The 72,089-nt window shown below is 39.2% G+C and overlaps 1 long non-coding RNA gene across 4 annotated transcripts; it reads left to right on the forward strand.

Moving 5' to 3' along the window:
• The first annotated feature begins 10,400 nt into the window (after positions 1–10,400).
• LOC114297620 (uncharacterized) lies at positions 10,401–31,709 on the forward strand. Of its 4 annotated transcripts, none has more exons than XR_014357943.1 (6): positions 10,401–10,587; positions 11,102–11,264; positions 12,255–12,338; positions 12,418–12,580; positions 31,282–31,321; positions 31,432–31,709. It is a non-coding gene; the product is annotated as an uncharacterized LOC114297620 (long non-coding RNA). The 4 variants fall into 4 exon arrangements; XR_014357942.1 differs by having other exon boundaries at positions 12,451–12,580; XR_014357944.1 differs by having other exon boundaries at positions 12,455–12,580.
• The last annotated feature ends 40,380 nt before the right edge of the window (positions 31,710–72,089 follow it).

Here is a 72,089-nt window from a genome sequence, read left to right on the forward strand (position 1 = left end):
GATTGGAGTGTTACATTTGAAAAAATAAAATAAGGAGTGAATTAGGAATGTTACATTTGTTTGGAAAAAGTACATTAAATAGTTTTTTCTTTGAAATGTTATATTGTTACGTTTGAGGAAAGTACACTAACAAATTGTTTAGTATGATACATTGGAATGTTATGGTTTTGGAGTATTACATTAGAATGTTATGTTTGGGAAAAATACACTAGGGTGTTTTTTTTTAAGTGTTACATTTAGTGTCACAACCCCATTCCGGCCCTAGTAGAATGGTGCCATGATGGCCAGTAATTCGAAATTACCCAATGCCAACTTTCAAAATTCACACACAATCAGAGTATACATATGGGGCTTACAAATGCGGAAGCAATAAATTCAAAGCTAAGTAGTCCATAAGAGCAGTGCATAAGTTAAATAGAATGGCATACATCTTCACATAGCTTTAATACAAAAAAATGAAGTACAAAAATACATCTTGACCAAAAGGCTTCTCAGCCATCAAATACAAAATACAATGAACTACAACTAAGAAGCATAATCTTCAAGATGCTGCAAAAGTGCAAAATCCAAAACAAGTGGCAAGTACATCTAGACGTCACCGCCGTCCTGCTCGTTACCTACATATATATATAGAGATGGGTGAGCTTGGATACTCAGTGAATGGTATAAATAATAAAGGGGTTTACATGAATGATATCCGAAGTCTTTATCAAAACAAGGCACATCACATCTTGTACAAAATCCAAGGGATGACATTCACAAAGGTCGTGCTACAAATGCTTATAGTCCCCTAGCACGTACAGACTTTCAAAGATTGTGCTACAATTGCTTATAGTCCTCTAGCACGTACGGACTTTCAAAGATTGTGCTACAAATGCTTATAGTCCCCTAGCACGTACAGACTTTCAAAGATTGTGCTACAAATGCTTATAGTCCCCTAGCACGTACGAACTTTCAAAGATTGCCAAAACCAAAGCTAATGCTTGATACACAAAATGGGGATAGTCATTCATGCTTAACAAATACTTTTCCAAAACAAGCAAGGCAAAGTTTTATCAAAACTTAATAACATAACTTTATTAAAAATACCACTCACATAGTTCTTCAAACGTCGGGGTCAAGGCAAGTCCAAGTCCTACAAACACATGGCAAAGTCTATTGAATGCACTTCTCAAAACAAGTCTTGCATGCATGCAAATGACCTCGGCATTCTTCAAAAACTAAGTCAAATCAAAACAAAACACAGTTTCTTATCTCGGGAAAACATGCTGGGCAACTACCAGGTCTAGGCCGAGGTCCCACACCTCCTTGCCGAGGTGTGGCCTCGATGGCCACATTCAAGGAAATGAAGTCGGGAAAATCTGGGTTTCCCTCTCTTGAAGAACATGGTGAACATGAAGAACATGAACATGAGGAAGATGAATGCAAAGATCATAATTTGCTATTACAAAATCTGAGATTTCATGCTATGAATTCAAAAACATGGACCTGGGTACCCATATTCAAGGGTCTTGTGAGAACAAACACAAAAACATGAATCTTAATGCAAACTTTCGGATCAAACAAGACTTTTTGTTGAAGAACACATGAACACTATTTTCTCTTTCTAAAACCAACTTTAAATCAATGCATGACGTACATAACAGGTTCGATCATGCAATGCAGCTAGATAAACATAAAGAACAACAAGAGTAAATCAAGAATCTAACCTCAATACACGAAGCTAACGGTTTGATCTCTAGGAATCGAGCTTGAAAGCCCACTGTCTCACTCTAAAACTTCTTCTTCTTCCTAGAGCTTCTCTCTCTCTACAAGGCAAAGATATAATACGAAAATGTATATTTTCTGGGTCTGTCGGCTGACTTAACCCTCTGCAGGGGTACGTGGCAACGGCTGGTTGGTTCTACTCAAAAAGGTGACTGAGTGAAAAGACAAGACTATGACAAAGTGTACTCAACAAGCTAGGCGACAATAGCACTCCGACAAGTAACGACATCGGCTAACAACAAGACTTCGGCAAACAAGGGGCAAGGACATCGGCTAGAAAGGACAACATTTGGCCTAGCTGTGCCACACCTTGGCCTAGATGTGCCACACCTCGGTCTAGGTCGTACCTATCCAAGAGTAAGGTCACTTAGGTTCAAGGGTAACATCTCAGCCTAGATAATACACATCTCGGCCTCGGTGATGAACACCTCGGTCTAGATAGTGACATCTCGGCCAACATGTCAGAGCGAAGGTGGAGTCAACCAAAGTAAATTCCAAGATGGTCTTAGATGCAAGAGGTTCAAAACTGACCTAGGCTCAGGGTGACCTCGGCTAAACCCACACCAAGTAAGGTACAAAGCATGCTGTAACACTTAAGCGAACAAGGACAAGACTTGAAATGTAAGCTTAACAAGACAGAATCATATGAATGCATATGAGTATGGTTAGTACAGTGTGAGGGTTATTACATCCTACCCCCCATAAAGAAGTTTGGTCCCCAAACTTGAGTTACCTCGATTCAAGAAAAACTCCGAATATCGGACTTTCATTTCTTCTTCCATTTCCCATGTAGCATCCCTGCCGTAATGCTCATTCCATTCAAGTTTCACCATCGATATTGCCTTGTTTCTCAATTGCCTCACTTGTCTATCGATAATACGCATCGGCTTTTCTTCATAGCTTAAATCTTCATCAACCACGATCCCAAAATGATCAGTCACGTGCAGTGGATCCCGAATATACTTCCTCAACATCGAGATATGGAACACATTATGGACTTGACTTAATCTCGACGGCAAAGCAAGTCTGTAGGCAACCAGGTTAACTTTCGCAAGACTTTCAAACGGCCCAATGTAACGGGGTGCCAATTTACCCTTCTTCCCAAATCTTGAAACTCCTTTCATCGGCGAGATCTTCAGGAATACATGATCCCCAACTTCAAACTCTAACTCCTTTCTTCTCTGGTCGGCGTAACTCTTTTGTCGACTCTGAGCGGTTCTGATTCTCTGTTGGATAAGCTTGATCTTTTCGGTGGTCCTTTGAACTAGATCAGGGCCGATCAAAGCTTTATCTCCCACTTTGGTCCAACATATCGGCGATCTGCACTTTCTTCCATACAAAGCTTTATACGGTGCCATGCCAATGCTAGCTTGATAACTGTTGTTGTAAGCGAATTCTACTAATGGCAAATGCACTTCCCAGCTTCCTTGGAAATCCAATACACATAGTCTAAGCATATCTTCAAGTGTTTGAATTGTTCTCTCTGTTTGGCCGTCGGTCTCGGGATGAAAAGCCGTACTAAACCTCAATTCGGTCCCCAAAGCCCTTTGTAAACTCTGCCAAAATCTAGAAACAAACTTTGGATCTCAGTCTGACACAATGGACATCGGCACACCATGAAGTCTAACAATCTCATTAATATACAACACAGCAAGTCGATCAGCATTAAACAAAGTCTTAACAGGCAAGAAATGTACTGACTTAGTTAATCTGTCGATTACAACCCAGATCGAATCCATTCCTTTTTGTGTCTTCGGCAAACCAATCACAAAGTCCAAGGAGATGTGTTCCCATTTCCACTCAGGAATCGGCAAGGGTTGGAGAAGTCCTGCTGGCCTCTGATGTTCTGCTTTCACTTGTTGACAATACAAACACTGGGACACGAACTCGGCTATCTCTCTTTTCATATTCGGCCACCAAAAAGTCTGTTTTACATCTTGATACATCTTGGTGTTCCCTAGATAAACTACAAATCTGGATCCATGAGAGTCTTGCAAAATCTTTCCTTTCAACTCTGGGCCGTCGGCCACGCACAATATTCCTTCAAACTTAAGCACTCCATTCTCAAGGGTGTAACCTGACCTCGACCTGGTGATAATCTCGTCGGCTACCTTCTTCAGGAATTCATCCTCCATTTGCCTTGCCTTTACTTCCCCAATAGTAGTCGGCTCCACTGAAATCATGGCTAGGCATGCCAAACTTCCCACTGACTTTCTACTCAATGCGTCGGCTACAGAGTTTGCTTTACCTGGGTGATACTGAATCTGCATGTCGTAATCCTTCAATAATTCAAGCCATCTTCTCTGCCTCAAATTTAGTTCCTTTTGAGTGAACAGGTACTTCAAGCTCTTGTGATCTGTAAAAACTTGGCAAGAGGCTCCATACAAGTAGTGACGCCAAATCTTCAAAGCAAACACCACGGCTGCTAGCTCTAGATCATGGGTTGGATAGTTCTTTTCATGAAGTTTCAACTGATGAGATACATATGCTATGACTTTGCCCCCTTGCATTAATACACAACCCAAACCCTTATGTGAAGCATCACTAAAAATCTAAAATTCCTCATTACCTGATGGAACTACAAGAACTGGTGTCATAACTAACCTCGTCTTCAACTCTTGGAAGGCTGATTCTCTATCATCGGTCCATTCATATGTTGTTCCCTTCTTAGTTAGTTGTGTCAATGGTACTGCAATCCTTGAGAAGTCCTTCACAAACTTTCTGTAATAACCTGCCAAGCCCAGAAAACTACGAACCTCGAACACGTTGGTCGGCGTCGGCCAATTCACAATGGCTTCAATCTTACTGGGATCCACTGATATACCCTCTTCATTAATCACATGCCCTAAAAATGAAATGCTGAAAAGCCAAAACTCGCACTTGCTCAACTTGGCGTACAACTTCTTGTCTCTCAAGATTTGCAGGGCAAGTCTCAGATGATTCTTGTGTTCAATTGTACTCTTGGAATAGATCAATATGTCGTCAATAAAAACAACTATGAACTCATCTAGATACGGCTTAAAGACTCTGTTCATCAAGTCCATGAATGCTGCAGGAGCATTGGTCACTCCGAAAGGCATTACCAAAAATTCGTAGTGGCCATACCTTTTCCGAAAAGCAGTCTTCTCAATATCCTCGGCTTTAACTTTCAGCTGATGGTAGCCCGACCTAAGGTCAATCTTGGAAAAGACTCGTGCTCCTTGTAGTTGATCTAGCAAATCATCAATCCTAGGCAACGGGTACTTGTTCTTAATGGTTACCTTATTAAGTTCTCTGTAATCAATGCAAAGGCAAAGTGTGCCATCCTTTTTCTTAACAAACAGAACGGGTGCTCCCCATGGTGAAGTGCTCGGCCTAATGAATCCCTTATCCGACAATTCTTGTAATTGCAGTTTCAGTTCCCTAAGTTCAGCTGGGGCCATCCTATAGGGTGTTTTGGAGATAGGTTGCGTTCCCGACATGATGTCCACAGTAAACTCTATTTCTCTATCGACTAAGTGGCCAGGTAACTCATTTGGAAAGACGTCGGGGAATTCCTTAACAACTGGTATGTCGGCTAACTCAACACTTCCATTCAAATCACTTAGTATACTGCACAAATAACCTTGACACCCTTTTTGGGTCAACTTATAGGCTTTCATGGATGAGATTAAGTAAGGTGGGGGTACTACTCCCTTACCCTGGAAAATGACCTCGGCTTGGTTTGGGGTCTTCAATGTGACGCTCTTAGTAACACAATTAATGGATGCATGATTCGCTATTAACCAATCCATTCCCAATATGACATCGAAGTGAGTCATGCTTAATGGCATCAAATCAACTAATAATTCTACACCCTCAATCACCACAACACACGCCCTATATATGGATGCAACAATTTTTGTTCCCCCAGATGGAGTAGATACAGATAGCACATAATCAAGGGGTTCTAGCGGTCTGTTCAACTTCTCGGCAAATTTAACAGATACAAATGAATGTGTAGAGCCCGAATCAATCAAGATGTATGCAACTTGAGAGCAAATTGAGAGTGTACCTGACACTACCGTTTCAGCATTCTGCGTGTCTCCTGGCACTAGAGCAAAAACTCTGCCCTGTCTCATCTGTGTCCTTCCGACGTTGCTTCCGTGTGTAGAGCCCGAGGTGCTCCCATTTTTCTTACCATCATCAGCCCTTGCCTTCGGACAGTCTTTCAAGCGGTGGCCTATCTCGCCACATTCAAAGCAGGCCCCTGTCGCCCAACGACAAACCTCGAGATGCGGCTTCCCACAACTCGCCCACGCCGGCTTAGTATTACCATCACGATTTGAGTTGCTGGAACTGCCCACGTTCGCCTTCTTCTTGGCATTAAACGACATCCAACGACTTTCATAGTTCTGTCTCTTCCTCTGACTCTCTCCTGAATTTTGATATCGGTTTAAGTTAGCTTCCGCCAGAATGGCCTTGTCTAACACCTCGGTGTAAGTCGGCATATTGAGCATGTTGACTCGATCCTGTATCGGTCCACGTAGTCCACTTTCAAACTTCCTGGCTTTCCTATATTCATCACTAACCATATGAGGTGCGTATCTCGCCAATTCGGTGAAAGCATGGTCGTATTCTGCCATTGTCCTGTTGCCTTGCGTCAGAGCTTGAAACTCTGTGGTCTTGCGATCTCGAACGCTAAGGGGAAAATGCTTGTTGTAAAACAGTTCCAAAAATCTGGCCCAAGTTAAACTAGGATTAGCTTCCCGGATCATCATCCACCACCTTCGAGCATCGTCGTCTAATTGAATGCTGCCAATGTCACCTTCTAAGCGTCGGTGCTGGGAAAGATCTCGAACAGCTTCTCCATTTCCAAAACCCACGCCTCGGCCTTCATCGGCTCTATACCCCCTAAGAATCTCGGCGGTTTTATCTTCTTAAACTCCCTAATCAAGGCAATCGTGCCGTCCCCATACAAGGCTGGCTGCGGAGGCACTTGGGGCACTAGAGGAGGTGGAGGCGAAACTGCATGTCGGCCATTCGTCTGCTCGGCCTGGGTAGATGTAGCACTAGCATTCTGTTGCCTCATTTGTCTCAACTCACGGGTTAAACCTTCAACCAGTCTTTCTAGTCTGTCCAGTCTATCCTCTTATTGATCTCGGCCAACTGGTGGTCTACCTCTCCTCATGATGTTATGAGTATGCAAAATGCAACTTTAAAACAAACTGGACCAAGAATCATGTATGCAAATAACAAATGGTCATGCTGAGATGATGCACACCTTGTCAAATAGCAAGCAATATGATGCGATCCTAACATTTTTCTAAGGGAAATCCTATGCTCTTTAGGACTCAAGTGTGTGAATATCGTATTATAAGAAACTTGTGCTCTGATACCAATCTGTCACAATCCCATTCCGGCCCTAGTAGAATGGTGCCATGATGGCCAGTAATTCGAAATTACCCGAGGCCAACTTTCAAAATTCACACACAGTCAGAGTATACATATGGGGCTTACAAATGCGGAAGCAATAAATTTAAAGCTAAGTAGTCCATAAGAGCAGTGCACAAGTTAAATGGAATGGCATACATCTTCACATAGCTTTAATACAAGAAAATGAAGTACAAAAATACATCTTGACCAAAAGGCTTCTCAGCCATCAAATACAAAATATAATGAAATACAACTAAGAAACATAATCTTCAAAAGGCTGCAAAAGTGCAAAATCCAAAACAAGTGGCAAGTACATCTAGGCGTCACCGCCGTCCTGCTCGTCACCTACATATATATATAGAGAGGGGTGAGCTTGGATACTCAGTGAATGGTATAAATAATAAAGGGGTTTACATGAATGATATCCGAAGTCTTTATCAAATCAAGGCACATCACATCTTGTACAAAATCCAAGGGATGGCATGAACAAAGGTTGTGCTGCAAATGCTTATAGTCCCCTAGCACGTACGGACTTTTAAAGATTGTGCTACAATTGCTTATAGTCCCCTAGCACGTACGAACTTTCAAAGATTGTGCTACAAATGCTTATAGTCCTCTAGCACGTACAGACTTTCAAAGATTGTGCTACAAATGCTTATAGTCCCCTAGCACGTACGGACTTTCAAAGATTGTCAAAACCAAAGCTAATGCTTGATACACAAAATGGGGATAGTCATTCATGCTTAACAAATACTTTTCCAAAATAATCAAGGCAAAGCTTTATCAAAACTTAATAACATAACTTTATTAAAAATACCACTCACATAGTTCTTCAACCGTCGGGGTCAAGGCAAGTCCAAGTCCTACAAACACATGGCAAAGTCTATTGAATGCACTTCTCAAAACAAGTCTTGCATGCATGCAAATGACCTCGACATTCTTCAAAAACTAAGTCAAATCAAAACAAAACACAGTTTCTTATCTCGGGAAAACATGCTGGGCAACTACCAGGTCTAGGCTGAGGTCCCACACCTCCTTGCCGAGGTGTGGCCTCGATGGCCACATTCAAGGAAATGAAGTCGGGAAAATCTGGGTTTCACTCTCTTGAAGAACATGGCGAACATAAAGAACATGAACATGAGGAAGATGAATGCAAAGATCATAATTTGCTATTACAAAATCTGAGATTTCATGCTATGAATTCAAAAACATGAACCTGGGTACCCATATTCAAGGGTCTTGTGAGAACAAACACAAAAACATGAATCTTAATACAAACTTTCGGATCAAACAAGACTTTTTCTTCAAGAACACATGAACACTATTTTCTCTTTCTAAAACCAACTTTAAATCAATGCATGACGTGCAGAACAGGTTTGATCGTGCAATGCAGCTAGATAAACATAAAGAACAACAAAAGTAAATCAAGAATCAAACCTCAATACACGAATCTAATGGTTTGATCTCTAGGAATTGAGCTCGAAAGCCCACTCTCTCACTCTAAAACTTATTCTTCTTCCTAGAGCTTCTCTCTCTCTACAAGGCAAAGATATAATAAAAAAATGTATATTTTCTGGGTCTGTCAGCTGACTTAACCCTCTGCAGGGGTACGTGGCAACGGCTGGTTGGTTCTACTCAAAAAGGTGACTGAGTGAAAAGACAAGACTATGACAAAGTGTACTCAACAAGCTAGGCGGCAAGAGCACTCCGACAAGTAACGACATCGGCTAACAACAAGACTTCGGCAAACAAAGGGCAAGGACATCGGCTAGAAAGGACAACACTTGGCCTAGCTGTGCCACACCTTGGTCTAGATGTGCCACACCTCGGTCTAGGTCGTACCTATCCAGGAGTAAGGTCGCTTGGGTTCAAGGGTAACATCTCGGCCTAGATAATACACATCTCGGCCTCGGCGATGAACACCTCGGTTTAGATAGTGACATCTCGGCCAACATGTCAGAGTGAAGGTGGAGTCGACCAAAGTAAATTCCAAGATGGTCTTAGATGCAAGAGGTTCAAAACTGACCTAGGCTCAGGGTGACCTCGGCTAAACCCACATCAAGTAAGGTACAAAGCATGCTGTAACACTTGAGCGAGCAAGGACAAGACTTGAAATGCAAGCTTAACAAGACAGAATCATATGAATGCATATGAGTATGGTTAGGACAGTGTGAGGGTTATTACATCTAGTAATTTCAACATTATAAAAAAGTTCACATTTATCCTTCAATATATATAACACATGGGTGTATGCCTAGTCTTTTATGTAATTCACATTAAAATGAGACCTTTGGGTCTATAAGAAAAAATGTAGGACCAAATAATTCATAAGATTACTATTTGAGATTTATTGATGTTTCACCTATTTTTTTACTGACAAAAAAATAACTAATTTTTATAATTCTCTAACAACATTAGCTTTTTTAATTTTTCTAAAAGGTAAAAAATACTAAAAAAATCAATTCAAGACAAGATCATAATCTTATAATTATCAAGTCATGATTCGATCACTACAACAAAATGCGCCTCCGACGACCAAAATTGGCGACTAAAAAAAATTTAGTCCCAAAAGGTGTAGAAATGGCGACCAAAATTTTTTTTAGTTGGCAAAAGTAAAATATTTAGCTACTAATTTTTTTTTAGTCGGGGAATATTGGTTATTGGCGACTAAAAAAATTTTAGTCATCAAAAATGCCAGAATTGGCGACAAAAAAAAAAATTTAGGCGTCGTATATTGAGTTTTGGCTACTAAAATGATTTAGTCGCCGATTGGAAAATAAAAAATTATTTTTTACCTTTGGCAACCAAAATTTTAGTCGCCAAAAGTTTATTTTTAGTGACGAAAAATATTTTTGGTCGCCGTATATTGAGCTTTGGCTACTAAAACGATTTAGTCACCAATTGGAAAATAAAAAATTATTTTTTACGTTTGGTGACCAAAATTTTAGTCGCCAAAAGTTTATTTTTAGCGACGAAAAATATTTTTGGTCGCCGTATATTAAGCTTTGGCTACTAAAATGATTTTGCTGCCGATTGGAAAATAAAAAATTATTTTTTACCTTTGGCGACCAAAATTTTAGTCTCCAAAAGTTTATTTTCAGCGACGAAAAATAATTTTGGTCGCCAAAGAACTAAAATTATTGGAAGGAGATATTTCAAATACTTTGGAAGGATTTATAAAATTGTTTCAGCGACTAAATGTAATATATATATATATATATATATTTGGTTTTCAAACCACAAACCCGTGCTTCTTCTCTCTCGCTCTCTCTTCAGCATTTCTCCCTCTGCCTCTCTCTCTCCATCTTCCTCTTTACTACTCCTCTCCCCTCCCTCTCTCACCGTCGCTGGCCACCATCCGTCCCCACCGTCGCATGTCGCCACCTTCATCGTCGAAATCACCACCAACACTGCCGCAGATCATAGGTTTGTCTCTGTCGCACTCGGTCCTCTCCATCGTTGTCGATCTGGGTCTCTCTCTCTCTGTCGAGCCATCTCTCTAGTTCCCTCTCTCTCTCTCTCTCTCTCTCCCTTCCCCTATTTCCCCATTTCTCACACTTCATCTAGGGTTTATATGGTTTTTTTAGTTTAATTTTGTGTTGATTTCGTTAATGGGTTTGGTTGAAGTGTTTGATTTCTATGAATTATGATGTTCTTCATGTCGAAAATGGGTTTGATTTTAGTTTTATGGGTTTGATTTTCGTTTTATGGGTTTGACAGAGAAGAAATTTATAAGATTCAAACCCATATTCAATGACCAATCTCTAAATTTATAAGATTAAAGCAAAATGCAATATTGATTTTAATGATAGCAATCTGATGCAATGTTCATATGCTATTGATCTCCTTTCTTGAATTGTAATTTTCTTGTAATTTCTGGTTTGATTTTATTACTCTATCAATCTTATTTGCTATATTATCTTCGGTAATTTTCCTTTAGGAAAGGTTTGATTATTTTGTGCCTCTTCTAAGTTCCCAAGGGGAGCCACAACAGTGGAGAACACTGTAGAGATGGACATTGACAACAACTCCAAGTTCCAACTACACCACCAACACCAACCACCCAAGCAACACAAATACCGTAGCATGTCAATGACTTTCAGGTACCATATTTAAGGTACTAATGTTAGTTCAGTTATTATTAAATCATTCATTTAGGCATTTGTACAAGAATAAAAAGTATCGTTAAAAGTTTGAAGTGTGAAAAAATTATCATTTTGTCAATAGATTTTATCATAATTTCTTTGAAGAGGAATAAAAATGGAGAAATTAGTGATCTCACTTGCTCGTATTGAATCAATTCACCCAAATTTGAAGTAGTTTTGAACATGAGTTAAGAACTGTTTTTGTTCTTTATCTATTGATGCAACTTGAGGGTCTGATAGATTATTGGTAGAATGGCCTCAAATTCAAATACTTCTGTGACTCATACTTTCAGCTAAATTCTTCTTTGGATTAACTTCTATACCCTGGTATCGATTACCAAACTAGTCTGGCATAAGATATATTTGTTTTTCAAAAAACGAAATTGGTGAAAAAAAAAAGCCTTGCGTTAGTTATAATGAACTATTAAATTTACTTTTTGCCTTTGTTTTAATTTTGGTTGTGTAATATGCTCTAGATCTATCATGAACTACATTGTTTCCAGAATTGTTTCTTTCTTAATTTCATGCCCCTATCAACATGATATTGCTTGATTGGCTTCTGATTAAAGAATAAGTTTTACATATTTCTGTTTGCATGGCTATATTATGAGACCATGATTGCAGAAAATTCAATCTTTACTATCTCTCTCTTTCTCTCTCTTTTCTTTTTTTTTCCCCTCAAATTTGAGTGAAAGATTGATTAACAGATTGATATCATTGATATGAGACCATGATATGGAACATTGCTAATTGAGATAATACTCTCTACTTCAAACATCATTTGAATAAAAAGAAGTTGAATTAAATTGTGAAGTTGATAATACTTTGATTAGTAATTTACAATCTCCTTTGTACATTCAGACAGCTTCTGTTGTTGTACACTGCTGGTCATATGAAATATTATTTTATCCTTTGTGGTTGTACTGATCATTTTCATGGAAATGGCAGGGCAGTTGCCAGTACAAACTTGGAGGCCATTCAGATTATTAAGAAGCCTGGAGGATCACTAAAGGATTCATTTTTAGATAAGGGGTGGGTTTCTTAACTTGTGAAATCCATTTGATGTGATTTAGCTAGCATTGCTTTCATACTAATATGGTTTTAATTTTAGTGTTTGATTTTCGTTTTGTGCATTCTGAGAAAGGCAGATGCATGGTATTGAACATCTCCCAATGAAGCTAATGTAGGAGTTGAAGTCCATGAAGGACATTGTAGAAGGAAATCTGCACTCTGAAGCGACTCCTACTACATTGTTGAAATATGATGTGGATCAGGTACATGAATATACACAGCAGGCATTTCACTGGTCTTTAATTAAGTAATGAGTAAAAGTCTCATTTTTATATTATATATTTGGTTTGATTGAATTAAAACTTTTAGCATCTTTTCCCCCTCTAAATTTTTGTTACCCAGTAATAATTAGTTAACTGATTTTGGTCTGTAAGCATCATTATTAGTATTACTGTTACCTGTACTATATATTAGGTAAATAGACCAAATTTGCAGGTAACACTATTAGTAACACTATTAATGTTACCTAATAATGGATTCACCTCTGTTTTTCCTAGTAATTTCTTAAACACTAGGATCACGTTGTAAAAATAAATTATAGTTGACTTGGTTGGTCCCTCTGGAGTGAGTCGTGGGACTCATATGTTCCCGTCCTGCTGTGGATACCTTTGGTAGTTGGACCGATAATGTCCTCTCGTATCATAATTAACACCATTGCTTTTGCTCATCTATTGTCTTGTATAATGGTTAGTGTAGAGCATTTTTGTTCATCATGAGGCTCAAAAATTCCATTAATTTCTGAAAGGAAGGCACCTCTGGAACTCAACTAGAGCTTCCTGCTATCCACATTTATTGTGTAAGCATGTTTGCAAATACCTTAATTTCTTGACAAAGTCTACCCCATTAACCATATTTGATCTCTTTTATTTTTCTTTCTTAAGGATCTTACTGTGGCTTGAAGACTTGGTTCTGCGTATTATTGGGATGTTTACCTTTACCCTTCATTGATGAAAATTCACCTTATATTCATATTTATTTCTTTTGAACTTCAGGCTATTATATCATGATTGTGTGGTTGTAATTGGGAAAGTAGAAACCTTAGTCTCTTGTTCTGTCTTGGATCCTTGGAGATTGTTGCCAGCAATGGAGTTAAGGCTACATACATCTTACTCTCCACGGACCTTGTCTTAGTGGGAGTCTCATACATTGGGTTACCTTTTAGTACATACTGTCAAAAACTAGTACGTGATATGCATGTGTCTTCAGATCAAGTGACAATAAGAGTGTCATTTTGCACTTTACAGTTTCATATTATATCGGTGTCTTCTGCTGTGATCTTTGTTAGATCTGTTGGTCTGTTGTCACTACCTCTTCATTAGGATCGTTTGATTTGCCTAACTTGTATCCTAATGATCTTGTCAATTGCCTTGATGCAAGAACTCAAGTTTGATCAAGAAAATGATGTCCATTACTTGGATGCATGGCCAAAGAGTGTTAACGTAGGCAATTTTGTTTTCGTATTTGAGGTAATTGTATTTATTATTGTCTTGGGGAACTCTGGTGAGAAGTTTGAGATAACACTAGTAAGTTCCTCTGATCAATCAAATCTTAAATTTCATTTCCTCCTTGTTAGGATCTACAGAAGTTGATCAATTTAGCAACTCACAGATCTATAGAACTTTGTAACAAGACTTCAGCATAGGATATTGTGCACACCTTTATGGCTTTTATGGCATATTGTACACACCATTCTATTCTAGAAAATAAATGAAATTTGTTAAGAAATAGGAATATTTTGTAATGTACTTGGATATCAGGTTAAATTAAAGGAATTGGATACCTAGAGACAAACCTATGTAGCTTTCTTTATTAAAATTTATTCAAACAAGGGCGTTAAGGAGACGAAAATGCAAAACAGCATCTGAACCACCATACAGATATCACAACCAGCTTCCCTATGACAAATAGGATATGTGACAACAGATGGAATGTAATTAGCATGTGTAGGTTGGGAGTTAGTGCCGCTATCGCATTTAACATAACCGAAAAAAGGCATTAAGGAGGCGAAAATGCAAAACAGCCCTCGAACCACCATACGGATGTCACAACCAGCTCCCTTATGACAAATAGGACCTGTGACAGTAGACAGAATGTAATTAGCATGTGTAGGTTGGGAGTTAGAGCCGAAAATGCTTTAAACTTAACCGAAAAAGGGCATTAAAGGGGCAAAAATTCTAAACAGCCCTCTAACCATTGTGTGACTCTCACGGACAGCTTCCCCATGACAAATAGGACTTGTGACAACAGACGAAACGTAATTTCGACCCATAGGTAGAGATTTAGAACCGAATACACCCTAAACTTAGTCGAAAAATGGCATTTCGGGGCAAAAATTTTAAACAGCCACCGAACGACCGTGTGACGGTCACAGACAGCTTCCCCATGACAAATAGGACTTGTGAAAATTGACCGAACGTTGTCGCGGATAGTTTTCCCATGACAAATAGAACTTGTGACAACTGACAGAACGTAATTCAGCCCCATAGGTAGAGAGTTAGAGCCGAATACATCCTAAACTTAGTGGAAAAAGGGTGTTTTGAGTGTGAAAATTCTAAACAACCCCCGAACGACCTTGTGACTATATCAAACAGCCTCCCCCATGACAAATAGGACTTGTGACAATTGACAGAACGTAATTCGGACCTATAGGTAGAGGGTTAGAGCCGAATACGCACTAAACTTAGTCGAAAAAAGGCGTTCTGGGGGCGAAAATTCTAAACAGCCCCCGAACAACCGTGTGACTCTCACAGACATCTTCCCTAAGACAAATAGGACTTGTTACAACTAACGGAACATAATTCAGACCCATAGGTAGAGAGTTGGAGCCGCGTACGTCCTAAACTTAGTCGAAAAAGTGCGTTTCGGGGGCGAAAATTCTAAACAGCCCGAACCATCGTGTGATTCACACATACAGTTCCCCCATAACAAATAGGACTTGTGACAGCTGACAGAATGTAATCCGGACCCGTAGGTTGGGAGTTAGAGCAGAATACACTCTAAACTTAGTCCAAAAATGGCGTTTCGGGGGTGAAAATTCTAAACAGGCCCCGAACAACCATGTGACTGTCACGGATAGCTTCCCCATTACAAATAGGACTTGTAACAACAGACGGAACGTAGAATCCATAGGTAGAGAGTTAGAGCCGAATATGTCCTAAACTTAGTCGAAAAAGGGCGTTTCGAGGGCGAAAATTCTAAACAACACCCGAACAACCATGTGACTGTCACAGGCAGCTTCCCCATAACAAATAAAGACCTGTGACAACTGAAGGAACATAATTCAGATCCATAGGTAGAGAGTTAGAGCCGAATACGTCCTAGATTTAGTCGAAAAAGGGCGTTTCGGGAACAACAATTCTAAACAGCCCCCGAACGACCGTGTGACTCTCACGGACAGCTTCCCCATGACAAACAGGACTTGTGACAACTGACGGAATATAATTCGGACCCATAGGTAGAGAGTTAGAGCCGAGTACTTCCTAAACTTAGTCGAAAAAGGGCGTTTCGGGGGAAAAAATTCTAAACAGCCCCCAAAACACCATGTGACTCACACGGACAGTTCTCCCATGACAAATAGGACCTGTGACAACTAACAAAACGTAATCCGGACCCGTAGGATGGGTGTTAGAGCTGAATACGCCCTAATCTTAGTCGAAAAATGGCATTTTGGGGGCGAAAATTCTAAACCGCCCCCGAACAACCTTGTGACTGTCACGGACAGCTTCCCCCTGACAAATAGGACTTGTGACAACTGACAGAACGTAATTCGGACCCATAGGTAGAGAGTTAGAGCCGAAAATGTCCTAAACTTAGTCGAAAAAGGGCGTTTCTGGGCGAAAATTCTAAAAAGCACCCGAACAACTGTGTGACTATCACAGACAACATCCCCATGATAAATAAGACTTATGACAACTGACGGAATGTAATTCGGATCCATAGGTAGAGAGTTTGAGCCGAATACGTCCTAAATTTAGTCGAAAAAAGACGTTTGGGGGGTGGAAATTCTAAATAGCCCCCAAACGACCGTGTGACTCTCACGGACAATTTTCCCATGACAAATAGGGCTTGTGACAACTAACAGATCATAATTCGGACCCATAGGTAGAGAGTTAAAGCCGAGTACATCCTAAACTTAGTCGAAAAGGTACGTTTCAGGGGCGAAAATTCTAAACAGCCCCCGAACCACCATGTGACTCACACAAACAATTCCCTCATGACAAGTAGGACTTGTGACAACTGACGGAACGTAATTCGAACCCGTAGAATGGGAGTTAGAGCCGAATACGTCCTAAACTTAGACGAAAAATGGCATTTTGGGGGCAAAAATTCTAAACTGCCCTTGAACAACCGTGTGACTATCGCGGACAACTTCCCCATGACAAATAGGACTTGTAACAATTGACAGAACGTAATTCGGACTCATAGGTAGAGAGTTAGAGCCGAATATGTCCTAAACTTAGTCGAAAAAGGGTGTTTTGCGGGTGAAAATTTTAAACATCACCCGAACAACCGTGTGACTGTCACAGACAGCTTCCCCATGACAAATACGACTTGTAACAACTGACAGAATGTAATTTGGATCCATAGGTAGAGAGTTAGAGCCGAATACATCCTAAATTTAGTCGAAAAAGGACGTTTTGGGGGCGAAAATTCTAAACATCCCCCGAACGACCGGATGACTCTCACAGACAATTTTTCTATGACAAATAGGACTTGTGACAACTAACAGATCGTAATTCGGACCCATAGGTAGAGAATTAGAGCAAAGTACGTCCTAAACTTAGTCGAAAAAGGGCATTTCGGAGGTGAAAATTCTAAACAGCCCCGAACCACCGTGTGACTCATACAGACAGTTCCACCATGACAAATAGGACTTGTGACAACTGACGGAACGCAATCCGGACCCATAAGATGGGAGTTAAAGCTGAATACGTCCTAAACTTAGTCGACAAATGGCATTTAGGGGGCGAAAATTCTAAACTGCCCCCGAACAATCGTGTGACTGTCACAGACAGCTTCCCCATAACAAATAGGACTTATAACAACTGATGGAACATAATTCGGATCCATAGGTAGAGAGTTAGAGCTGAAAATGTCCTAAACTTAGTCGAAAAAAGGCATTTCGATGGCGAAAATTTTGAACAGCACCCGAACAACCATGTGACTGTATAGCGATCCCGGGTTTACCCTTGTTGTACAGTGATCCGGACATGTGTCCATGGATGTTGGAAGTTGTTTATTATCTAGTTTGCATCCTCTTTACTTTGTTTATTGAGTTATAGGATGTGTTGGGCAGGTTTGTTACAGGTTGGTTGTGTTTGGGAGCCTAGTGTTGCTGCCCAGATTTTTGACCTTCGCTCGAGCGAGGAGTTGGTCGCTCGAGCGAGAGTTGAGTTTGTGTCTGGTGGATCGAGCCAGAGTGGCTTCGCTCGAGCGAGTGATGGCGTCTGGTTCTGGACCTGAGAGTTGTATTTCTTGGCTCGAGCGAGCTTTTCTTGGCTCGAGCGGTCTGGTTTGTTCTTCGCTCGAGCGAGAGGTTTGTCGCTCGAGCGTGCTTCTGGTTGCAGACCTGAGGGTTTGAGTTGTTGGCTCGAGCGAGCATTATTTCGCTCGAGCGCACTTCTGAGTTTTTGGCTCGAGCGAGAACTTCTTGGCTCGAGCGAGAGTTTTCTGTGTCTGGTTGCTCGAGCGACAAAGGCTTCGCTCGAGCGAGCGTGTTTTATATCAGCGGATAGTAGCGATTTTGAACTTCATTTTTTCACTTCCCTTTTTCTTTCAAAACCTAGATCCGAGACTCTCTCTCTCTAAACTTACACTCTCTCTAAGATTTGATCTCCCTAGAGTGTGAATCTAGCCTAGGGCCTTTGTTAAAAAGATAGAGGGCGTTGAGAGCTTTGTTTTAATCTGAAAAAGTTGGGATTTGGAACACGTTGATCTTCGAGTCTTCATCTCCTTTTTGGCTCAAACTTCGAGGTAGGGATATCCTACTCCTCTCTATGGATTTTGTCTTTAAATTTTAGTATTTTGAGATGTTGGGGTTGGTTTGGTAATTTATGAAAGTTTGGGGCTTTTGTGCAATTTTACAAAAGTTGGGGTTTTATTCATAATAAACCTAGATGCATGTTTGGCATAGAGAAATGGAATAAATGTTGAATCATTGATGAAAATGGGACCTAAGGATTGAAATGGTAATTATGGATAACGACCTAATTACATTGTTGATTAATTGTGATAATTAATTGTGAGAAATGAGGAAATGAAATGTTGATTGAATATCCATTGTGCATTTATTTTCTGTTTAGAAATAACTACTTTGGGCTATCGGTGGAGGATAGTCGTGATTGTTGTAGACAATGCATGATGATTAGGAAAACGGAAACTAATCACTGGAATGTGTCATGGAATTTGACGATTGATAGAATACATTAACTACATGTATTGAGTGATTGTATATAGAACCAATGTGTTTGTATACGTTATGTGTAGAGGAGGAGATGGGGGATGTACTCCGCGGTTTAGGGGAAGATAGGGGATGTACCTCTAAACCGGATAGTGTTGGGAGAAGATACGGGATGAACTCCGTAGATACAGCTCATATGCTTGTCTAGAGAAGTGAAGATAGAGCTTATATGCTTATCTTTGTGAAGTGTGGATACAACTTATATGCTTATCTGTGAATGTGGGATATTGTTGTTATACATATCTGTTGAGAATGTGGATATAGCTTATATGCTTATCTGTGAATGTGGGATATAGTTTTTATACATATCTGTTGAAATAATGATAGAGCTAACATGTTTATCTGTTGAAAAGGGAAAAATGAAAAGTAACTTGGACTCATAAGTCGTGTGGCATAAATATGTGATTTATGTGAATGTATCAGTGTTGGCCATCTATCAATTGCTAATCTTTTAGTCATTGTTCATGGTTGGTTTAGTGTATTTCTACTGGGCTGTTGCTCACGCTATATGGGAATAACATTTTCAGGTACTGGTAGCATGCCACCTCCAAGGACATAGCTTGGGAGGCTAGAGGCGGACATACTTTTACCGTTTTACTTTTTGATGTATTACATGTAAATTCAAGCCAAGGGCTTAATGTGTATGAGTCAGTACTCTTTTGTTGTAACCAAGTGTTAGCTTGGAAAGCTGTAAGCCCATAGGGCATTTGCTTTTGTTGTTAATATGTAATACTTATTGTAATGAAACTCTGATAAATGAATGAATGTGGAACGTTTGGATATTAATGCATGTCTCTTTTAATGGGTTTAATGTTATTATTTTGAGGGCGTTACAACTTGGTATCAGAGCGTACCGGGTTCGAATACTTTGGGTACGTGGGAAGTGATTAGTATCACAATGGGTTTGTCTCGCTTGATAGAGACTTAGATGTAGTATCATATGCTATGTGCTTAATTGATAACATGCTTATGTGACTATGTGGGTATGGGATTTAATTTCTAGGATGTTGATTGGATCCTTGGGTTTCTGGGAGTCTTGTTGGAAAAGCACTTGATCAATGCTATTTCTAACCGGAACTCTAGTAACGCCTCGGGACTATCATTATCCGGAAACGAAATTCGTAAGTGCTTATGTGTTTATGTGCTTACGTGGAGTGAATTACAGTTGTCCATGCATTAGGACGTGGGTGTTTAGTTTTGGCACATTTGTGAATGTGCTAATGTTCTGTGTTACCTTTATTAGGATGTCAGGACGAGGAAGAGGTGCTAGACGTGGTAGACCTGCGAGGCAGGAAGTACCGTTACCGGGTGAGATTCCGGCAGTGCAGGAGGGAGTTGGTCAGGCCAATGTGGCCGAGCCAGTGGGTCAGCAGGCCATGGGTGCCTTGGCCAGAGAGATAGCAGGAGCTTTGGGTATTCTTAGAGCTGGGAATCAGGCAGCTGAGGCAGGGCCTTCTTTCTTGAAGAGGGAGTTTTTCCGGTCTAATCCGGATGAGTTTATCGGGGATCCGAAGGAGCCACTGAAGGCTGATGAGTGGCTAGAGCAAATGAGTAAGACGTTCGAGATGCTTGGCATCGAGGACGGAGCACTGAAAGTGACCTTGGCATCCTTCCAACTGAAGGGAGATGCGGGTCAATGGTGGAAGTACGAGAAGGCTCGTGTTGGTGGTACTTGGGAGGCGTCTATAAATGCTTTTCAGGAGAGGTTTTTGTCTGCAGCAGCTAGGGAGAAGCTGAGGGATCAGTTTAGCCGGCTTAATCAGCAGGGCTTGTCAGTGGCCGAGTTTGAGGCTACTTTCACCAGTTTGTCTAGGTTTGCACCTGAACTAGTGGCGTCTGAGGAACGCCGTTGCTATGAGTTTGAGCGGAAGTTGAGGCGGGGCCTCAAGCTGAGAGTTGGTGGGTCTTACATCCGAGAGTATAGACACCTAGTGGATGCTGCAGCTCATATGGAGCTCATGATGCAGGAGGAGGATGAGGGGCAGAGAGGCTCCAAGAGGAGCCAAGATGGTCAGAGTGATGACAGGAGGCAGAGGGGTTCTAACCCTCAGCAGTCGCAGGGTGGTGTTGCTAGATCGACCTTCCCAGTGCCGAGTGTAGGTTCCGGGAGAGGTGGTCAGGGGAATTTCACCTGTTACAAGTGTGGCCAGTTGGGTCACAAGGTTTCTGTTTGCCCGCAGAAGGGTGGATGTCAGAGAGCTGCTTCTTCTTCAGCTAGACCGCAGAGTCAGAGTTTGGGCAGGGGGTAGCCCTTGTCTTGTTATCAGTGTGGACAGCCTGGGCACCTGAAGAGGTTTTTCCCGCAGTTGAGTGCCACTTCGGGAGCGTCTGGTTCTAGGCAGACGTAGGGTTTTCAGCCAGCTCAGTCTGTGCAGGCCTCGAGGGCCAATCCGGGAGCTTCGTCATCCCAGTCTGTGCAGCAGTCTTTTGCTCCGAGAGGTAAGCAGGTAGACTAGGGGCCTACGGGGCGCGTGTATGCTATTACCGCGCAGGATTTAGAACCGGCTCCATCGGTAGTGAGAGGTACTTTTCTGTTTTGCAACTCGGTTGCTAATGTGTTGATAAACACAGGTGCATCTCATTCTTTTGTATCTGCTGCATTTGCATCTGTTTTGGAATTGGAGTTAGCACAGTTAGCATCTCCTATTTGTGTGGTATCGCCTTTGGGTGGTGAGTTGATCCTGAAACAGGGTGTTAGAGGATGTGATATAGAGGTCGCCGACTATAGGCTTCCTTTTCCGTTTGTTGTCATGCCCATGAAGGGTTTTGATGTTATTTTGGGTATGGACTGGCTATCGTCATACCGGACTGTTATTGATTGCTACCGCCAGAGGGTCACGTTATGTACCTTGAGCGGGGAGTGGTTCCATTTCTTGGGAGACCGAGTTGGTTGTGTTTTGCCACCGGGGTATGATTCGCGAGGGCGAAGTGAGCTTAGTAGTCTACTTGCCACCTTTGAGAGTGGTGAGAGTGGTGAGACCCTGCTTGTGTTGCCGAGGGTGGTTTGTGAGTATTCGGACGTCTTTCCCGAAGATCTTGTTAGTTTGCCATCTCACCGAGAGATAGAGTTCTCTATTGATTTAGTGCCCGGCACGGCGCCGATTTCTATGGCATCTTACCGTTTTGCTCCAGCAGAGTTGGTTGAGTTGAAAGTTCAGCTCCAGGAATTGCTAGGTAAGGGCTTTGTTCACCCTAGTGTTTCGCCGTGGAGAGCACCGGCCCTCTTTGTTAAAAAGAAAGATGGTGCCTTGAGATTGTGTATTGACTACCGGAAGTTGAATCGGGCTACGGTTAAGAATAAGTATCCTATGTCCCGTATAGATGACCTGTTTGACCAGTTGAAGGGTTCTCGTTGTTTCTCTAAGATAGACTTGAGATCGGGTTACCACCAGTTGAGGGTCAGGGAGAAGGATGTTCCTAAGACAGCATTCCGTACGCGGTATGGCCATTATGAGTTTCTGGTGATGCCATTTGGGCTTACCAATGCACCGGCAGTCTTTGTGGACTTGATGAACCGGATTTTTCGGGAGTTCTTAGACCGATTTGTAGTCGTCTTCGTGACGACATCCTTATCTATTCGACTTCAGAGGAGGAGCACGAGGGACACTTGAGAGTGGTGCTTGAGTTGCTTAGAGCCCATAGGCTGTATGCCAAGTTTGGGAAGTGTGAGTTCTGGCTGAGGGAAGTCAAATTCTTAGGCCACGTGGTATCCGGGGAAGGGGTGTCTGTTGATACATCCAAGGTTGAGGCAGTGCAAGATTGGGCACAGCCTAAGAGTGTGTTTGAGATCCGCAGTTTTCTGGGATTGGCTGGATATTACCGTCGGTTTGTGAAAGATTTCTCCAGGCTAGCGTCACCGTTGACTAGACTGACTCGGAAGGGAGTCAAGTTTGTGTGGAGTGAGACTTGTGAAAAGTCGTTCCAAGAGCTGAAAGTTAGATTGACCACCGCTCCGGTGTTGATTATTCCGAAGAGAGGGTTGGGTTATGCGGTTTATTGTGATGCCTCACGAGAGGGTTTGGGTTGTGTGTTGATGTAAGAGGGGAAAGTGGTAGCTTATGGCTCACGTCAATTGAAAATACACGAGAAGAATTACCCTACACACGATCTAGAGTTAGCAGCAGTGATTTTTGCCTTGAAAATTTGGAGGCACTACCTTTATGGTGAGAGGTTCGAGGTATTCTCGGATCATAAGAGTTTGAAGTATCTGTTTACGCAGAGAGATTTGAATCTGAGGCAGAGAAGATGGATGGAGTTCATCGAGGATTATGATTTTGAGTTGCATTATCATCCGGGAAAGGCCAATGTTGTGGCCGATGCCCTTAGTAGGAAGACCATTAGTGATGTAGCTTGTATAGCCATCCGGGAATGGGAGATGTTAGGAGTACTTGGCGAGTTTGATTTGCTACTAGGCGAATCGGTTGAGGCTGCGGCCTTGTTTTCTGTTGTTGCGCAGCCTACACTTGTGACTAGAGTGTTAGAGGCACAGAGAGATGACCTTGAGGTAGAATCCCTCCGAGAGAAGATCTTCAGTGAGAAAGTTGAGAAGGGTTTGACGGTGTATCCCGACCTGAGTGTGAGATACCGAGACCGTTTGTTTGTACCGGAGTCTTGCCGTGAGGAAGTACTCCGAGAGTTTCACCATTCGCGCCTTGCGGTGCATCCGGGAGGTACTAAGATGTATCAGGATTTGGGTCGCCAGTTTTAGTGGCAGGGTATGAAGAGAGATGTGGCTGTTTTTGTATCGAAGTGCCTTACTTGCCAGCAAGTGAAGGCCGAGCATCAGAGGCCAGCGGGTTTGTTGCAACCCTTGCCTATTGCCGAGTGGAAGTGGGAGCATGTCACTATGGACTTCGTTGTAGGTCTTCCGAGGACTCAGCGGGGTAGTGATACTATTTGGGTGGTTGTAGACCGGTTGACTAAGTCGGCGCACTTTATTCCTATGCGTGTGAGAGATTCGGTAGATCATCTTGCCGATTTGTATATTCGGGACGTAGTGAGATTGCACGGGGTCCCAGTGACGATCGTCTCAGATAGAGATCCTCGTTTTACTGCTAGGTTGTGGCAGAGCTTGCAGAGTGCCTTGGGCACTAAGTTGACCTTTAGTACGGCTTATCATCCTCAGACTGACGAGCAGTCCGAGTGTACTATTCAGATCCTCGAGGATATGCTTCGGGGTTGTGTCCTTGACTTCAGTGGGACGTGGGAGAGGCACTTGCCCTTGGTAGAGTTTGCCTACAACAACAGTTTTCAGTCTAGCATCGGTATGGCACCGTTTGAGGCCTTGTATGGCCGACCGTGTAGGTCTCCAGTTTGTTGGGCCGAGGTGGATGATGCACCTTTGTTGGGTCCGGAGTTGGTTAGGGAGACGACGGAGAAAGTTGAGCTTATCCGTAGGAGGCTTGTTACAGCCCAGAGTCGACAAAAGAGTTATGCCGACCGTAGGAGGAGGCCTTTGGCGTTTGAGGTAGGTGATCATGTCTTTCTGAAGATATCACCTAGGCGAGGCTTGATGAGATTTGGGAAGAGTGGGAAGTTATCCCCTCGGTTTATTGGTCTTTTTGAGATTCTTGAGAGGATTGGCGAGGTTGCTTATCGGTTAGCCTTACCGCCGCAGTTGTCTGGAGTGCATGATGTGTTTCATGTGAGTATGCTTTGGAAGTATGAGCCAGATCCATCACATGTGTTGGATTGGACCGATTTAGAGGTAGATGAGGATGCCTCGTATGAGGAGAGACCGGTTCGGGTCTTGGATAGGCTGGATCAGGTCCTGCGTGGCAAGACCATTCCTTTGGTGAAAGTCTTGTGGAAACATCACGAAGTGGAGGAAGCCACTTGGGAACGTGAGTTGGAAGTCCGTGAGAAATATCCGGACTTGTTTGTTGATATGTAATCTTGTAATTAAATTTTGTTGAACTTAAGAGCTTTTATATATGTCTTAAGTTGTGAAACATTGAAAATGTTTTGGTTATTGGAAGTATGTTTTGGAACTTGCCTCATATGGAAGTTGAATGTAACATTGTATATGTTGAATATATTGTTGAAATTCAAAAGATAGTGCATAATGTTGATGCCTGTTGAAAGTACATATGTTATTTACATATTGTGAAAATCTCTTGTTAAAGGGATGGGGTGACCGGTAATGGGTCGAATTGTTGAATGTTAAAGTGTGACATTGTTTAAAATGGAGGAAAACTTGTTTTTGAAAACTTGTGCTTAATTTCGGGGACGAAATGCTTTAAGGGGGGGAGGTTATAGCGATCCCGGGTTTACCCTTGTTGTACAGTGATCCGGACATGTGTCCGTGGATGTTGGAAGTTGTTTATTATCTAGTTTGCATCCTCTTTACTTTGTTTATTGAGTTATAGGATGTGTTGGGCAGGTTTGTTACAGGTTGGTTGTGTTTGGGAGCCTAGTGTTGCTGCCCAGATTTTTGACCTTCGCTCGAGCGAGGAGTTGGTCGCTCGAGCGAGAGTTGAGTTTGTGTCTGGTGGATCGAGCCAGAGTGGTTTCGCTCGAGCGAGCGATGGCGTCTGGTTCTGGACCTGAGAGTTGTATTTCTTGGCTCGAGCGAGCTTTTCTTGGCTCGAGCGGTCTGGTTTATTCTTCGCTCGAGCGAGAGATTTGTCGCTCGAGCGTGCTTCTGGTTGCAGACCTGAGGGTTTGAGTTGTTGGCTCGAGCGAGCATTATTTCACTCGAGCGCACTTCTGAGTTTTTGGCTCGAGCGAGAACTTCTTGGCTCGAGCGAGAGTTTTCTGTGTCTGGTCGCTCGAGCGACAAAGGCTTCGCTCGAGCGAGCGTGTTTTATATCAGCGGACAGTAGCGATTTTGAACTTCACTTTTTCACTTCCCTTTTCTTTCAAAACCTAGATCCGAGACTCTCTCTCTCTAAACTTACACTCTCTCTAAGATTTGATCTCCCTAGAGTGTGAATCTAGCCTAGGGCCTTTGTTAAAAAGATAGAGGGCGTTGAGAGCTTTGTTTTAATCTGAAAAAGTTGGGATTTGGAACACGTTGATCTTCGAGTCTTCATCTCCTTTTTGGCTCAAACTTCGAGGTAGGGATATCCTACTCCTCTCTATGGATTTTGTCTTTAAATTTTAGTATTTTGAGATGTTGGGGTTGGTTTGGTAATTTATGAAAGTTTGGGGCTTTTGTGCAATTTTACAAAAGTTGGGGTTTTATTCATAATAAACCTAGATGCATGCTTGGCATAGAGAAATGGAATAAATGTTGAATCATTGATGAAAATGGGACCTAAGGATTGAAATGGTAATTATGGATAACGACCTAATTATATTGTTGATTAATTGGGATAATTAATTGTGAGAAATGAGGAAATGAAATGTTGATTGAATATCCATTGTGTATTTATTTTTTGTTTAGAAATAACTGCTTTGGGCTATCGGTGGAGGATAGTCGTGATTGTTGTAGACAATGCATGATGATTAGGCAAACGGAAACTAATCACTGGAATGTGTCATGGAATTTGACGATTGATAGAATACATTAACTACATGTATTGAGTGATTGTATATAGAACCAATGTGTTTGTATACGTTATGTGTAGAGGAGGAGATGGGGGATGTACTCCGCGGTTTAGGGGAAGATAGGGGATGTACCTCTAAACCGGATAGTGTTGGGAGAAGATAGGGGATGAACTCCGTAGATACAGCTCATATGCTTGTCTAGAGAAGTGAAGATAGAGCTTATATGCTTATCTTTGTGAAGTGTGGATACAGCTTATATGCTTATCTGTGAATGTGGGATATTGTTGTTATACATATCTGTTGAGAATGTGGATATAGCTTATATGCTTATCTGTGAATGTGGGATATAGTTTTTATACATATCTGTTGAAATAATGATAGAGCTAACATGTTTATCTGTTGAAAAGGGAAAATGAAAAGTAACTTGGACTCATAAGTCGTGTGGCATAAATATGTGATTTATGTGAATGTATCAGTGTTGGCCATCTATCAATTGCTAATCTTTTAGTCATTGTTCATGGTTGGTTTAGTGTATTTCTACTGGGCTGTGGCTCACCCTATATGGGAATATCATTTTCAGGTACTGGTAGCATGCCACCTCCAAGGACATAGCTTGGGAGGCTAGAGGCGGACATACTTTTACCGTTTTACTTTTTGATGTATTACATGTAAATTCAAGCCAAGGGCTTAATGTGTATGAGTTAGTACTCTTTTGTTGTAACCAAGTGTTAGCTTGGAAAGCTGTAAGCCCATAGGGCATTTGCTTTTGTTGTTAACATGTAATACTTATTGTAATGAAACTCTGATAAATGAATGAATGTGGAACGTTTGGATATTAATGCATGTCTCTTTTAATGGGTTTAATGTTATTATTTTGAGGGCGTTACAGACTGTCACAGACAGCTTTCACATGACAAATAGGACTTGTGACAACTGACGGAACGTAATTCGGATCCATAGGTAGAGAGTTAGAGCCGAATACGTCCTAAACTTAGTGAAAAAAGGGCGTTTCGGGGGCAAAAATTCTAAACAGCCCCCGAACAACCGTGTGACTCTCACGAACAGCTTCCCCATGACAAATAGGACTTGTGAAAATTGACCGAATGTTGTCGCGGATAGCTCCCCCATGACAAATAGAACTTGTGACAACTGACAGAACGTAATTCGGACCCATAGGTAGAGAGTTATAGCCGAATACATCCTAAACTTAGTGGAAAAAGGGCGTTTTGAGTGCGAAAATTCTAAACAACCCTGGAATGACCATGTGACTGTATCAAACAGCCTCCCCCATGACAAATAGGACTTGTGACAATTGACGTACGTAATTCGGACCTATAGGTAGAGGGTTAGAGCCGAATACGCACTAACCTTAGTCGAAAAAGGGCGTTCCGGGGGTGAAACCCGAACAACCGTGTGACTCTCACAAACATCTTCCCTAAGACAAATAGGACTTGTTACAACTAACGGAACATAATTCAGACCCATAGGTAGAGAGTTGGAGCCGCGTACGTCCTAAACTTAGTTGAAAAAGTGCGTTTCGGGGGCGAAAATTCTAACCAGCCCCCGAACCATCGTGAGACTCACACAGACAGTTCCCCCATAACAAATAGGACTTGTGACAACTGACAGAATGTAATCCGGACCCGTAGGTTGGGAGTTAGAGCAGAATACGCTCTAAACTTAGTCCAAAAATGGCATTTCAGGGGTGAAAATTCTAAACAGGCCCCGAACAACCATGTGACTGTTACGGATAGCTTCCCCATTACAAATAGGACTTGTAACAATAGACAGAACGTAGAATCCATAGGTAGAGAGTTAGAGCCGAATATGTCCTAAACTTAGTCGAAAAAGGGCATTTCGAGGGCGAATATTCTAAACAACACCCGAACAACCATGTGACTGTCACAGGCAGCTTCCCCATAACAAATAAGACCTATGACAACTGACAGAACATAATTCAGATGCATAGGTAGAGGGTTAGAGCCGAATACGTCTTAGATTTAGTCGAAAAAGCACGTTTCGGGGGCAACAATTCTAAATAGCCCCCGAATGACCGTGTGACTCTCACCGAAAGCTTCCCCATGACAAACAGGACTTATGACAACTGACGGAATATAATTCGGACCCATAGGTAGAGAGTTAGAGTTGAGTACTTCCTAAACTTACTCGAAAAAAGGCGTTTCGGGGGCGAAAATTCTAAACAGCCCCCGAAACACCGTGTGACTCACACGGACAGTTCTCCCATGACAAATAGGACCTGTGATAACTAACGAAACGTAATCCGGACCCGTAGAATGGGTGTTAGAGCTGAATACGCCCTAATCTTAGTCGAAAAATGGCATTTTGGCGGCGAAAATTCTAAACCGCCCCCGAACAACCTTGTGACTGTCACGGACAGCTTCCCCATGACAAATAGGACTTGTGACAACTAACAGAACGTAATTCGAACCCGTAGGTAGACAGTTAGAGCCAAAAATGTCCTAAACTTAGTCGAAAAAGGACGTTTCCGAGCGAAAATTCTAAAAAGCACCCGAACAACTGTGTGACTATCACAGACAACATCCCCATGATAAATAGGACTTATGACAACTGACGGAACGTAATTCAGATCCATAGGTAGAGAGTTTGAGCCGAATACGTCCTAAATTTAGTCGAAAAAAGACGTTTCGGGGGTGGAAATTCTAAATAGCCCCCAAACGACCGTGTGACTCTCACGGGCAATTTTCCCATGACAAATAGGACTTGTGACAGCTGACAGATCATAATTCAGACCCATAGGTAGAGAATTAAACCTGAGTATGTCCTAAACTTAGTCGAAAAGGTACGTTACAGGGGGAAAAATTCTAAATAGCCCCCGAACCACCGTGTGACTCACACAAATAGTTCCCTCATGACAAGTAGGACTTGTGACAACTGACGGAACGTAATTCGAACCCGTAGAATGGGAGTTAGAGCCGAATACGTCCTAAACTTAGTCGAAAAATGGCATTTTGGGGGCGAAAACTCTAAACTGCCCTCGAACAATCGTGTGACTATCACGGAAAACTTCCCCATGATAAATAGGGCTTGTAACAACTGACGGAACGTAATTTGGACTCATAGGTAGAGAGTTAGAGCCGAGTATGTCCTAAACTTAGTCGAAAAAGGGTGTTTCGCAGGTGAAAATTTTAAACAGCACCCGAACAACCGTGTGACTGTCACAGACAACTTCCCCATGACAAATACGACTTGTGACAACGGACGGAACGTAATTTGGATCCATAGGTAGAGAGTTAGAGCCGAATACGTCCTAAATTTAGTCGAAAAAGGACGTTTTGGGGGCAAAAATTCTAAACATCCCCCGAACGACCGTGTGACTCTTACAGATAGTTTTCCCATGACAAATAGGACTTGTGACAACTAACAGATCGTAATTCGGACCCATAGGTAGAGAATTAGAGCAAAGTACGTCCTAAACTTAGTTGAAAAAGGGCGTTTCGGAGGTGAAAATTCTAAACAGCCCCGAACCACCGTGTGACTCATACAGACAGTTCCCCCATGACAAATAGGACTTGTGACAACTGACGGAACGCAATCCGGACCCATAGGATGGGAGTTAGAGCCGAATACATCCTAAACTTAGTCGACAAATGGCATTTAGGGGGCGAAAATTCTAAACTGCCCCCAAACAATCGTGTGACTGTCACGGACAGCTTCCCCATAACAAATAGGACTTATAACAACTGATGGAACGTAATTCGGATCCATAGGTAGAGAGTTAGAGCTGAAAATGTCCTAAACTTAGTCGAAAAAAGGCATTTCGGGGGTGAAAATTTTTAACAGCACCCGAACAACCATGTCACTGTCACAGACAGCTTCCCCATGACAAATAGGACTTGTGCTAACTGACGAAACGTAATTTGGATCCATAGGTAGAGAGTTAGAGCCGAATACGTTCTAAACTTAGTCGAAAAAGGGCGTTTTGGGGGTGAAAATTCTAAACAACCCCCGAACAACCGTGTGACTCTCATGACAGCTTCCCTATGACAAATAGGACTTGTGACAACTGACGAAACGTAATTCGGACCCATAGGTAGAGATTTAGAGCCGAGTGCGTCCTAAACTTAGTCAAAAAAGAGCGTTTCGGGGGCGAAAATTCTAAACAGCTCCCGAACCACCGTGTGACTCACACGGACAGTCCCCCCATGACAAATAGGACTTGTGACAACTGATGGAATGTAACTTGGACCCGTAGGTTGGGAGTTACAGTCGAATACGCCCTAAACTTAGTCGAAAAAGAGCGTTTCAGGTGCGAAATTCAAAATAGCCCCCGAACGACCATGTGGCTCAGACGAGTAGCTTCGCCATGACAAATAAGACTTGTTAGAACTGACAAAACATAATTTGGACTCGTAGGTTGGGAGTTAGAGCCGAATACGCCCTAACCTTAGTCGAAAAATGGCGTTTCAGGGGCTAAAATTTAAAACAGCCCCCAAACGACCGTGTGACTCACACGGATAGCTTCGCCATGACAAATAGGAGTTGTGAGAACTGATGGAACGTAATTCAGACCCGTAGGTTGGGAGTTAGAGCCGAATACACCCTAAACTTACTCGAAAAAGAGCTTTCCGGGGGCCAAAATTCATAACAGCCCCCGAATACGCCTTACACTTAGTTGAAAAACTCGCAACGCTTAGTTTAAAAAGCGACAACTTTATGAAAATAACATCTACATATTCTAATAATTGCCTTTATATATTTATAGGATGAGGAAATTACATATTACATTATTTGTGCAATTGGTTGGAATAAAAATATTGCATGATACATATATATATATACTTTTTTTTATTTCCAAGAAGACATCTCTCGATTGTTCTACCTTAAATGCATGTTAGAACATGTTCCATATAGCTAACTGAATTGATATTTTGTAACCAATTCTAATGTTTCGTTTTTTGTTTTTCTTTGTAGATGGCTTTGTTGCATGAACTTGTGGATAATCCATATTGGTGTATGGAGAAGAATTTTCACTTTTGTGTAGAACAAATATAATACTTTTGTTATCCTCAGCTTTTGTGTAGTTCATTATTACTGATACAGAAAATTTTTGGCAATCAACAGATAATGACTGTCGTGGTACATATATACCATTTGTCGGCGTACATATAGGACGTTTTGTCATACTCTATAGAAAACTTTTGTCGTGGTACATATATCACCTTTTGTCGTTGTACAGATTACGATGGTAATTTGTACCATGCCAAATGGTAATTTCGCTTGGTAGTAAATGTATTTTTTGTATATGGAGGGCTTTGATTTTTGTATGATATATTTTGTATGGAATTATTATTTTAGTTTGGACAATAATTGATTTGTATGGACTTTGACATTTAAAGTTACTTATTTTTGGTATATGGATGCAAATTGTGGAATGATTGATAGCATGTATCATTTTGTTTATATACGTATTACAAGTTGCATTGAATATAGACAAATTGTTGAGAAATTATAATTTTGCGGTAAAACATAATATCATGTTTTAGACGACTAAACAATTTGTAGCTAAAATGAAATTGGGAAAAGACATTTGGCGACTAAAAGTTTTGTAGCAAAAAAAAAAAAAAAAGACATTTGGCGAATAAAAGTTTAGTAGCCAAAAGAAAATCAAACATTTGGCGACAAAAATATTTTGTAGCTAAAAACAAAAAACTAAAGGACAAAAACACTTTTGCTGACTAAAATTTTAGTAGCAAAAAATGTAGAACTTTAGGCAACCAAATATTTAGTAGCCAAAAGAGGAACTCTTTGCCGACTAAAAATTTAGTAGCCAAAGATGTGGGACTTTCGGCAACTAAATTTTTAGTAGCCAAAAGAAGAACTCTTTGCCAACTAAAATTTTAGTAGCTAAAAATATGGGACTTTAGGCGACTAAAAGTTTGGTTGCCGAAAAGGGTCTAATTTAATTTAATGTCCAACCTTTTGGCGACTAAAATTTTAGTCAGGAATTGTATACATTTGGCGACTAAAAATTACCTTTGCCGACAATTTTTTGGCGACTACTTTTGCGACCAAATAATTTAGTCGCTAAAACCATTCGACGACTAAAAATTAACTTTTGACGACTAAAAATTCAGTCGCCAAAAATAAAAATTCTTGTAGTGGATGGATTACCATTGCTTGCTTGTTGATTTTAAGTTGTTATCATCACCATCACCATCACCATCACTTTGTAGCTCATGATTGTATTCAACCTTTTTGCATTTTATTTTATGTGCTTTAATTCTCTAAGAATTATTTAATGGTTAAACTTGAACACCTAAGTTGAAGTTGACAAATTTGATTGACTGTGTTTGTGTTTTAAACCTGCAGGGAGTCCTTCAAATGGTGGTGGTTGTACTATAGATTTCGGTTGAAAAAAAAAAGCTTCAATTTATGTTGGAGGGTTAAAATTTATTTGATATTTTTAGAAATGAAAAAATTCGTCAAAAACCCCAGTATAAAAGTTTTATTGTGTAAAGTCCACAAGCAACTTTTTTAAAGAACATTTACACATAGAACATATTGTAATATTTTATGTGGATAAAGTATCATGTGATTGTAACATGTAGATGAGTCATGCAGTAATTGTAATATTTTAAAGTTTCAAACTTTCTTTCTTTATATGAGGCATGTAGTGATTATAATATTTTTTAAGTCATTAACTATAATATATATATATTTTTTTTTTTTTTTTGAGGAAGTATACAAGTTAAATTATATTAAAAATTTATAAAATTTTAAACCGCCAAACCGATTCGCATCAATCCGTCAATCTGCTCAATCCACATCTACTGAATTGACCGACGGATGCAAATTGATTTTCTACATTCTGTCAACTTAACAGACGAATGATGAATTAAAAATTCCATAATTACAACCGATCCGCACCCACTTTACGGCCGACCTCATCAACAGATCCCAAGCGAGGACCAATATTCTCAAAGCCCAGGTTCCATCCCCCCCCCCCCCCCCCTCTCTCTCTCTCTCTCTCTCCTCTAAGACAGGAAAAGCAACTTCAAAAAAATAACAAAATCAAACCAGAAAATTAAAATAAGACTGACTACTCTTTGTCCACCCAGTACTGATTTTAGAAATTATCGGTGTCATTTAAATTTTTTGAATTAACTTTATTTTTTATTTTTTGACTTTTTAAAAACAAAAATAATGAAAGTTTGAAAAGATTTTTCATATCAATATCCTTTTAATTTCATTTCTTCGAAAATTTAAAAACAATTCAAATAATATTTCCATATTAGTTTTTGCTTTTTTCTATTTCTAAAAATAAAAGCTTCTCAAATCATAAATATAAAATTGATATTATTTTAAAAACATGAATACATACACTTTTACAATAGATAAGATAAGAGTGTTTTTTTTTTTATTGTTATTTTTGTTTTTTGTGTGGTGGTAGCAGCTTTAAATCTCCAGACTGATTGTTCACATCAGCACAATTTTCTTAAAAGAATTACTTGTATAATTATCACAAGTTTCGTAGGTAAAAGAAGAATTTACAATACAATTAAAAAAATTCGGAATTTTTATCAATAATAGCCTTGAGACAAGCTCAACCAAGAGGAGAAGGATATTGGCAAGAAAATAAAATTATTGAATGCAACAAATTACTAATAGCCGCCTCCCATATTGTTTCTTAAAAATACCAAAACAAAATTGATGACTATATGAATAAACATTTAAATATGTGTGTCTTATAACAATCAAATTCATCGAATAATTTTATAATATAGTAGACTGCTATATATATATATATAGGGTAATGCTAGGGATATCAAATTTTTTACCAAACAAATGACCAAATGTCTCACATGGGTGTGGGGTCCGCAATTTTGTGGGCTCCACACCCATGTGAGACATTTGGTCATTTATTTGGTAGAAAATTTGAGACCTCTAACATTTTCTAAAATATTATTTTCTCTCATTAATTGTTTAATAATTATCTTTAGAATAATGAACCAACCATGAATATTTATATACGAGGTAAAAAAAAAAGAAAAAAAAAATCAGTAAGTATGAGAGTTCAGAAAATAAAAAAATTGGTAAAAAGAGGGTCCAGGAAAAAAATCTCAAAAGGTACATTCAATGCATTATTTACATTTAACTACAGAAATTCACATATCTAATAATTTTTTTTGAAATATCAGTGGGTTCAAGTGAACCCTCTCACCTTAAAGTAGAATCGCCTATGTGTCCACCACTCCTTTTTTCTGTTTTAAATAACTTCAGAAACTCTCTAATTGATGAATTTTTCTTTCATTTTCTGGCAATCCAAACAGATCATATTGGCATAGACTTCTTCTGACTGCCCTTCCGTTTCTTTTTTCTGGGTTTTTCAAAATTAAAATTTGGAAAATGTTAGAAATCCCAAATGTTTTATCAATATTTTTACTAAATGTCTCACATAGGTGTGAGACTCACATAAAACATTTGGGATCCCTAACATCACTCTTAAAATTTACCATTTAAGTCAGTGTTTGATTTTTCCAATTACCCAAAACATTAATAGGAAAAAAGAAATAAGACGAATTACACTAATAGTCCTATAATTTTGGGCTTATATCAGTTTGGTTCATAACCTTTCAATTGTGATATATTTTATCTTGACTTTTAAATATCGTTTCAAATAAAGGAAATTGAAGATATTGTTGCTCTATTTGAAAGGCAAAGTTGGCATATAAGTTATTTTGTGTTGATTAACTTATATGTTATTTAAAATATAATGACATTTTTTTTTAATGAATAATGTTGAAATTTTTTTGGATATAAAGTTCTGTTTAGTTTAGTTTTCAGAATCTATTTTCAGAAATTTTTTACTAAAAAACTAAAAATTAAATTGGTGAACAAAATTAAAAACAAATCAAGTTCATATAATTTTATTTTTTGGGAGGGTGGAAATAATTTTTTTAAATAATTTTTTTTTTGATATTTATTTTCGTTAAATTAGTTTTTATTTTTTTAAAAGTTAAATATGGCGATAACTTTGATATTATCATTAAACCAATCCATGTACTCAAAAAAAAAAATTCAAAACTAAAAACATTTCATATACTAAAAACCTAATAACCAACGATTACATGATGAACATCCAAAAATATTTGTTAACAAATACAACCAGCTAATACATGATAACCATATAAAAATATCAATAAAAAACAATCACTAATTATATGATCATCATCTAAACACAAACTAAAAAGTAATTTGGTAAAAAAATAAAAATATAAAAAAAATTTATCATTTTTATATAACTTTATCTTTGGGGAGTAGAAATTTAAAATTTTAAAAATAATTTTTTAACATTTATTTTTGTCAAACTAGTTTATATTTTATCAAATTGACAACTTTGCTTTTTTAAAATGAGTAATAATGTCTTTAATTGTCCTTATTTAGAATCAAATTCAAAATTTAGATGAAATGTATCACAATTAAAAAGTTAAAAACTAAGTGACATAAATCCTAAATTACAAGGACTATTAGTGTAGTAATTCACCCAAAGAAATAAGGGTTGAAACTATAAAGGATCCATTTAGGAAGCTGATTAAAAGCCAACTTTTGACTTTTAACCCATTTTAGATCACATTACCTCTCATATATTTTTACTCACAAAAAGATATAAAAGCCAAAAAAAATTAAAAAAAAAATCAAATTTTCACCAACTTTCTAAAACACCCCAAATTGAAACAAAACATCAATGCTAAGCCTGAGCTAACACTTCGCAAAATTGAAAATTCTCTTCGTTGACGAAACAATTATATGAAATATTTTTGTGCAAAATTAATAAATTCTTAATTTTTTTTTTTAATTTTAAAATTGAGAATATTATTAGTTTAAAACTGTAAAAATTAATAATATTCAAATTTTCTACACCGAAAAAAATAAAAAAAAATTTCAAAAACTAATCAGTATATTTGGTTTAAATTTTCTGAATTTAGTTTTTTTAAAAATTGAGTTTTTTGTTTTTCGTGATTTTTTAGTAAATATTTTTAAAATTTTAAACATTTTTTTTGTTTACTTTTTTAGATACACCTTACTTAGATATATCTAAATAGTAAAATATTTGTGAAAAAATATTTTAAAAAATTAATAAATACACAAAAATATAAAAAATATACTGAATTTTCGTATTCTTTTATATTTTTGGTATTTAGATTATTTTCAATTTTATTAGATAATTTTGCAAATTAAAAAATTATTAGTTTCATAGAGTTTAAAAAAATAATATTTTATTTTTATAAAATTTTATATTCAATGTTGGTGATATTTGATAGATGTCATTGTATAAACTCTAAAAATATAATTTTTATTAAAAATAAATGTGTATAATAAAAGTTAGGAAATTTTTAAGTTTTGGAACAACAAAACAAAAATAAATGCCACATCAATAATGGCCACTTGAACTGGGAGAAATATATAGTGCTTTTGGGGCATGGTCAAGTTGTTACTAGGAGATATATGATTGGTGGAGGTGATATGATCCACATTTTTGTATTAGAGTATGAAACATAATGCTTGGTGATTGATGGATAATAATATCATATAATACACTTTAATTACCTAAAAAAATTTTATTAGAATTTATTGAATTGATGTTTTTGAAAACGGTAGTGTTACATGCATTAGTTACTGTACTAATGTACTAACATATGTTATGACATTATTATTGACTCAACTTAATATCCAAATTAAAAATATCTAAAACTTCTAAAATTATCCCACATCATCAGTTAGTACACTAATTAGTATATTAATTGACACATATAACATTATTTTTTTAAAAGTCCTTTTGCCTTTTGATAAAGATAAAGGGAGCTTTTGTTATAAATCCTTTTTTTAAGAGTTTTATTCCATCCAACTCATATTCTTTTTGACTATTCCATTAGGTCCTATTTGAGGTGAGAAGACCAAAATGCCCTTTTCATCTACTTATGTTCCATTTAGTCCACATTATTTTCTTATGTTTCAATAAGTCCTATGGGTGACATAATTACTAAAATGTGAATAGTCACATCGTCAATGTGAATGTTCACACCGTCAATGTGAATGTTCCTATTTGAGGTAGGAAGACCAAAATACCCTTTTCATCTACTTATGTTCCATTTAGTACACATTATTTTCTTATGTTTCAATAAGTCCTATAGGTGACATAATTACCAAAATACCTCTAATGTGAATGTTCACACCGTCAATGTGAATGTTCCTATTTGAGGTAAGAAGACCAAAATACTCTTTTCATCTACTTATGTTCCATTTAGTCCACATTATTTTCTTATGTTTCAATAAGTCCTATGGGTGACATAATTACCAAAATACCCCTAATGTGAATGTTCACATCGTCAATGTGAATGTTCACACTGTTAATGTAAATGTTCACACCGTCAATGTGAATGTTCATATCATCAATGTGTAGGGGTTCGGTCCAGCCCAGGCCGGGGCCAACCCATGTAAAGCCTCGTGGGTGCTTGCCAAAATTCAGGCGGGGCCGGACCTGGCCATGGGCCAAAAAATTAGGCCTACGCCCTAGCCCTGGCACAAAGGTATTCAGGCTTTGGGTGCCCCCGTGGGTCGAGCCAAGGGACTTGGGCTTGGCTCGGGCTTGGGTGAGCCTCGCCATTTTTTTTAATTCTTTTTAATTTTTTCTCCCAAAATTTTATTGTTTTTCACAAAAAAGACACCGGGCCTCTGGCAGGCCGGGCCTCGGGCCGAGCCTTAAATAGGCCTTATGCGGGCCAAATTTCAAAGTGATGGCCCAAGTCCTAGCCCAAGTTCTCAGGCTGGGCTCGAGCCCGGGCCTAAACGAGCTTGCCCTGGGCCGTAGGAGGGCTTCGGGTGGCCCACGAGCCGCGGGCCAATGTTACACTCCTATCAATGTGAATATTAATATTTCAATGTGAATATTCACATTGTCAACAGGTCGAACCCGCTCCGGGCCGTGGGCCAATTTTACACTCTTATCAATGTTAATGTTAACATGTTAATGTGAATATTCACATTGTAAACGGACTGGGCTGGGCCGGGCCCACGGGCGGGTTTCGGCCCGCGGGTCAATTTTACACTCCTATCAACGTAAATGTTAATATGTTAATGTGAATATTTACATTGTCAACGGGCCGGGCAGGGCCCGCCCCGGGCAACCCACGGGCCACGGGCGGGTTTCAGGGCCGCCCACGGGCCGCGGGCCAATTTTACACTTCTATCAATGTGAATGTTAACATGCCAATGTGAATATTCACATTGTCAACGGACCAGGCCCGTCCCGGCCCATAGCGGAGCTTCGGACTGCCCACGGGCTACGGGCCAATTTTACATTCTTACCAATGTGAATGTTAAAATATAAATATTTACAGCCCATCTCGCACCGGGCAACGGGCGGGTTTCGGGCCGCCTACGGGCCATGGGCCAATTTTACACTCCTATCAATGTGAATATTAACATGTCAATGTGAATATTCACATTGTAAACGGGCCGGGCCGGGCCCACGGGTAGGTTTCGGGCCGCCCACGAGCCGCGGGCCAATTTTACACTCCTAACAATGTGAATGTTAACATATCAATGTAAATATTCACATTGTAAACGGACCGGGCCCGCGGGCGGGTTTCGGGCCGCGGGTCAATTTTATACTCCTATCAACGTGAATGTTAATATGTTAATGTGAATATTTACATTGTCAACGGGCCGGCCCGGTCCCGTCCCGGCCAGCTCACGGGCCGCAGGCCAATTTTACACTTCTATCAATGTGAATATTAATACGTCAATGTAAATATTCACATTGTCAACGGGCCGGGCCTGCCCCGGCTCTGGGGCGAGCTTCGGACCGCCCACGGGCCACGGGCCAATTTTGCATTCTTACCAATGTGAATGTTAAAATATAAATATTTACAGCCCGCCCCGCCCTAGGCAACGGGCGGGCTTTGAGCCACCCACGGGCCGTGGGCCAATTTTACATTCCTATCAATGTGAATGTTAACATGTCAATGTGAATATTCACATTGTAAACGGGTTGGGCCTGCGGGCGGGTTTCGGGGCTGCCTACGGGCCGCGGGTCAATTTTACACTCCTATCAACGTGAATGTTAATATGTTAATGTGAATATTCACATTGTCAACGAGCCGGGCCCGCACCGAGCAGCCCACGGGCCACGGGCGGGTTTCGGGCCGCCCACGGGCCGCGGGCCAATTTGACACTTCTATCAATGTAAATGTTAACATGTCAATGTGAATATTCATATTATCAATGGACCGGGCCCGTCCCACGGGTCACGGGCTAATTTTACATTCTTACCAATGTGAATGTTAAAATATGAATATTTACGTCATAAAATTGCTAACCGTTCAAAAAATATTTGTAAGGGTATCAAAATTAAATATAAGGGCATAATAGTCTAAAAAAAGAATGTAAATAAAAAAAAAAAGGATTTTATGGAATAAAACTATACATACATGGGACTAAATGGGTTAATAAATTTATTCATGGACTTTTTTGGTTAAAACACTTCTAAATGAAATTTATCAATAAAAATATATATATATACATTTTTTTTTTTTTTGAGTAAGTAACCGTTATTTTTAATGGCTTAGATCCCTGGATTTATTTTGTTTGGAAGATATTACGTCCCTATAATTGTAAGGAGTGAATTTTTATGACTAATTAGTCCCAATCCTATGTTTTCTTCACTTGAATGGTTTTAATTTTTAGAATATGTTTTTGCTTTCAGTTAATTTTTAAAAAAAATTTAGTCAATTTTAAACTTTTTTTTTTAAATATCAAGATTAGATGCATCTAAAAAGTAAAAAATAAAAAATAAAAAAAATATATTACTAAAAAGAAATGAAAATCCAAACAAAAATATACATAGATTTTTGTTTATTTGTAATAATTTATTTATATATTTTAGTAATTTTTTTATTTTGTAAATACATTTAAATTTGGTGCATTTAAAAAGTTTTTTAAAAAATCACTAACATTTTAAAAAAAAGAAGAAGGGAGAATTACTCAACAATTTGATAAAAAAAATAAATAAATAAATAAAGTATATAAATACGGAAGGGGAGTTGCACCTGCACAGAATTTGTGTTGCACCCCATTGCAAGATGAGTTAAACACCCTTCACGTGTGTGTCAATTTTTTGTTTTTTTTTTCTTTCCCCTCTTAAGTGATTTTTCTTAAAAAAATAAAAAATTAAAAAAATCATTAAAAACAAATAAAAATCTATTTTTAACTCCTCTACGATTCTAAAGAAATAGTCTCTCGTTTGATAGTTCTCACTAAAGTATACGAGTAATCAACGCCGATGAATATGTTGGGAATGACCAAGGCTATGCGAATGACCTGGCTAATTCTATTTCTACACATCAAAACATCTCGTTCCACATCCTCTCTCAACACACATATCAATTAATTTTGAATTTTGTGATTTTACTCAATACATAATCTTTTTTGCCAAAATTATCTCTCTTTGACATTGAAAGCCTAAACCAACACTCATTTGCAAGTGTTGTTTTTTCTCCCCTGCTTTGGTCTTGAAAAGAATTTTCATTTGTAAGTGTTGTTTCTTCTCCCTAGTAAGTGTTATTTTCTGCATTGCAATGAGTATTCCTGGTATTATTTTCTTTATTTCAACACATTATTTGTGTGGACTGCTTGACCAATTTCATGTCATTTCTCCATCCGTCATGCACTAGGTGTGTTGGAAGCTAATTTTGTTGAACCAGCTCATGATAAGCAGAGCTTTGAGCGAACAACTGCACTGGCAAAACTTGAGGCAAGATTAGTTGTGATGTAGAAGAGTTACTGATCTGTTTGCTTATTTATATATCTATTTCATTTTCTCCCATCTATAGGTTTCATCAGTGTGGCTGAGTTAGGTGATGGACATCAGTGTGGCTGCCATGGATTATGAACTTCGAACGATGAGAGGAGATGAAGAAATTAGGGTTTTGATGGAGAAGATAAGGACACTTTAGTAATTTTATTTTAGAACAAAACTGTAATAAAAAATAAATCATTAAGTGTGCATACAAAAGTGTTGAGTTTTTCACTTAAATTTTAATTTCAGAGAATTCAAGGGGTTTATGGATTATATGAGTTTTATTTTAATGATTGAAATCCTTCATTTTGAAAGACTCTTTGTTTATAACATTCATAAAAAAAATTATGATAAACCGATAATTATAATATTTTTATTTTATTATATTTATTTTTAGAAAATTGAATGATAAATATGTTTTTTAAAATGGATAAGAATAAGGTCGCTGCCTAGGCCGTGTTGCCGACCACAAGTCCTATTTCAATTAGGTCGATTCGATAATCGTAATATATTTAATTTATCGTGTTTGTCATAAAAAAAATAAAAATAAACAACAATTATGTTTTTTTAAAAATAAACTATCTTTTTTTTTTTTTTGTGTGTGTGTGTGTGATAAACACGTTAAATTGATTAGGCTATGATTATCGGATCGACCTAATTTTGTGTATGAATAAAATACATGAAGTGTTCTACAAATTTAACGGTTCGGATTATCGAAACGGTACCCTCCAATTCAGATTATGGACTAAAGGAAATTTGCCTCCTTTTAAAACCATCCATTTTTATTAGAAAAACCCTATGGTGTGTATCATATGCATCCTACCACAATTAGTATAATTTTATCACAAAATTTTTTGATATCAATCACAAAATGCTTAATATCGCCAGAAATTAACATAACAAAATATCCAAAATTTTGCTGTCATGTAATAAAAGTTTGTGGCTTGGTTACAACATTTTTTGTTACACCTATTTGTGACGAGATTGCACATTTTGTGATTGACATTATAAAATTTTGTGATAAAATTACCCCAATTATGGTAGGATGTATCACTACAAGTAGGGGTGTGCGCGGTGTGGTTCGGGCAGTTTAAAAGTAAAATTACAAACCGAATGGCGGGTTAGCGGATTAGCAGATTGACAAATTGCGGTTTGGGCGGTTTTTGGCGGATTGGCAGATTGAAGAATATTCTAACTAATTATCTCACATTTACATAATATATTACACTAATTTGTATAATATTTTTTAGATACATAACACAAAGTAATTTTACATAATATGTTTCATATATATAACCACTAATTTGTAATAGATTTTATATCTTAAATCTCTCTCACACTCATTTTTACATTGATATTTCATTGGAAGTTAAAAAATATATATGTATTTACTATAGCGGAGCGGAGCGGTTTGGTTGGCGGATTATAAATTTTAAAGTTTAAACCGCGGTTAGCGGTTAGAGCGGTGCGGATTGATGCAGATCAGTAAGGTTTTAGCAGATTGGGCGGTATTTTGCACAGCCCTAACTACAAGTAATGTCTTATCATAGGGAAATTCTACTATACACACTGCATACCATATACACTCATAAGTTATGCTATTTTCTTCTTTAGTTTTGACCAATTTTTCTTCTTTAGTTATGATTTTATTTTAGTTATGACTCATGAGATTTTTGGTTATGCCTCATGTGTTGTTTGGTTATGAATTTCTATTTTTATTTTTAGGTATGACTCAAAAAATATAAAACTATATTATTTTCTTCTTTAGTTATAAGGTACATACGGTAGGGCCTGCGTCATACTCTTTCCCTTTATCATAATATCTTCCAACATTAATTGAATATTATTTATTTATTTATTTTTTAAATATGACCAGAAATTCATCCTAATAATGTGGTGTGGGTTGAGTTTTGATGGTTGAATTTTAAATCAATCAATAATTGACATAGAATAATCTACATCATTGTTAGTAAATTTAAAGATTATGTATTAGGAGTTTCAAGCATTCTCCTAAATTATAAGTCTCCATTGGATATGTATGTAGAAAATCTTGATATATAACAAACTACAAGTCTCCATTGGAGTTTCAAGCTTATTCCAATTTTGATATATAAGTAAAAAAAAAAAAAATTTACAACTACATTTTACTGCATTTTTTCGGTGTGAAATTTTACTTATTAAGTACAAAATTTCATTAACAAATAGAAATATTAGAAATTCCTAAAACATTATTGATAAACTCACTGGATGTTTTGATTCACATTATATGCCTTCTTCCATGACAAATTTCAGGAGCAAGAACCAACATAACCACCATCACCATAAGTGCATGCAAACCATTGTTTTTGTTGTCAAGTAAGAGAGGTTTAGAATATGCACTACTCAAGTGGTGTAGTGCCATTTATATAGAAAAATGACACTTTTGACTTTCGAGAATGCATGGATTTTCTATGTCATCTCTGTGATGTATTCTCAGTCATCATTTCTTGAAATTTTAGCAACTCAAAATTCCTGCCAAATTTTAGCAACTCACTTTTGGTACGGTAATTGATATATTAACTTATTGAAATTTGTGCGTACTGATTACCGCACTAGATGATTGTGGATCGGAGCCCCGCACTTGACTGGACTATTTGAGAATCGAGACCCTGCAGCAATAAGCACCGTTAGAGCTGCCCGACCGGGGTTGGCCGGATAACCCCTCCAGTGTGGGAGTAAGTAATCGGAGAAGATGAGACACCCCCTCTAGGTGTAGAGAGTTATGTTTAAGTGAGTATGGTTCAGCCTAGATCAGTTACCTTCAATGTGAAGTCAGTGTAGTTTATATAGAACTCTTTGCTTGTTGCCCAAGATAGTTTCATGGAACTCTGGTGCTGCCAAGTTTCCTTTTAGCATTGCCCAAGGTGGGGGACCATCTAGTAGCTGACCAAGGGTGTATATACTCATTGTAACCGTGCTTGTAATAGATCACATTCCTTCTATCAACTATTTCCGTGATTCTAGGGGCAGGGGACCAACTGAGATGGTATTCTCCATGTGCATGCATTCACAGCTTCCATGTTTCTCTAACCGGTCCCTTTAGCTCGGTCCCGTCATGCCTCAGCTCGACCCTCTATGAGGTTGCTTGTAGAGATGGGCTGGCTCAATACGATATCTTTGTGTGGGCTTAGCCCCTTTTGGGTTCGGTCCAAGGGTTAGGTCCTGCGGCTTGGCCCAGCCCAGATTCATGGTTGGACTGACCTTTCCACTATAGGCTAGGCCCAAGTGCTTGAGGACTTGGGTGGATTGTTGACAATGTAATTGGGCTAATCTGACTGGCCCACTTGTTTATCCTACTTCTCAGGTCTTGAGTCTAATGGATTGGACAGGCCCAAGGCTGGGATCCGACCCATTTTATATTTAGTCCCTTCATTTTCTCCCTAGCATGGCCCGCTTGCTTATCCTACTTCTCAGGTCTTAAGTCTAATGGATTGGGTCGGCCCAAGGCTAGGATTCGACCCATTTTATATTTAGTCCCTTCATTTGCCCCCTAGCTCGCGCTAAGGTTCCCCTTGGGGAGAGCTATTGCTCTGTACTCCAAGCGTCACGTCGTTTCGGATCCACCTCAATTCGTCGTTGGTAACGGTTCAATCTTGACACACGCCCCCTACATGTGTCCTTTCATGATGACACATGGCGGCGTGGTACTAGCGCACAGAGATAGTACGCCGATTTCGTATTGATGGTCGTGATTTATGTACCTTCACACCGGCTAGTCCAATAAATGCTTTAGAGTTATCAATCCAAACCCCTTCATTTGTTTCAAACTTTTAGAGAGTCCAAAATCCTTTCAGTTCCTTCTGAGTTGGTCTCGTCGGTGCTCTGTCCAGACATTCCGCTGCCGTTCTCGTTTTAGTGCTGCCTGCTTGTGATTACTATTCCAATCTCTGTAAGTTCCCTTGATATTCTTCTTTTCTTGTCTTTTTCTGTCTTGATCGCCCTCTTTGGCCCTTGCGCCATTATTTCCGACATCTGGTTCTATTTTCTGCCTAGTCTAAGTTTTGTCTTTGTTCCAGTAGGTCTGTTTAATGGGGAAGTTTCGATCATTAGTTGATACCCCTGAGGCTATGGCCATGTTTCATTGAGACTACGGTATCCCTAACGATGTGACCCTTTCGCTGGCGAAGGTTGACGCCAAACGTATGGGCACTAGGAGTACTGTTGCTTTCCCAGTTGCAGCCATTGTTGAAGGAGGGGTCCGATTTTCCCTTGATCCTTTGGTGCGCCGATTCTTGCACCAAGTTTAGCTTACCCCTATGCAGGTGTCTGTTAATCTATTCCAAGTCGTCTGAGGCGTCTCTGCTCTTAACAGGCGGTTGGGCTTAAATCTGGACATCTGGGACATTTTGGGTTGCTATACCCTTTCACACAACAAGGATCAAAACACTTATTATCTTCGTGTTCGTTCGGTCAATTGCCATCTTGTAACCGGCTTACTTGATTCGGACAAACATAATGACGATTTTCTGCCAGTCGGTGGTAATTGGGAGTTTCCTGCTAGGACTAAGTTCCAATCTGAACGGATGCCCCAAAAGGATGGCTACCTAGGTTCGAGTCCTTCCTTCTAGTATTTCTATGTTTTTTTCCTTGTTTTGAATGTTGTTCTCATGTTGTTCTTCTTTTCTACAAAGGCTTCCTATTTTCAGCGCAGGCCGAACTGAGAGAATACCAAGGTCATCAAGGCTATTTTGAGGTACATGAAGAGGTCCGCGTCTGAGCTGTTGGATTACCAGGTGACTTATCGTTCCACCACCCGAAGAAAGCGAGGCTCGCTACGTCTCTTCTGGATTTTGACACTGAGACTGATACGTCCATTACCCCTCTGGTTACGAATCGTCGCTGAGCCAAGGTTTGCCATCTGAGAGGACACCTTCCCTTGCCCCCAGTTTCGTAGGGGGTGGGTCTATGTCAAAAAGGAGAGTGCTCGTGGATTTGGAAGCGGAGGCTGTTGGCTCCTCTGATGCTTTGGGGACTCCTTCGATAAAGGCCGAACCGAAGAGCCTTATGGATGTGAAGTTAGAGATAGGAGCCTCTAGCCCTTATGCTGCTGCCGAACCCTCTGCTTCGGTGGCTGCAAGGGTGAAGAAGTGGAGGAGGGAGACCGGCAAGGTTGTAGTTAGAGAGACTTCTGAAGATCCTGTTGAGGATGAGTCATTTGAGAAATGGGAGCCGCCAATGTTGCATTAGGGCAGACCTATTTCTACTTTAGTTTCAGTTATTGCTTCCAGAGACTTTTCTTTTGACGTGACCAAGACCTTGTTAATGCCAATAGACATGGCTAATCACAACGGGCCCTACGATATTCCAGTTTTGAAGGGGACCCTTCAAATGATGACTGCTGTAAGTGTTTGTTTTTTTTTTTTTTTTTTGGATTTGCTTGTTGTTATGCTACTGTTGTAGTGTATTCAGAGGATGCACCTGTCAATCACCAGAGTAGAGGAACTGGAGAAGGCCATACTAGAGGCCGCTATGAATGCTGAGAGATTGACAGTGAGCTTGGAAGCCAAGAAAGAAGGACGCAGGACTGTCGAGAAGGAGGTGTTCCATTTGAGCAAGGTTGTTACCTCGGCTGAAAAGTCTAAGGAAGCTGCCATTGGGTTACAGGCCCAACTTGAAGGGAAGTTGGCAGAGTTGGAGGCTGTTATTGCGGTGGTGGCCACTGAACATTCTGCGTTGGAGGCTAAGTATTGGCAGCAAGGTTGGGATGAAACTGGGGTTGCTTAGAAAGAAGAGGTGCTGGTGTTGCGGGACAAGCTCTTTCTGAAGGGTTGGTCAAGTGCTATGGCCGCAGCTCAAGTTCCTAAAGGGTCTCCCTTGTTTCAGGATGTTCCTGTTCCCTTAAGGTCCTTAGGTCCGAAGACTGCTGCTACCCCTGCAATTCTTCCAACTAAGGTTTCCCCAGAAATTGATTTTGTAATTAAGACTCAGAAGAGCAATGTTGCCAATGAGACAGTGAACGTTGAAGGGGGTGGAACCCTGGAAACTGAAGCTGTGGGAGATATGGTTAAGGAAGCTTCTACTTCTCAAGAAGTTGAAGCTGCCTTTACTTTTCCTCCCCAAGATGGCCTGGATAAGATTGTGGACGCTGTTCCTGAAGTTTCTCTTGTTGATAAAAGTTGAAGTCTTCTTTGGAATGATTCGAAGTTTTTGCTTTTCTCTCTCTCTTTTGTTTTTATGTTTCTGCTGTATTGGGGCTCGGTATTCCTGACAAGTTGTCCCCATAAGGTTGACAAGACAATTTTTCTTTTTTCCTGGTTATTTTGTGGGGCTAGCTGTGCCTTTAAAAGAACTTCACTTCTGATGTTGCAGTTTGATGTGTTTTGTTTTCATGCTTGCATTTGTTCATACCGTTTGCCCCCGGCCGAGCACTGTTGGGTCCATGGGGCCAAATAGATGCTCGGTCTTCATGGTTGCATTGATCGTTGTACTTTGAATGAGAGTAGCTTACTTAGGTCTAGGTTAATGTTGTTTGCCCCCAACCTGCTCTCTGGAGGAGCCGCTTAAGATCGTGTTGATATTGATAGCATAAGTGCCATTGAATAGGACAAAAAGATGTCATACTCAGGTCCAGGTTGGTACCGTAAAAAAAAAAAACAATTGTTTGCCCCCACCTGGAGCTGAGTATGACTACTTATTGAAGGGTTGATCATTGAAGGATTTATCCAAATCTGTTCCAGTTTTATTTAGATGCAGTAGTACTGAAGTGTTGATGTGACGATACTTAAGAAATTCCGTGGACTGAGAGATGATTATGTAAAAGACGTTAGTGCGGTTTCCACCAAGCAATTCCACTTGGCTAAGGTCCAATTAGTTGCCAAACATAATTCCACCAAGCAATTCCATTTGGCATGTTTGAGTGCTAACTAAAATTAAATCCCGTTCAATGTTCTGAAACTAAGTCCGTTTGGTTTAGACCAAAGCTAAGTTTGTTTGATAAACATCAAAGCTAATTCCGTTTGGTAAATATCAAAGCTAAATCCGTTTGGTAAACACCTAAGCTAAGTCCGTTTGGTGAATACCAAAGCTAAATTCGTTTGATAAACATCAAAGCTAATTCCATTTGATAAACATCAAAGCTAATTCCATTTGGTAAACACCAAAGCTAATTCCATTTGGTAAACACCAAAGCTAAATCCATTTGATAAACATCAAAGCTAATTCCGTTTGGTAAATACCAAAGCTAAATTCGTTTGGTAAACACCAAAGCTAAGTCTGTTTGGTGAATACCAAAGCTAAATCCGTTTGGTAAACACCAAAGCTAAATCCGTTTGGTGAACACCAAAGCTGATTTCGAAAATCTTTTGCAATGAAGTTAAAAAAACAAAAGTGAGAGAAGTGGGGAGGCATTTGCATTGATCAAAAGATATGTGTCTTTACACTCTGGCAGAGAAGCTAGGGGATAATTCTATTGATAGTATTTCTTGAGATTTGCTACATTCCAGGGCCGATGTATGGCTCTGCCTTTGAGATCCTCTAGGTAGTAAGCTCCATTTCCAGTAATGACTGTGACCTTGTACGGACCTTCCCAGTTAGATCCTAATTTTCCTTCGCCAGGCACCCTTTTGTGATCCATAACTTTCCTCAAAACCAATTCTCCAGGTGTGAATTGCATTGGGAAAACTTTTTGGTTGAAACTCTTGATGAGTTGCTGCTAATATGCTACAAGTCTGATCAATGCTGCTTCCCTTCGGCCTTTTGCCATATCCAGTGCTTATGTAATAGCTTCCTTATTACTTGTGCTTTCAAACAGCTCTGATCGGAGGGTTGGGAGACCAACTTCAAATGGGATAATAGCCTTCATTCCATAAGTTAGGGAGTAAGGTGTTTTCCCTGTTGAACGTCGTGCCGTGGTTTGGTAAGCCCATAACACGTGGGGTAACTCTGCAACCCACTTTCCTTTTGCATGTTCGAGACGCTTCTTTACTCCATTGACGATGGTTTTGTTCGACGCTTCTACCTGCCCATTACTTTGTGGGTAGCCCAGAGAAGAGTTCCGATATTCGATCTTGAGGTCGGCACAAAATTTTCTAAAGATCTTTCTGTCAAATTGTGTTCCATTGTTGGTAATCAATACCTGCGGGAAGCAAAAACGGACCACGACGTTCCTTATGACAAATCGCTTTGTGTTTGCTTCTTTAATACCTTCCAGTGCTTCAATTTCAACCCACTTAGTGAAATAGTCGGTTGCAGCGATGAAGAATCGTCTGTTCCCAATGCCTCGTGCCAAAGGTCCAACTATATCCTGACCTCATTGGGCAAAGGGCCACGGGCTGGTGAGTGAAGTGAGAGTTTTGGCTTGCTGATGAATTAGTGGAGCAAAACCTCTGACATTTATCACACTTCTGAACGTACTGCTATGCATCTTGTTGCATCCGTGGCCACTAGTACCCACGAGTGAGGGCTCGGTGCGCCAGTGACCTTCCACCAACGTGGCTTCCATAAATCCCATCATGAATTTCGTAAAGAACATTTTTGACTAGATTTGGATGTACAGACAACAGATAAGGATCGAGATAGGAGCGTCTGTATAGCTTCCCAGATGGTGAGATCCAGAACCGAGTTTATCTATGTCAGATTTTGTTGGCTTCCTTCTTGTCTTCGGAGAGGGTGCCAGATTTCCGAAAAGCAAGTATTGGATCCATCCAACTTGGATTTAGGTTACTGCAGAGGACTGGAGATGCAATGCTTGGTTCGGGCACGAGCTCAACCCAAACTTTTCTAGCGTCTTTGTCATCTACTGATGAGTCGAGGCAGGCCAAAGCATCAACATAGTTGTTTCTGTCCCGACTGATTCGTTTCACTCGTATGGATTAGAATCTTTTAAGTAGATCCTTAGCTTTATCTGCATACATAGCCATTCTTTCGTCTCATGTTTCGTAGACCCCAGTAAGCTGGTTAACAACCAGCTGAGAATCACTGAAAACCAGAAATTGCTCTAAACTGAAGTGTTCGGCACTGCGTAAAGCAACTAACAGTGCTTCGTAGTCCACTTCATTGTTAGAAGCCTTCCAACAAAGCCTAAGAGCTTGCTCCCAGATAAATCCTTCTGGTGACATAAGTACTACCCCTGCTCCCGAGCCTCAATTATTGGATGATCCATCAACATAGAGTTGCCAGATGTTACCAATAAAGAGTTTTCATGCTTCTGAAGTGCATTGCTTTCCTAGTTCAGTGGTGCGTGGCACCTGTATCGAGCTAGAGTTCTCGAGCTCGGTACTCTGGGTGGGAGTGAATTCGGCGACGAAATCCGCCAAGACCTGGGCCTTGATTGCTGTTCGGGGTTGATAACAAATGTCAAACTCACCAAGTTCAACTGCCATTTCGCTGTTCGGCCAGAGAAATCAACTCAGCTGAAGACAGATTTGAGGGGGAATTCAGTGAGGACATTGATGGTGTGAACCTAAAAGTAATGTTGCAGCTTCCTTGAGGTGATGAGCAGTGTGTAAGTTAGCTTTTCCAAGGGTAGGTACCGTGTCTCGGTATCTAGTAGAGTCTTGCTAACGTAGTATACTGGCCTTTGTTCCTTGTCAACCTCTCGAGTCAATATTGCACTTATGGCGTAATCTAAGACTGCTAGATATGGGTACAATTCCTCCTCCGGTTCTAGATTGGACAAGAGAGGTGGTGTACTGAGGTATTTTTTGAGACCTTGCAATGTTTCAGTACATTCAGGACCCCATTCAAATGGAGCCTTTTTTCTTAGTAGCTGGAAGAAGGGCTTCATTCGATCTAAAGACTTGCTGATGAACCGATTCAGGGCAGCTGCCATTCCAGCTAGTTTCTGTAGCTCTTTAGCCTTTGTTGGTACTTCAAGCCCTTGTATTGCTTTGATTTTATCTGGATTTGCCTCGATTCCTTTGTGAGTCACTAAGTACCCCAAAAACTTCCATGTTCCTACCCCGAAAGCGCATTTCGAGGTATTAAGGTGAAGCTGATGGCTTTTCAAGATACCAAAAATCTTCTCTTAGGTCTGTAAGGTGGTTTGTAGCAAGATTGCTTTTCACTACCATGTCATCTATGTAAGTTTCCATGGTTCTTCTGAGCTGGTCCTTGAACATTCAAGTGATCACTCGTTGGTAGGTTGCCCTGGCATTCTTAAGGCCGAACGACATTACTTTGTAGCAATATGTGCCTCTCGGAGTAATGAATGCTATCTTCTCTTGATCTAGGCCGAATAGTGGTATCTGGTGATAGACGTTATAAGCGTCCAGAAAGCTTATACGCTCATGTCCTGTTGTTGAATCTACCAGTTGATCAATGCGAGGCAGAGGAAAACTGTCCTTAGGACAAGCTCTGTTTAGACAGGTGAAGTTAACGCAGACTCTCCATTTTTCGTTCTTCTTTTTTACTACAACTGTATTGGACAGCCACTGTGGGTACTGAACTTCTGTAATCACACCCGATGCTAGGAGTTTTTCGACCTCGGCAATTACTACTTCAGTATGCTCAACTGAGGATCTTTGATTTTTCTACATAATAGGCTGAGCGAAAGGGTTGATGTTGAGTTTATGGCAAGCAAAATCCGGATTCAACCCTGGAGTATCATATGCTAACCATGTGAATACCTCTATATTTTCCTTCAGCAAATCCAGCAGCTGAAGTTTCTCATCAACGCCTAGCAAGGTATCGATAAGGAAGTACTTTTCTGGATCGTCCTCCTTTACTAGGACTTTCTCTAAATCCTCTACTATCTTTTCTATTGGGGCTCCTCCTACATCCTCCAAGACTGGCTGTTCAACTACTTCAACTGTCTGTACTCGATTGCAAAGTTGTTTAGCCTTCATAGCTGCCATAAAGCAATGTTTTGACACAACTTGGTCCCCTAAGATCTGCTCTACTCCGTGTTCCATTGGGAAGTGGATGAGCTGGTGGTAGGTTGAAGGGACCGCTTGCATTTGGTGAATACAAGGACGACCGAGTATGGCATTGTAAGGAGAAGGTGTATCAATAACTAGAAATTCTATTTGTAGGGTTTTTTCCCAGCCACAACTAGCAACACTATCTTGCCCAGTGGCCATTCAGGCTGTGAATTGAAGCCGACCAATGGAGCTGCTGCTGAGGTGAGGTGCTGCTCAAAGAGACCGAGCTTCCTAAACAAGTTGTAACACAATATATCTGTTGCATTGCCCTGATCTACCATGACTTGTTTTACGTCAAATCATTTCCCAATTCCCACAGTTATAATCAGTGCATCAGTATGTGGGTGCTAAATACCTTCTAAATCCTTTCTAGTAAATAAAACAGTGCACAAGGGAGGCTTGGGTACTATGCGTACCTTTTTGGGCACGGGCCCTATTGACATGACCTGTTGAATCTGCATAGTTTTGGCAATTTCTTCTTGAAGTGCCTCTTCACGCTTGTGGCTAGTTGTTCCATGGATTACATTTATTACCAACCAAGAAGGATGCTCAATGTTTGGTTCTGGTAGAGGGTTCCCTTGTTCGGCCACCACTTTATCCTGATCAATGTAGTCTCGAAGGTGTCCAGCAGCTACCAAGTCTTCCAGGTGTTGCTTCAATGCTTTACAATTTTGAGTCACATGTCCCATGTCTTAGTGATACGTGTATCTGAGCTTCTGATTGCACCAAGTTGGATCTGCCAACATTTTTGGCGGCCAAATAAAGAATGGCTCTCTCTTGATCTTTTCCAAAATATGATAGATTGGTTCCTTGAATATAGTCACAACTGCTTTGTGGGATTTGGATTTGTCTACTTCATTCACTGTGAGTCCTTGGTGTTCCCCTCGGTCCACTCTTTTTTTCTGTCGAGCTATTTGTTCAGTTGATGCTACCTCGATGAGGATCTGATTGTCTTCGAGGCGAGCGTACTACTTAATCCTAGCACGCAAATCTTTTAGTGTTGTGGCCGGGTGTTTGGTAAGTGATTGCCTCAGTTTACGTTCTTAGCGCAGACCATGTTTAAAGAAATCACGGCCATCTGTTCACTGCAAATGTTTTCCTCCAGGTCATTGTACTCCTCCCAAAACCTCATAGCATAATTAAGCAGAGTTTTTTCCTGTTCCTTTCAGAGACCGAACAGTGTATCCTGCTCTTTCGGGATTTTAGTGTTGAAGACAAACCTAGCCAAGAACTCTTCGGAGAGCTGCTTCCAGTCGTAAATCGATCCAGTAGGAAGACAATCGAATCATTGAAGTCCGGATTCTCCCAAGCTGGACGGGAAAACTTTGCACGTCAGTACCTTGTCTTAGCTCCATAGGGACATCATTTGTCGATAATGGCTAATGTATGATAATGGGTTTGACTTCCCATCCTATGACGTGAACTTTGGTGGAGTGAATTTCTTAGGAGGTCTCATGGCCTTGATTTTTAGAGAGAATGGGGAGGAGACGATCCGATCTAATGCTCGGTGCTCTGTCTGGTGGATAGTATGGTCAAGGTGATCTCGGCGTTGCTCATTTTGCTTGTTACCAATCAGCTAAGTACAAAGATCTTGAGGAGGGTACTCTGTCTACTGGCTAGCTATTTTCTGCCTCTTAGCCCTTCTCCGGTGTGAGCCATGGGTGTGGCTGCTCGTCGCCTCACTTTGTACTAGGATTGGCTGGCTTTGCTACCCAGACTCATTTCTGGGAACCTTCTTCACTGGTGGTCCTCGGGATGGGCTTCTCTATCGCATGAGAGAGGGCTCTGCGTCAGTCCTCTTCTCCGTCGAGTCACCCATCACCCTTTTGAGTTGTGCTTTCAGTTCTTGTATCTTAATTCCCATGGAGTCAATGATTTGATCCTTGTAATCCTTCTCTAGAAGAAAATGATGAGAATAACCTCCAGCGAAGGGCAATCGATGCTCAATAGATTTGGGAGTCCGGTTGTTGTTTCTGGTTTGTTCTTCCAGGACTGTTGGGAGTGCCAAGCCTTTATCCTTTGTCTTCTCCGTTTGTGGAGTCAGTGCCGAAGGTGGAATGTCCTCACTCTCCATCGTCAGAATCAAGCGTAGAACTCAGAGACAAAGCCTTCTACGCTCACAGCACCAATTGTGTGTACCGCTTACTGCACTAGATGATTGTGGATTGGAAGCCCCACACTTAATTGGACTATCCGGGAATCGAGACCCTGCAGCAATAAGCATCGTTAGAGCTGCCCGACCGGGGTTGGCCGGATAACCCCTCCGGTGTGAGAGTAAGTAATCAGAGAAGATGAGAGACCCCCTCTAGGTGTAGAGAGTTATGTTTAAGTGAGTATGGTTTAGCCTAGATCAGTTACCTTCAATGTGAATTCAATGTAGTTTATATAGAACTCTTTGCTTGTTGCCCAAGATGGTTTCATGGAACTCTGGTGCTGTCAAGTTTCTTTTTAGCATTGCCAAAGGTGGAGGGCCATATGATAGCTGACCAGGGGTGTATATACTCATTGTAACCGTGCTTGTAACAAATCACATTCCTTCTATCAACTATTTCATTGATCCTAGGGGAGGGGACCAATTGAGATGGTATTCTCCATATGCATGCATTCATAGCTTCTACGTTTCTCTAATAGGCCTCTTTAGCTCAGTCCTGTCATGCCTTAGCTCGGCCCTCTATGAGGTTGCTTGTAGAGATGAGCCGGCCCAGTAAGATATTTTTGTGTGGGCTCGGCCCCTTTTGGATTCAGTCCAAGGGTCAGATCCTGTGGCTCAGCCTAGCCCAGCATCATGGCTGGACTGACCTTTCCACTACAGGCTAAGCCCAATTGGTTGAGGACTTTGCTGGATTGTTGATGATGTAATTGGGCTAATTTGACTGGCCCACTTGCTTATCCTGCTTCTCAGGTCTTGAGTCAATGGATTGGGTCGGCCCAAGGCTGGAATTCGACCCATTTATATTTAGTCCCTTCAAAATTGTTCCAATAGATAATTTATAAAAGAGAAGATATACTTTGAGGAGTATTGAGAAAGGAAGACAAGGAGGATGGATCCCTGTGTTGCATCAGAGAGGAAGACTAGGAGGTTAGAGAAAAGAAGCTAATACAAGACTATTCACAATATTTGTGGATGATCTACCCAGTTCTATGAATTCGAAGATGGTGTTCGACATTTTCAAGAAATTTGGAGTGGTGAAGGATGTATACATCCCACAGAAACGAAGGATAGTGAGGAACACTAGATTTGCTTTTATTAGATATGATTGTGAGGTGGCAGTAGAAGTAGTAGTGTAGAAGGCAAATGGGATTTGGGTGGAGGATAAGAAACTTGTAGTGAAGTATGCAGACTATGGGAACGAGTGTATGGGAGAGATAGGGCACAATCAGCATAACCCATAAGGTACCCTCAATAATGGTAGAGGTGGAAGCAGTGTGTGAAAGCAAGTATCAGGACTTAGATCTTATGCAGAGGTCACTAAGAACACTAGCATCAGGGAGGAAGGAGTCGTTATAATCTAGGCTGAGAAAATAGGAAATGGATGGCTATATGACAGTGTTGTGGTACATCTTAAAGCAGAGTATGCCAACATTAAACTTGAAGCATAAATTTAGGAGAGGGGCATGAAGGATGTATTGGTTAGGGATGGTGGGAGCAGAAATGCGTTAATAACCTTTAAATCCAAGGAGGAAAGGATAGCAAATATGAGAACCATTAAGGAGTGGGTGGAGAATTAGTGTGAGGAAGTAGTGAAGTGGGAACCTGATATTGTTAGAGTCACAGAAAAAAGGTGTGGTTATGTTGCTATGGATTACCATGGAATCTAAGGAATAGAACCACTTTAAATAGAATTGGGAATATCTGGGGGGAAGTTATTTGTATGGACGGTGACTTATGCAACCCAGCATCATTTGAATGTGCAAAGATTCAAATTGTAACCAGGTGTATGAAGCCAATCAATAAAGCTATTAATTTGGTTTGAAAAAGATCTTCTCATCCTGTGAGAGTGTGGGAACAACAATATGAGTCAATAGATAGTATGGTAGGGAGATGCAATTATAGTAAGAAGACTGGTGGGGAAGAAATTTGCAATACAAACAATGGTGAGAAGGTGGGAGTTAGGATCATTGCCAGAGAAGAGAAGGTAGAAGATGATGACTGGGTTGTGGAGTCAGTAAGGAAGAGGGTGCAGGCTGAAGACGTGTCAAAAAGGGGTACGACAGATGGAGAGAAGAAGAATGATGAGGCAAATAAGGAGTTACCTAGGAGAACTGAAACTGTGGTGGCAGAGTGGGCTAGCAATCAGCTCGATCGAGGGAAGGGCAGTAGAAATAATGAAGGCAATTGGGAACATAAGTAACAGCTGGGAGTTGGTATGTTAGAAGAGTGTTGATCAGGTTGGTACGTAGGATTTTGTTAGAAGTTTAAGTGACTCTAGTTTACTTAAACCTGGGGTGGAGTTAGACGTGGAACTGGGCCTAAGTAATGAGGTGGGCCTAAGAGATGGGTTAGACATTAAGCAGAAAGGGGTGGAGGTGCAAGCCCAGGGCTTGAAGCCTGATTTTTAGTGTGGGCTTTTTAGTGTTTTAAGACCAAGGATGATCAATTCAGACATGTCACAGACCCATGTCGATGAAGTATGTTTAAGTAAAGAGTCACAGAAGAAAAAATGAAAGAAGAGAGTTGTTAGAAAATTAAATGGGAAGAAGATTAAAGAGATGCAGAAGGGTTATCTCGGCCTTGCAAAAAGATATGTCACAAAGGAGCTTCATCAAGTAAATTGGGTCCTAAAGAGGCAATATGGAGAGCAGCAGCTGCGATAGTGTCTTCTCCAACATCAACTATTTCTAGAGTGGCTAGTGGTAGAAGTATGCTTAAAGAGGCTCAAGAAACTCTACAAGTGGGAAAATTATTGGGAGTAAATTACAAAGGCAATGAAGAGGAAGTGCTGGCTAAAATTATTGATCTAGAGACAAAGGATAGAGAAAGAATAGAAGGAGGTACTGGTGCTGCAGTTTAATCTGCAACTTTTTTCTGGTGGGGGGGGGGGGGGGGGGGTAGAGGTCAGTCTCAATGGTCTATGATGAAGTTACTATCATGGAATGTAAGGGGTTTGGGTAGGAAGGAAAAAAGGAGTAAAATAAAAAGCATGTTGAAAGCTAGAGAATTTGACATTGCTTTATTCCAAGAGACCAAGAAAGCATCAATGTTAGAAAATGAGGTAAAGGAATTATGGGCTAGGGAGATGATGGACTTCATGTGTGTGGATGCTGACGGAACTGTCGATGGCCTTTTATGCATATAGAATCCAGGAGTGTTTCAGGTCTCAAGTTGCTGTTGTAGTAGAAGATTTATCCTTTTATCTGGTACTCTATTTTTCTCTTTTGATTGTGTTATAGTTAATCTGTATGCACCAAATGAAGTGGGACCAAGAGGGAAACTATGGGAGTGTCTATTGAAGCTAAATGAGGACTTTTCTAATCCATGGTGCTTGGGGGGTGATTTCAATGAAATTAGAAGCATTGGTGAGAGAAAATGATGTTCTAGGAGGGACAAGGATATGAAGGAGTTGAATGAATTTGTCGATAAAATTGAGGTGAGTGACTTGCCCTTTTTAGGTAGAAGGTACACGTGGTGTAATGCAAGGGAAGGGAAAAAATGGAGCAGAATTGACAGGGTTCTTGTGGATCCAAAATGGTTGGAATCATTTAATCTGAAGTTGTGAGGGTTACCTCGAGCACTGTCTGATCATAGTTCTCTGCTTTTGATGGAGGATGAGAGGAGATTGGGGCCCTAGGCCCTTTAGGTTTTTAAATGCATGGACATTACACCGAAATTTCCTACCTTCTGTGGAAAAGTGGTGGTTAGAACATAATGTGGAAGGATGGGCTGGTTACAGATTATTTACGAAGATGAAAGAGTTGAAAATAGCTCTTAAACAGTGGAATAAAGATGTATTTGGTAATGTTAATACTAAATTGAAGCAAGCAGAGGATGAGCTGCATATGATTGATCTAAAAGCTGAGGAAAGAGAGCTTGTAGAGGCAGAAAAAGCAAGAAGAAGAGAGGTTAGAGTTGAAGCATGCAAATTAAATAGAATGGTGGAATGAGTGTGGATGTAGAAATCAAGATTGAATTAGAATTTGAATGGTGATAAAAACACAAGATATTTCCATGTGGTAGTTAAGTGTAGACAGGGGAGGAATGAAATTAATTCTTCAACTGTTGGAGATGTGGTATTTGATGACCCTGGCAGAGTTAAGCAAGAGGTTTAATCTTGCTTTCAAAAATTATTCACTGAGGTGTGGAAATCTAAACCTATACTGGAGGGATCATTCAAGTCAATGAGGGACAACCCATTTTTTGAATTGTTGGAAGTAGAATTTTCTGAGCCAGAGATAAGGTCGGCTGTTAAGGATTGTGATGGTAATAAGGCTCCAGGCCTTGATGGGTTTAATTTGACTTGCATCCAGAAGTTGTGGAAGGTTACGAAGACTGATGTGCTCAATTTCATGGCTGAATTCCATAAAAACAGTAAGTTGGTTAAATGGATTAATAGTTCCTTCATTATTTTGGTCCCTAAAAAGGAGAACCCTGCGGGTTTAGCTAATTATGGACCTATTAGTTTGGTTGGCTCACTTTATAAAATTCTTGCTAAGGTCTTATCATTCAAGCTGAAAACAGTGATTCCTCAAATCATTAGTGAAAATCAATCAGCTTTTATTGGAGGAAGAAACATACTAGATGGAGTGTTGGTGGTTAATGAGGTTGTTGATAGTCGGAAGAAATCTAGGAAAAGTGGTTTGATCATAAAGCTAGACTTTGAGATAGCCTATGACTTGTTGAATTGGGACTTTCTATTTTCAATGATGAAACATTTTGGGTTTGGAGAAAAGTGGCTGTGATGGATTAAGGAGTGTATTACCTCCTCTAGATTATTTATGCTGGTTAATGGAGCACCTACTGATAAATTCAGTCCACAAAAAGGGCTTAGACAAGGGAACTTTTTGTTCCCTTTCCTATTTAATATAGTAGTAGAGGGTTTAAGCATTTTAATGTCTCGAGCCTTGGATTTCGAGTTGATATCAGGGGTGCAGATTGGCTTAGGTGGGGTAGTTCTTACTCGCCTTCAGTTTTCAAATGATACATTAATATTGTGTGAAGCTGATGTCTTCAAAGTTAGTAATGTGAAGAGGATTCTGAGGTGTTTTAAGATGCTATCTGGTTTGAGGATAAACTACCATAAAAGTGTAGTTAGTGAGTGGGTGTTCCAATTGAAGATTTGAATGAGTATGCATCAGTGCTATATTGCAAAGTTAAAAGTTTGCCTTTTCACTACTTAGGTCTACCGGTGGGTGCCAACCCTAATAGAAAAGCATTTTGGAGACCTGTGTTGGATAAAGTTAGAAGCAAATTGGCAGGTTGGAAAGGGAAATTACTTTCATTTGTAGGGAGGCTTACTTTAATAAAATCTGTTCTTTCTTCATTGCCTATATACTATTTGTCTTTGTATGAATTGCCTCAGGGGGTTAGTAGAGAGCTAGATAAGCTTCAGGCCTTATTCCTTTGGGGAGGGTCTGAAATAAGAAAGAAGGTCCACCTTGTAAACTAGAAGAAAGTATCCCAACCTATTGAGCAAGGGGGATAGGGGTAAGGAGAGTTAAAGAGGTCAATGATTGCCTTTTATTGAAATGGTGGTGGAGGTTCGAGGTGGAGAGCAAAGGATTGTGAAGAAGAATCATTTGTAGTAAATGTAGGATAGAGGAGGGGAATTGGTGGCCTTCAACTAGCCGAATAAGCAAGTGCTCTAAACTCTGGAAGCATATAGCTTCAGGAACTGAAAAGAGTAGCAAACTGTTGGAGTTTTATCTAGAAAATTGTAAGGTGAAAGTGGGTAATGGACATAGAGTGAATTTCTGGGTTGATAAATGGTGTGATAACTTGTGTCTGAAAGATGAATTCCCACTCTTGTATAGATTGGTTGTTAATAAGGGAGAGTCTCTATATGCAATGGTGGAAAGGAATGAGGAAACTGGTGAGTGTTTGTTTCAGTTCAGAAGGGAATTATATGATTAGAAAAGAGTGGAGGCCACCAGATTGGTAAGCCAATTAGGGGCAGGTCCTGCTATGAAGCCATCCACAGATGATACTCTAGCATGGGATGCTTCTAAATCTAGAAATTTTATAGTTGAATCTGTTTATAAATTTATGGTAAGTGGTTTTGGTAGCCTTAGATTAATAAGTAAAAGGATTTGGGTCAAGTACATTCCCTCTAAAGTTCAATTTTTTGGTTGGCTTGCTTGGAAAGGAAGGTTAAAAACAGCAACTTTCTCATTTGGATTGGTGTTGTGTCTATTAATACATCATCAGTCTACAGTTTGTACAAATCAGTGGATGAGTCAATTAACCATGTATTACTATCATGTCTAGTTGCTTAGAGAGTGTGGTTAGAAATGCTAAGATGGTGGGATGCACATGGTGCACTGCCAGGCACAGTGGAGGCTATTCTTAATTAGTGGGCAAGGGTGAGGCTTAGCAAAAAAGAGAGAATGATGTAGAAGGCTATTCCAATGGCTTTAATGTGGTCTCTGTGGAATCATTGTAATGAGTGCTTGTTTAGGGATGTTGTCCCAGGTGTGGTAGGTGTGACTGATCTAATTAAGTTTGGATTGGCTGTGTGGTTCAAGGAAGTGTTTAAGGATCATATTTTCACAGTGAATGATTTTATCTTCAATATAGAACACATTAGATTATGTGTGGGAGGTAGTTCTAGGGGCGAGCTGTAAGGTTGCTTCGTGAGTTGGGATGGGTAGCCTTAGCTTTCTGAGAAGGAATCTAAAGTCAGATTATTAGTCTGTGGTGCAATTGATTTTTAGTCTATGGCTGGGCTGTGCAGAAATTCAGTGTTTGGTTGGGGTTGGTACTGGTTAGGGGTGAGCATGGACCGGATTGGGGTAAAATCAAGGCCAATCCGTTATCTATGGTTCTTGAAAAATTAGAATTAATCCAATCCGTTTAAATCGTGGAACCAATCCGAACCAATCCATTTAAACACGGATTGGATCGATTTAGGACCACAGATTCATATAATTAAATAACAAAAAATATACATATAACACTTTAATTTCATAAAAATATAAACATAGCACTATATTAGTTTCACAATAGTAACATGTCTTTCTATAATAATGATATACTATTCTAGAATTTAACAACCATAAGAAAACTAATTCCACCAAAGTAAAACTAAAAACTAACAAACAAAAGTAATAAAAGAAGATATTATGCGGGTTTAGGTTTGTGTTTAGGTTTTATATGGAATAAGAGAAGATACTACGCGGGAGGGTATATAATAAAAATATAGACTATTTGTATACGGTCCGGATCGGTTTTAATTCGGAACCGTGGGGTCTAATCCGGAACCAATCCGTGGACTATGGATTTTTAATTCTTCAATCCGGAACCGAATCACGGATTCAAAAAACCAATCCAAACCTACCGAATTGGAGTGGATTAGATTGGATTACGGATTTCACGAATTTCTTGCTCAGCCCTATTATTGGTGGTTGGTTTGGAGCCTCAATGGGGAGCTGATTTGCTGATGTTCTGTTATTTGGTACTGGTCTTGGTCCTGAATTTCTGAATTGCTGAATCGCTAATCTGTTGATGGCCTGAAGCAAAGGATTGCTGTTGCTATGCTGCTGCTATTTAGGGACTGTTAAGGTTTGTTGCTAATTGTTGGTTTGCTGGTGCTGCAAAGGATTGTTCTGCTGGGTTGTTGCTAATTGCTAGTTTCCTACTAAGTGTTTGCTTTGCTGTTGGTTTTGATGCTAATTGCTGTTAAGTGCTGGTTTTGTGTTATTTTCCCCTCCTCTCTTTTTGGTTCTTTTGATTGGTTCCTCACCAATCTTGGGTTCAGTGCTAGCATAGGATTGTGCATCCATATCGGTGCCAACCTAGTTGGAATCGGTATGGTCAGTTATGATGCTATTGGCACTTCCCGTCTTTGTTGATGTAAGTTTTCGTGTGTATCTTGCTTTCTTTATCAATAAAGTTTCTTTTTGCTGATTAAAAAAAATGATAATTGATATATTAATTGGTACTTATAATACCAATAATAACAGTTGAATGTGAGCTTCTTTATTGCTCATAGGGTTTTAAAAATTTATTCAACCAAGAAATAGAAAGAATAAAGAAGTGACAAGGGTAACATCAACAAATAAGAAAATTTTATAAGATTTTTTAAATTTATATCGCATTATCCTTATGCATATATTTTTCATAGAATAAATCTATGGTGTGCACTCCCAAAAAAAAGCACTTCATAAAAATATTATGATTTTTTATAATTGAAGTTATTTTGTGGTTAAATTTACTAATTACGAATATATGTTGTGTAACTTTAAAGTGAAAGTTACCAACTATTGTGATTATGTTACGAATGTAGTGTAAATGTCATGAACAATTTATGATTAAAAATGTTATGAATTATTTTAGCCAAAAAATTACGATTTGTTATGATATTTGTTATAAAACATTTTTAATAATTTTTTTTTTATAATAAAAATTTCATTAAAAAAATGGGAATTAATGGTAAAGGAAAATAAAATGCACAGAGAAAAATTCAAAGAGTGAAAACTCTCTTACAACTCGCATCTCACAACCAAACCTGTCATCCTCATGAGATTTTTTAAAGCAAAATACAAAAAAGAAAAAAGAAAAAAACTAAATAGATCTCAACTACAGAACACCAAAATACTTGAAGCCTCCATAACACGTTGTAATCATATTACATGTATTGTGATAAAATACATATAATTTGGACATTTTTAACCGTGCACACGGTAGCCGCTGCCTTTTTGATTTTGTGTTTGTTTTGTTTCAAGTGATGAGAAGCTGAAATTAACAGCACCCATAAAATTGCTGAGCTTTTTCTTCTACATGAATCAGCCCAAGAATGAAAGAAATAATAAAAAGGGATTATAGAACAACGAGTACCAAACTATGTTAAGGTTTGAATATACAGAGAGAATGATTCTAAGTACATAAAATCTTGTCGCCCAACTAAATATAACCCCTTCACATGATGTGAGAATCGGATCACAGAATAGCACACTACTACACTCTCACATGGTCTGATGTGATATAATTGTGTCCGATTTTGTGATTATTTTGAGCAATAATAATAATTCATCCATCATCCAGAATCAGGCAATAAAGATGTTGAAACAACATATACAGAAGACGATCAGGAATTTGGAGGTGGAGGACCAAACATAATTTGATGACCTTGGTGGCCGTAACTGGGTGCAGGGGGTGCATTATTTTTAGTGGATGATTCTCTGTTGTTTCGTCGTCCTCTACTAAAGCCATGCTTTGATTCACTTATTATAAGCCTTCCTTGACAAATTTCAGGACCAAGAACCACCACCACCAGTCCCAAAACCACCGCCATCGCCACCATAACTCTATGCAAACTATCCTCCATTGTTTTTATTGTCAACTATAAGAGGGGTTTGGAATATTATGCACAACTCACCTCTCCATAGTACCATTTATATATGTGCAAATTACGCATTGAATTAAATGTCATTTGCACATTGGTTATTCTCAACTACCAACCAAGAGGAGATGGCAAGTTGACTCGATCAAGATTGGACTGGATGGTGCTATCTACAAGTTTCACTTTAATAATTAGATCCATGTATTATATAAGCTTTTATGTATATATCATTTATAAAATAAAATAAAAATTAATTTGATATCATAATTAAACAATTTAATCATATTTTAAAGAAAAATAGACAACTAGAATAATATTGAGACTATGAAGTATTTTTTGTAAGGATAAATATTATGAAATTATAAGATTTCAATTATCTAATTAATTTAATTTTTTTAGTGAATGGTCTACACATGCACACATAGTCTAACAAAATGAACAAATTAGATCAACAAAGTAGGTCTGCGATGGATTTTCGACAGTATTATTGTCCATAATGTGAATTGAAGACAAGCCCATCGCATAAAATAGAGTAATTTTGTGGTCTATAATGTGCATTGAGTAAAACTCAAGATACCTTACTTAAATAAATAGATTATCTTCCACTTATTATTATTAATAATAATATTATTATTATTATTTTGTAATTTAACGTAGATACAAATAATATATTTTCATGTAATTTTTCACTTTTTGTACAAATAAAAATTTATTTTATAGCCCATATTTTTTAAAATTTTGTTTTTTAAGATATATATATTAATCCCTATGTTAGGCCAAGTTTGGGAAGTCTCAAAAAAGTCAAAAAGTTATTCAAAAAGTTAAAAAGTTATCACTATTCATTAAAAATCAACAATTACGGCTGCACAACTCCCAATTCTAATTTTCCCCTACAAACCAATTTTTACAATTTTTTATTACATATTTTTTCATAAAAAGTCAAAAAGTTAACCCAAACATTCATATTTTCAACCTCAATTTTTTAGTCTAAAAAGACAAAAAATACACTTATTTAGGACACTCCAAATAACCCCTTAAAATCTTAGTCGGTTCCTACCCAAAACTTACTTTTGAACGAATACTGTTACGTGCACTGTACTACAGTTGACCTAAAAAGTGAGATGTCACAATGGAATTGGGATCCTATCCTTCTCTTGCGCTTCTTCCTTGCACTCCCTCCTTACAGGGCTTTCGGGCCTATTTTTAGGCCCAATTTTAATAATCCAAATCGTTCATATTTTAAGATTTATTCAGTATATCATACTTATAAAAAATCAAGTTAATCGGATATCAGAAAGTATGTGTTCGGAAAACTGTTAATTAAATTCTTTAAAAAAATAGTTTTTAGTTCGATTTTTCCGAACACATGCTTTCTGATATCCGATGAACTTGATTTTTTACAGGTATGATATACTGAATAAATCTTAAAATATGAACGATTCAGATTATCATAATTGGGCCTAAAAGTGGACCCGAAAACCCTGTAAAAAAGGTGTGCAAGGAAAGAGGGTAAGGAGAGGGGGTAAGGAGAGGATCTTGACTTGTCACAATCAGGAGGGTAAAGATTTTATTTATTTTTTTGACAATGAAGATGTTAGCGTGTAACTAATTTTCTTATTGTAAATATAGGGTTGTTTTGGAAAATTAGTTAAAAATTAATTTTTTTGACTTTTTAAATTTTTAAAAAAATTTATAAAAAAATAGAGAGATAAGATGATTTAAAATATATTAAAAGCTGAATTTTAATTTTTTTAATTCTTTCCAAAACCGCCCATATGTTACTGGAAACTCACCACTCTGTAAAAACAAACAAATCTAATCCTATAATTTATATCAAGTCATTCAATGGATACCATTTCTAGGAGAAATTATTCGATGCTCCAAGAGCACCATGTCAGCACTGCCAGATGGTGCTCCAAACCAATGGTAGGATGTCAATCTAGCTTTATGTTAGTGAACTTACTAGATTGCCAGCAGTTAGAGCATCTTCAACGGTGTACCAAATGTTTCACCAAATCTGAATAAAAAATGGGTCATTTCCTTAATTTGATACTTCGCGCTCCAACGGTTCAACATCAAATCCGTTTCATCAAATTTGCGCTGGGCAACCGGTTGGTTGACCGGCCGGTGGTAACGGCAAATTTTTTTTTTTTTTTTTTTTTTTTTTTTTTACCTATTTGAACCTTTTTTTTTGAATTTTTTGAACTTTTGGTGGTCGACCGGGTGGTCAACCGGCCGGTCAACCGGGTGGTCGACCACCTAGGCAAATTTTTTTTTTTTTTTTTTTTGACTGGTTTGAACCTTTTTGTGAACGGTCTGAACTTTCTCCGGGGCGACCGGTTGGTCAACCGGATGGTCGACCCGTTCGTCTCATCCCAACGGTTAGGAACAGTGCTTTGGTGAAATGCTTCGCCTGCACTCAGTTTGGTACCATTTTTGCTGAATTCTGGATTTGATATCGATTTGGTGAAACCGTTGGAGCTTAAAAAAGTGACTTTTTCACCAAATTTTAAATTTGATGCCAGGTTTGGTTCACCGTTGGAGATGGTCCTAGGCTTGTTTTGAAAAGTGTAAAAAAAAAAAAAAATAATAATAATAATAATTTATTCACTTTTTTGTGAAAAGAGTGCGTAAGAAATAGAGAGGTAATATAACATAAATAAGTCATAGTTAATAAAATGACTTTTTTCATACTTATCAAAATGATCCTTAATCACCTTAATGACTATTAATAGACACAACGTTGATGAGATAACATTGAAGGTTCAATGCTTAAAGTTTCTTCAAATTTCAAAATTCCCGTTTATAATTTGAAATTTAAAACTTGAATTTTTTGTATTTGAAAAACAACATATAAAATCAGATTCTTTCTGTTTCTTCTCTAATTTGTCTCAAACAACCGTTGCCATTACGGACCCTGAAAGTAGAGACAACAGCAAACACCTCATTGTGATCTCTGTCGCCAACTCTGTAACCAACCACCGCCTCAAGTAATGGCAACAATTGTCGCTACTCTAGTAGCCATTACCACCACCTGGGACGAGCACAACCCACAACTAAACAACCTGTTAAAACTACCAGAGTCCAGTTTCCCGGTCGGAGTGTTGCATTGTTCCCCTTCACTGGTCCATAGGCAGAGTTGTCTTTTTATTTATTATTATTTATTTATTTGGATTAGAATAGGAAGAGTTGTCCTGTTGTTTTTTTATTTAAAAAAAATGTAGTTTTTTGTCGGCCTTGTAGAAAAGTAGCTATTTTTTTTGATAGGTCAGGGTGTTTTTTCTGAAAGAAATATTTTATGTTTTTGATAAAATGCAAATGTGTTAGGTTCTTTGTGTTATCAATTACGCAAACAAATACTTTTACCAATTGTAATTAGTGACCTGTTTCATCATGGACTGCTCGAACGACGGAGTGGTCGCTCAAGCGTAGAATCCTTGCTCTCAAAAGTTCAACCTGTCTGCAAAAATGTTGGGAGAGTTCGATGTTCACTCGAGCAAAGGCAGTTTTGATTTCACGCGTATGAGGCACACTGCTTGAGTGACCATTCCATGGCTCCAGCAGCCTTCGCAACCCTGTTCACTATAAAGCTACACAGAAGTTAGAATTTGGGATTATAGCTTCCAAATCTTATTCTTGAGGTTTAGGTTTTTTTTCTGAAGGTTCTTTACTTGTTTGAAGGTTCTTTACTTGTTTCCTTTGATATCTTTGTGAGTTTATCTCATGATCTAAGTCGTTTACATCAACGAGTCGTTTGATCATTCAAATTGAAGAGTTTTTGCTCGGTGGATTCCGAAAATTCGAGTGTGAAGGCTTTGAAGGAGTTTAAAGCAGCTTGTTGTTGTGGATTCGGCATGGGTGTTATGGATTCAACATCAGACTAATCAGTTCCGAGACGAAGGCGGTGGTGAAAGAGACACAAGTTGTTGAAGACAATTTTATAGAGTGTTGGGTAAATTATTTGGTAATCTTGTGTATTTTCATTCTTTATAGTGGATTGATTAGTGGCGTTTCGCCTATGATTTTTTAATCACAATTGGAGGTGCTCCAATTGTGTTTTTTTCAACGTAAAACTCGTTTGTGTCAATTTTTTAACTGTGAAAAATAATCTAAATCACTTTCGTACGTGCTAGATGGTTTAGATTGTTAGTTTTGATTGTTTGGGGATTGTTGCAATTAAATTTGTTTCGAATCACGAATCATGTAGGTTTGTCAATTGGTATCAGAGCAGGTCACTCGTTTTTGTTTTTTTTTATAAAAACTATAGGAGTGTAATTTTGTGTGATTCATGTTAATGGATTCGATTTGCAAAGGTAACTCGACCCATAAACCTCCTTTACATGATGGGAAAAACTATTTTTATTAGAAAGCTCGTTTGAGGGTGTTTCTAAAATCAATTGATGAGAAAGTTTGGCACTCTGTTATTTATAGGTGGAGTGAACATATGGTTACCATCGATGGTGTTAATATTCTCAAGCCAATTGATAAATGTGGTACAATAGATTATCAAAATTCGAGTTAGAACAGTAAAGTGCTCAATTCTCTCTTTTGTTCCGTCACACTGGAAGAGTTTCGACGTATTTGTACGTGTAAGGTAGCAAAAGAGATTTAGGACATTCTTGAAACTATTCATGAGGGTAGTACTGCTGTTAAAAGGTCAAAATTTCAACGCCTCCTCTTTTAAAACTCTTTTTATGCGAGAGGATGAGATGTTTGATGATTTTTATGCTAAACTTAGCGACATCGTGAATTCTTGTGTTCACACTCGGTGAAAAATTCCTGAATCTAAAATGGTTAGAAAAATTTTGAGATCTTTACTCAAAAGGTTCTAGTCAAAAGTGACAGCTTTAGTGGAGGCTTAGGATGTTGAAAAACTCAAGCTTGATCAGTTGGTTGAAACCTGCAGACTTATGAAACCCATATGATTTCTAAGAAAAAACGAAAATATAGTGTAGTCTTTACTAATGCTTATGAGATTGCTAAGAACCCTGAGATAGAAATTGATCTAGAATTTGAATGACAACTATGTTTACTAAACAATTTAAAGAAAAAGAAGCCTAATTTCAAAGTATAATTCAAAAGATAAGGGTAACGATAAACCCAAAGCTATTCAACCCAAAGTTGCTCTCGAAGACTGAAAAGAAGACTATGAGAGTACAAGGAGTCAAGTGCTATGAATGCCAAGGTTTTGGGCATGTTGCTCTCGAATGTCCTTCGAAAAAGAACCGAAAGAAAGTCTACGCAGTGACTTGGGATGATGAAAATGGGTCAGAGCAAGAAATTGATGAAGCCGAATCTGGTGAAGGCAGAGATAGTGCCTACATGGTGTTCTACTCTAGCTTCACTAAATCAACTCCCAAGCCAGTTGAGTATGCTCGTGGGCTTAGTCTGCATCGTGCTCCTACTTTTGATGGGAATAATTATCTGTACTGGAAGTGTAAAATGAAAGTCTATCTTAGAGCATGGGATCCAGAAGGTTGGCGCACAATTTAGGAGAATACTGAAGCACCATATATGATCGATCCGGACACCAATCAAAAGATTGCCAAGCCAACTGAGGAATTGAGTGATGTTGAAAGAACTTACATGAAGAGTAGTGAAAGAGTTATGAACACCATCCGGGAAGCACTTTCTGAAGGTGAACAAGATCAGATCTCTCATTGCAAGAATGCCAGAGATACATGGGTTGTTCTTGTGCAATTCTATGAAAGAACAGAGTCATCTTCACAACCATCCAGTGATACCCACATTAGTGCCTTAGTCACTTGACTGGATTCTCGAAGAGAAAGAAGAATAGAAAGAAGATGATGAAACCTTAGAGGATAATGATAAGATAAATGATGAAGAACTTCAACAAGCTTTTGAAAAATTATACAGCAAATCTCTAAGCTTATCCAAGTTGAATGACAAACTCACTATCAAACTCAAAGTATATGAAAGTGGGAATGTTAAGTTAAATGAGGAGATTTTTGCAGCTAAAAAGGATGCCATCAAGATTTCAAGTGATCGACAAGCTCTCTGTGCAAAGCTTCTGACATGTGAGACCGAGAGGAATGAACTTCTGAAAATCTATGCCATATATGAAGAAAAGATTGAATCCCTCAAGATGTCTCAAGTTGCCTTGGAAGAGCTAGTCGATTAGAAAGAGGAAAAACTAAAAAATGCTAGAGCCACAATTGATATGTGGAATAGAAGATCAAAGACACTTGAAGACGTCATTGGGTCTCAACAAATGGGAGGTGACAAAAGTGGGATAGGCTATGGTGATGCAACACAGCAAAAAGGAAAGGCTTTTACAACTCATGATAAAAGAACTCAAGTCAAAGGAAAGCTGAAGATCCAACAGGATGACAAGCCTCTTCATCAACCTAGAGGTGGTATGGCCACAAAAAGGGAGGTAAAACCTATTTTCATTTGTTATCATTTTGGTAGGTATGGCTACATTTGCCCCTATTGTTTTGAGTTATTTGGTAGGGTGTCTTAAAAAGTTAGAAATTCTAATACTTCATGTGTTAAGAGACAACCTTACATGTCTAGAAAGATCAAGATTCATAATGGTGTTCACAATACTAAGACATTTACTAATAATGCCAGTCCCCTTTCTGTGAAGACCAAAAAGATATGGGTAAGAAAGAGTGACCTAACTAGTTTTGTTGTCCACACTGCACTGAAAGCACGCGACTCGTACATGTGGTATCTTGACGGTGGGTGCTCTCGTCACATGTCAGGTGACAAATCCTATTTCATATCCCTTGAGAAATATGAAGGAAGAATTGTTACCTTTGGAGATAATGGCACCTCTAAAGTCATTGGTAAGGGCTCTATAATTGTCCCCAGTCTTCCTAATCTGGAAAATGTGTTGTTTGTTGACAGCCTTAAAGCCAATCTTTTGATCATTAGTCAAATGTGTGACTCATATCACGAAGTATTATTTTCAAAAAATAAATGTGAAATTTTGGACAAAAAAGAAAATACTGTCATGCATGGGGTTCACACATCTGATAACTGCTATGGGATTGTTACTACTAATGATCTCACTTGTCACTTGTTTATCATAAGTAATCTAGACTTATGGCATCAACAATTAGGTCACATGAATTTTATAGACTTAACTAAGATAACCAACAAAGAGATTGTGAGAGGAGTGCCCAAAATGGGTAAGACTGTAAACCAAGTGTGCGGGCCATGTCAATTGGGGAAACAAACTCTAGTCTCTCTCAAGAAAGTCAATAGTTTAACAACCAAACGTCCTCTTGAGCTTGTTCATATGGATCTTATGAGACCCACTCGTACTGAAAGTATTGGAGGTAAAGGATATATTTCTTTTAACTGTTGATGATTATACTGACATTTACATGGGTAAATTTTTTAGGAGAAAAATCTAATATGTTTGATACTTTCAAATCCTTAATCCTTAAAATCCAAAATGAACAGGGTATTTCTATCAGGCATATCATAAGAATCCGATCTGATCATGGTCGTGAATTTAAAAATAGCTTGTTTTCGGATTTTTGAGATATGCATGTGTAGCTCGATTTTTCATCTCCTTTCGGATACGACTAGCCCTACAGTTCGGACTTCCGTGGTTCTAAATCTGATTCCACAAGTGCAATGTGAAGTAGATAAACACATATGTGTCCAAATCAGGCAATTCCTTTGGAAAATTGATTTTGAATCAAATATGCCGAAAATGGACTGCTTTGCCAGATTACAGAGTCGCCACCTAAATAGTTTTGGAAAATTTAGGAAACTCATGACTCGTGCCAAAGGCCACGTGTCCGTCATCACCAAGATTACCTCGGCTTGGGAACTTAGGTACGAAAGGGGAAGGTCATGATTTGAGCACCCCACTCGCCCGATCAAAGATCAGCCTCAACTAATCATGATGTGATTCTTATCTATATTATATGCTCTTGTTCTCATTATTAGACTAACATTACTATGTGTTGCGCACAAATATAGGCTAATTTGGAAAAATTGGAACATTTTGATTGTTTCGAATATGTACCACTTGAAAAAGTGATCTCATATTCACATTTACTCAAATCATCCCAATTCAAACAATTAGCCTTTATCCACAGGCATTTAAGCAAGTATATCAATTAAGAACTTAGCTTCATGGCAAGCCTGCTAAACATGGCAACAATCACACGCATGTGAAATGCTAAAGAACAAAAATGCTCACCTAGTACTCCAAAGCGAGCCAAAAGAAACCAAGAGTTAGTAAATATGAATGCTCCTAACTAATGCAATACGACTAATGCAACACATGCAATGGTGCAAGTAATAGGGTCGGCTACTAATTATAACATATGAATCAATTTGATAGCATTCAAGCACCTTTTCAAAGAAGTATGCAAACTACAGTGCATTGTCTTTGCGACGAGAAAATTATGCCACAACCCCGTTTTGGCCATGCCCTGTCTTTGCGACGAATGTGCAGGCTTACTTTGTATGAAGCTCGATCTTTAGCTCATGACGGGGAGCTAGATATACCTAGTTTGATCCATCGGTTCTCTAACATCAGAG

This window comes from Camellia sinensis, unplaced genomic scaffold (genome assembly GCF_055761805.1).
Source record: "Camellia sinensis isolate YWXY unplaced genomic scaffold, ASM5576180v1 Unanchor12, whole genome shotgun sequence".
NCBI classification, from domain to species: Eukaryota; Viridiplantae; Streptophyta; class Magnoliopsida; order Ericales; family Theaceae; genus Camellia; species Camellia sinensis.